The 72,089-nt window shown below is 40.8% G+C and overlaps 3 protein-coding genes across 4 annotated transcripts; all 3 read right to left on the bottom strand.

The window, feature by feature from the left end:
- Nucleotides 1–27,158: 27,158 nt before the first annotated feature.
- Nucleotides 27,159–33,105, bottom strand: LOC142937363 (TNF receptor-associated factor 2-like). The gene is made up of 12 exons (XM_076080279.1): nt 32,887–33,105; nt 32,134–32,343; nt 31,653–31,731; nt 30,682–30,780; nt 30,123–30,284; nt 29,943–30,017; nt 29,639–29,713; nt 29,412–29,498; nt 28,932–29,126; nt 28,161–28,338; nt 27,716–27,864; nt 27,159–27,377 (listed from the first exon to the last, which is right to left on the bottom strand). Exons 2-12 carry the CDS (start codon nt 32,319–32,321, stop codon nt 27,159–27,161), a joined length of 1,506 nt encoding a protein of 501 aa, XP_075936394.1. The 5' UTR covers nt 32,322–32,343; nt 32,887–33,105.
- A 508-nt stretch (nt 33,106–33,613) lies between these two features.
- On the bottom strand, nt 33,614–41,028 carry LOC142937172 (GRAM domain-containing protein 2B-like). 2 transcript variants are annotated; one of them, XM_076080122.1, is made up of 15 exons: nt 40,846–41,028; nt 40,374–40,499; nt 39,492–39,579; nt 39,336–39,405; nt 39,160–39,263; nt 38,983–39,078; nt 38,838–38,909; nt 38,124–38,300; nt 37,120–37,200; nt 36,898–37,009; nt 36,368–36,484; nt 35,728–35,800; nt 35,520–35,624; nt 35,292–35,376; nt 33,614–34,463 (listed from the first exon to the last, which is right to left on the bottom strand). In XM_076080122.1, the coding sequence occupies exons 1-15, from the start codon at nt 40,932–40,934 to the stop codon at nt 34,425–34,427; spliced, it is 1,434 nt and encodes a 477-aa protein (XP_075936237.1). In that variant the 5' UTR covers nt 40,935–41,028; the 3' UTR covers nt 33,614–34,424. The 2 variants fall into 2 exon arrangements, with proteins under 2 accessions (XP_075936237.1, XP_075936272.1); XM_076080157.1 differs by having other exon boundaries at nt 38,136–38,300.
- A 12,395-nt stretch (nt 41,029–53,423) lies between these two features.
- LOC142955189 (zinc finger protein 703-like) lies at nt 53,424–56,132 on the bottom strand. Its single transcript, XM_076096671.1, has 2 exons — nt 55,902–56,132; nt 53,424–54,917 (listed from the first exon to the last, which is right to left on the bottom strand). The coding sequence occupies exons 1-2, from the start codon at nt 56,130–56,132 to the stop codon at nt 53,424–53,426; spliced, it is 1,725 nt and encodes a 574-aa protein (XP_075952786.1).
- Nucleotides 56,133–72,089: the final 15,957 nt, after the last annotated feature.

Genomic DNA, 72,089 nt, shown 5'->3' with positions numbered 1-72,089 from the left:
GAGAGGAAAGTCTGAATGTAGACAGCAGACAGACAGTTTCCCTTCAATGGGTTTGCAATAATGATTTACGATCGTCTCCCCGCACAAATAAAGAACAATCAGTGTTCTCTTTCCTCAAATTTATTATATTTGAGGAAATCCCTACGAACAACTACTTCTGATTTCCATATTTTGCATAAATCCCTCACATGTGAATCTTCCTCCAGCTCTGTCACAGTGATGGATATCCAACCACATTTTATTCTTGCTATGCATGAAAGCACTCTTAATCAAATAAATGTGTGGCACGTCCCCTGATTCAGCTCCAGTGATTATCCCGTTGGTGATGCATTCATAAAAAAGTGCAGAAGTGGACGTTTAAGAGCGAAGCCAATTTTCTTATTTCCTGGAGGAAATGTATTCTTGGTCAGACACAGTTGTTCCTGAAACAGACACGGTGACTTTCTCATACATTTAACAGATGGGATGAGCAGGAAACAGACACGTTCTCAAGCAGCCATCTTGGATTCAAATGAAAGGAAGCTTTCAGGGAGTACGTAATACCAGTTATTCCCAAACCTGCGTGTAAACTGGCAAGAAAACTTAGAGCTCGGTTGGGGAAACAGGCACCATATGGACGCAGTTTAGACTTAATATGATTAGATGAGGATTAAACCTGCAGGTTTAGATCTTCACAAATCCTTTAGATTGAGTGGAACAAGTCAGATTAGGCAACTAACTATATTACTGATTAATGTGCCGATGTTTTTTTTTGTTTAATCGATAATTCATGTGGTTTATTAAATGATAGAAACCCACGGTGGTGTTTTTAAATTGCTTGTTTTGACCGACCAACAGATCCAAACCCAAAGATAATTTGTTAGTTATCATCAAATGAGAATTTCAAATGAAAAGTTAGTGCTGCAATTAACAATTATTCTCATTAGTGGGTATTCTGAATATGTTCTGTTTACTTCTATAAATCATTTGGTCTTAAAAATGTCAGAAAACTGTGAAAAACTCCAGCGCGAAATGACAATCATTCAGTTATCAAAACAGTCTTAATTGCCTAATAACTTTAGCACTATTGAAAGTTATTGTTTGATAATAGATGACCACATTACACTGATTCATGTTTTCCTTAAATACAAATGTAATGTAATTATAGCTCAAAACAGAGAATCCGTCTTTGAACAGAATCTTAAATATGTATCAAAAGATTTGAGCCCACTTCTGCATTCTTGAAGAGAAAATACATTCCAATCAGAAATGTGAGTTCTGGTCTTGTTTCTATAAACGGAGAAGATGAAGGAGCATCGGACTAAAACAATAGATCCTGACTAATCTAACGGCACAACAGAGATAAGCAGATTTGTCACTTTTCATTGCAGGACGGTCGGGTCAACGAAGCCACGAGATGCAAAAAACAACAAGTGTCTGTTCTTCAGCACAGGAAATATGAGCATGTCTGAGTTCAAGTATGCGATGAAGAGGCTCCACTCACAGAGGCAGGAGGATGAACTCATGGGGTTTTGATCTTTTGATTTGGACCTAACGAGTGATATGAAGATGGTATTTTTGACCTTTATCAGTATTTTCTAATGTTTTTAATGACCAATTAATTGATTAATGGAGAAATAACCAGCCGATTAATCAATAATGAAAACAAAGAATTGGCATTCAGTTTTTGAGACACTCAATTTCCTTTTTCAAGAAACTCAAAGATGACTTTTTTCTCTCTTTAAGTGCACTAAAATATTCTTCTGTCACTAAAGACTAAACATGAATCGGTAGTTTATACACCGGCATGCTTATAGAGATTATAACTCGTCCATACAGGCGCTGACGTGCTACTCGGTCCAGTCCTCTATAATCTCAACAGGCTGGAAGTGGCATAAAGAAAAGCAAAGTGTCTCCAGTCTGACCGTTGGACGGGGTTGTAATCATAGAGCGCAGTGGGTCATGGGTAGTTTGGGCTCAACTGTTCACTTAAAATGAACCATGAGGTCAGTAAATGTTTTTGGTTTTTTCCAACATGAATATAAATGACAAGAAACTGACTTTTTTCATTTATGGCCAAAATATGTGCCAAAAACATGTATGTTGATACGTACAGAATGCTGTTTATATGGAACAACGTGGAAAGAGCCAATGAAAGAGTCATTCATGTAGACATGGATTACAGGGAAATATTTACATTGTTACTTACAGAATGTTTAATTATGAAGCTCTATAATTACTGTTTTTGCAAGAGGCGTTAACGTAAATGAACAGTTTGATCTTTCTTTAGTTAAAGAGTACAAAACTAAGTTTAAATGTGTTGTGTTTGATTGATTGCTCTTGAAATAGTGCATTCCTCTTATCATTTATTTAATTGTACTTCGAGGCGTGTCTTGACTTGTGCTTTTCATTCAGCTTCCTTTTGAGTCGTTTGAAGTGTTCCTTCGTCTTCACGGTGGAGGTTTTGTCGCAATGTTAAGCAAACAAAATTTGGATCTTGCAGCTACAGATGTATTTATAATGCAATCAATTAAGAACTGCACTCCGTTGATTTTCATTTAACAACCTACGTGACGTCTAAAACCACTTGGATGCAGCAGAGGTGGTTTAGGTTTATTCTAATAAGGTGAGTTTTGTATTTTATTGACAGTTTGTAGAGATCCGTTTTCACTTTTTTAAATAATCAGTATCAAAAAGCCACATTAATTAGACTTAATATAAATATATGTATTCAATGTTGTAAAACTGCCAAGGGCAGTGAATACTTGAAGAGTACCAAGACTTTATCCTAGATACACAGAATCATGTTGTCCCGTATCTGCTCCTCTAGACTTCTACATTGTGAGGGTTTTTTCCAGCGCTGGGTCACCAGATTTATTATCAACAAACTGTCAGTAACTCATAAACACAGCAACACAGCTAGAAGCTCCTTCTTAGAAGACCTCATTAGTTTTAATGACTCTTGTAAAGTCGTGACAGTTGCGAGAAACTGCATCTGAACAGATTGTTTCATGATTACAGCTGCTCCTCAAATGCTGGAGGGTGAAATAAAGACACCAAGCATCCTCATATGTGGCGTTACAACCTCACCAGTCTGACTCTGAGTCAGCGCCGGGCCATGTGCAGACGCTGAGCAGACCAGAGACGTCACAGCTCACACAAACATGAACTAATATGGCTCTGAAGTGCTTCGCCAATCCCTCTCAGGTCGCTCCGGAGGATGCCGGCAGATCTGCAGAGAGCCTCCGATTGCAGCCACCAGAACCACAGACGAGCAAACTGTGCACGGAGATCCCTTTGTTGTCTCAGCGCGGTAGCTCTAATGAGCTTGTGTGCTTTACAGATTAGAGGATCTGCACTTGCAGGCATTAGTTGAAGGATTATACTGACACTGGGTGAATGAGCCGTACTGAACGTGACCCTTTGTTAACAGCTGTGTTTGGCTGGGGTGAGTTGGAGCTTAATCAACCACAGGGCGCGATATCCTCAATGAGATCAGTGATCAGTCATTCGTCACCGCAGTTAATGTCACAGCGATGAGAAGCATCACACACACAATTCATATCATAAATGCATTATATAAGGCCAGCTGGCTCCATTTCTACTGAACACTAATAAAACACACTTTTGCAGAGAATATACACAAAAGGAAATGTTAAGCGCTCGCCGAGGTTTTTACAGCCGACACAAAACAGGAAATGTGTGTACTAAATTTGATGGAAATTCATCCAATACTTTTTGAGAAATGATCTTAAAAACAGACGTCCATCTCGTGGCGCTAAAGGAAAAAGTCAGTGGATCATCAAAGTCAGTGGGCTTCATCCTCTGGAGACTATGAACGTTATAACATTTCACAGCAATAGATCCAACAGTGGTCGAGATGTTTCAGTCTGGAACAAAGTGGTGGACCAATCAACCGACAATGACGTCCCAATAAATTAACATATTATCTTAATTCAACTTAAAATTGTTCAGATAACCCCGAACACTTGAACAGATTCAAAACACAGCCGCGGCTTTAAGACTACAAAAGGAACGCGCGTCTGGTGTCGACGATCCAATTTGTTGAGTTAATGGTTTTATTGAGTTTGGAGGAGAAATTATCATCGTCAATTAAAACAGACAAAGAAATATGAAAGACGTGCATTGACTGCATTAGGAGTCTTTTGTCGGTGCTGCATGCCCCAGTGGACTCGGTGTTTTAAAGTGAAGATGTTCGGTGGTTATTAAACTTAAAAAGAGAGTCCTGAAATAAAGAGAGAAAACTCAGGAGTAGATAAAAACTGAAGTTTAACATAAACTCATTTCCTTTGGCTGTATTTGCCGACTACTTGATTATAAATAACTTCATAAACTTTACTTCAAATAAATGATAAAGCAGAGAATTCTGTGTGCACAATACTATCGTCACAACGACGCTGCAGCTTGCCAACTCAAGAAGACGGTGGAAACGTGCACGTTCGCCCCCCAGCAACTCTTCTCAGGCGTTCAGAACAAGCGACACACATTTTCCCAAAACACATCAGCGGAGCGGAATGAAGCCGTGAATGTGTCGACTCAGATATCATGTTGAACGCTCATGCCAACGTCTCTCTGGTGTTTACATCCCTGCATTGGACCGTAATCCTCTCCAGGGTGCTGATGACATTCACGCCAACTGCGATCCTGCCGGGTCTCTGTTTGTGTTTGGGATATTTCTATGGAACAGTTCAGCTTCTAACTTTTGAATAACAGTCTGTTTGAGCAACGAATGCATTTAAAAGTGTTTTTGTTACATTTTTGAATTGTGACCCATCAAAGCAAAGCAATGGCTACCTTTGCTACAGACTCTCTGTGTCTGTGAGTTGTCTGCCAGATAGCTTAATTTCAATAGTACTTGTACTGAAGTACTGAAGACATACCGCCATATATTTCACTAGGAAATTAGAAGTAAAGTTGTGTGTAGGGTAACCGTTTTAAATCTTTTTCAGAGAAAGATTAATTATCTTTCTATCTCTCAATGGTTTCTGTTTCAATCCATATTTGTTGCAGTTTAACCAGATAAATATGTTGAATTCATTTAAAAACAGTCTGGATTACATAGTCTGTCACAAAATCAAAAAAAAATCAGCCGATATTATATCACATTTTTTAAACTGCCAAATATCGACAGCAATATCATCAAAAATCCAGTATTTGACGGCTTATAAGATGATGTACACTATCTTTTGTACCTTATAAACAAGGATAACTTTCTCTTTAGTTTTCTTCATGCACGGCTGATTCTGCTGTGACGGCAGCTTCATATTGTGGCTCCAAACACATTTCGTGCCTTTAAAATGCTTCGGCTGAAACCAGTCCTGGATAAGTTCAAGTATCACTGGCACCGTCTGCTGAGCTGCGGGGTTTTACCCGGTTTCCAGGCCTTCTCTCATTCCATCCAGCTGACATTTCACCCTCACTGTGGGAGATGGCTGGTCTTCACAGAGGCTACTCAGTCTGGCCTTAGTTAAGCAGCTACTCGGCGCTTTCATGCACACAGCTGCAGGAACTCTGCGGTCTCAACTTGGACGAGGACATATGGAAAATGTGTGGGAGCATGAAGCGATCGTTCTCATCGAGAAACGGTCTAATAGAAATATCTGGTCCGTCTATGAGGAAATGTTAAATGATTGTAAAAAAGTTGAAGTGAAACCCGTTCCTAACTTAAGGCTAATTTCCACAGTAAATGAGAGTGAAATATGGCAGCGCTAACGTCCACCAACTGCATTACATTCAACTGGGAACAGACAAGAAGTAAATGACTTCCTCTGCAGATGAGCCGGCTGGCCATCAATAACTGTCAACAGTAGCTCTGCTGCACAGAGGGCATGAAGTTTACACCCAGCGTAAAATAAATACGTCATGTCGATAAATACAGTGCATATCAAACGTCAGGCCCCATTGAGGCAGCACAGCGCACCATGTTTCCCTCTGCAGATGACAGGAAGGACAGGGGTGTCTGCAACTGATCATCATCCTTTTTAAGAGATCCTTTCATGTCGGATAAAAGAAGGCTGGCGATACATAAATGGGATGTTCCGTTAGAGGAGATTAATTAACTTTGGCTCATCGGTGTGATGAGCAATGGAAACAGAGCATTTGTACAACGTGGCGAACATTAGTTCATGGGGATGACATTTTATAGTCGCTGTGCATCTGCAGGAAAGCCATCAACTTCACACATTGCATGCACACACACACACACACACACACACACACACACACACACACACACACACACACACACACACACACACACACACACACACACACACACACACACACACACACACACACACACACACACACACACACACACACACACACACACACACATTTATATCATTTTTATCTAAAGCTGAACTAAAGCAGTCTGACTTCTGTACTTTCATCTACTTTAGTACCTGGGAAACAAGTACCAGGAACCTTAAGTTCCAGGGAAAGTCATTGTAACTGTAACACTTGAGATGAGTAGCAGAATAAAAAGGTATCAAAGTAATGGCAGCAGTCCCAATGAGCCAAAGCTACCACAGGAGGAAACTTCAGCACCGTAAATGCATGAAAAGCCACGAACATGTTTTGTTCATGAATCTATTTGTATAAAATGTGGTAGGAAACATTAACGAACGCACACAAGGCACAACCAAATATTTACCACATTAGGTCATGAGATTTACAAGAGTGTAGCGGACGGATTTAGAAACGGGAGGAAAAGAACAACTAGGTGCCAATCACGTCAGCAGAGGGTGTTTCCATGACAACCACATCCAAAGGTTCATCACTTCAGTACTGCTCAGTCATCGTCATTTGTAGAAAGAATAAGTTCACAAAAACACAGAACTCATGAACAATAATTTAACCCTTCTAAGTCTACATCTGGAAACTAAACAAAATACTGACATGTTCTTGTTTCAAACAGCGTAAAGATTGTTGATTTTTCTATTTGCAGGAGGGTTCTCTCTCTTGAAGAGCGGTTTTACTTCACTTCACAAACAGACACCTCTAATCATTTCCAGGAGACCATCACCAGCCATTATACGGAGAAATCGGAGTTAAGATGAAGATGGGTTTTTGTTGACATGCCGGCTCAAACGGAGAGAAATGTAGAGAGCTCAGCAGCTGCTTTGTGATCCAAACAACAGAAGAGGAGAGGTGATGTCACGCTCATCAGGCTACTGGGAACGTTGGTTCAAGTCAAACTACTGGATAAACATGTCCACGTTAAGTCAAACATCACCGTGCCAAGCGTCCATTAATCGGATTCATTACTAGAAAGCCAATGGAATGTAATCAAAACTTTAAAAAACAGCTAATATCAAACTGTTGTCATTTAGAACGATAATAAAGTAAACGTTTTTTATTTCACATCGGAGTGATTTGTGGCTGTGATCATTCCTCCCGTCCATACCGGCAGTGAAGAGATCCTTTTCTAGAGTAGGAGACAAAATCTACATCACAAAAAATCATGAATGACGTCAGGATGACTACGTCCACTTATTATATACAATAAGAAGTGGACGTAGTCATCGTGACGTCACCCATTGGTTTTTCGCCGTCGCCATCTTGGAAAATGGCCGTATGTTGTCATTTTTCCGCAACCAACGAACAGAATCTGTCAATCACCGTAAGCCCCGCCCTAAAGCATCCCCTGCTTTATGGTCTGTTTGACTCTAAATGGACCATAATGTACTAGATGAACATCATGCTGTATTGAAGAAGACTTGAAACTAGAGATTGAGACCATAAACTCATGTTTACAATGTTTACTGAGGTAATAAATCAAGAGAGACGTAGAGTCATTTTCTCATAGACTTCTATACAACCAGAGGAGTCGCCCCCTGGTGGACACTAGAGAGAATGCAAGTTTAAGACACTTCCTCATTGGCTTCACTTGGCAGAGCCGGAGGTTGCCGCCTGCAAAAAAGGCAATCAAAGGTTCAATGAATGCTAATAAAGAGTATTTTACCAGTGGATAGTGCCTACTAACAAGAGGGCAGATGATTTTGTATCAAGATAGACTTGAAAAGATGTGAACAAATCCATAAAAAGTACCAACAACGTTGACGTTCCAATGTAAACATTTCTCAGGGCCAAATCGAGCCTCACTGCAAGGAGGGAAAAGCAGTCGACTACAAACCGTGAACATGCCACAGACTGTGGCAAACACCAAACCACCGTGTCTTCCTGCTGCTCGCGAGTCAAGTTCTTCCAAATATGAAGTCAGAAGTTTACTGACTTTAAGTCCTTGTGGAGGAGAGCGTACAGATCTCCTCCACAAGGACTTAAAACCAGATCAAACAAATCTTAATCCACTTCAAAAGTGAGAAAACCAAAAACCCAGAAGCCCAACGTGTGCTGATGTTAATTTTCTAGTTCTCTAGTCTAGTGAGTACGTCACGCTCGTCGACCAAAAACAAAACTGAAGCCAAGAAACATTTTGATCAAGTCAGCTATTCATCAATGTTCATTCGTTTCCATTGTGGATTCAGTTTCTCTGGTTTATTTAACAGGTCAATTCCCCCCAAATGACACAAAGACATATTTTGAATTAACCCCTAACGTTATAAAGCCACGCAAATACAATCAGTTGTATGTGTGGAGCTTTTGAGCAATTCGTCTCTGAGATTTCTGCCTCCAAGCCAGTATGAGGAAAGGAATTTCTTTGGTTGTGCTGAAAGCATTGAAAGTAAATTTGAAAAACTGAAAAGCAATGAAAATGTCCCACAAGCTCCGATGATCCACAGACCGCACTGTGAAGAGTTTTCACTTCTACAGAAGAGACAGTCCGTAAGAAAAAAGGATGAAATGTGTGTTTTGTAATATGGATGAATTAAACCTTTACTGCTGAACTAGAAGAGCAAACATAGCAGGTCAGTCACTATTCTGTCACTATTACATGAAACTAAAGATAAAACTATTAGTTGATCAACAGAAAAAGAATCGGCAACGATATTTAAAGCAAAAATGGTGAAAGAATGCTTCAAATTCTCAGGTTTCAGCTCCTCAAATGGCAGAATTTCCTGCTTTTCTTCTTCATACATCACTGTAAACTGAATATTTGGGCTTTGGACTGTTGTTTGATACAAAACAAGACGTTTGAAGATGTCACATTGGGCTCTGCAAAGTTGTTATTGGCATTTTTTCATTATGTTTTATATTTGTAGAGCATATAAATTGGGGGAAAAAAAGACAGATGAATCGATAATGGAAATATTATAATAGTGGCAGCCCTGGAATGAACATGAATAGTATTTAATATGAAATTAAAAAAGGTAAAACCACTGAACTCTAACAGACATTACACACATTAATACCTAATACTTAATTTCAATAGGGGAAGATGGTCTGAATGGTTTAACAGCTGTTCAATATGATTGAAGACTGAAGTCAGTAAAGGGATTTCTTCTAGAAGAGACATCTCTAAAGACGGAGCGGAGAGGAGCAGCTCCTCGGCCTCGCCGACCCAAACCAACCAAAACAATCTGCTGGCCCCATGACAACCACACCGCTGCCTTCAGATGTGGGCGACCGTGGGAGGTGGAACGTTTCCGTAGACGTTACTCATGCGATTATCCTCACACGGACATCCTGCTTACAAATTGAGCTTTGGGGAGATTCTGCACTAAATGCATCGTATTTAACAGAGCAGTCGCCGAGGCGGCAGCTGCTTTATGGATGATAGAGTGATTTAAGAGGTGATGGAGACTTTATTGGTATTTTTGCACAATTAGAGACTGATTACAAGCAGTGACTATTTAATTACATGAAGTTAATTGACGTTTTGCTGCTGCTGTAAAATGAATATCTTAGTGTTTTAGGCTGTTAGACAAAACACAACAAGATGTCATCTTGAGCTGTAAAGAAAGTGACATTTAACTGACTAAACACTTAATCAATTAATAAACAAGAGTCTACAGCAGCACCTTTTCAGCTAACGTCGGCATGCTAACATGCTGATGTTTAGCTGGTATAGGATTTAACCTGTTAACCATATTTTTCGGCATAACATAACCATAAAATACAGCAGAAGCTGATGGGAATGTCACTATTTTTGTAGGTATTTGATCATAAACCAAAGTATTTGACAAATCACTTTGACCCCGATGGTGGCGCTAGAGGAAGTGTCAAAGGATCGCCAAAGTAAGAGGGATTAATCCTCTAGTGAACATGAATGTCTGCATTCTGCAAATGATGGTTGATTAATCATTTTCAGCCTCCGAAATATGATGATTTTCAGCTTTTTCTTGTTTTTGCACATTGAGCATCACGTGTTTTGAAGAGTTGGTCAGACAAATGAAGACACAAAGATGTGACTTTGGACTCTGGCAAACATGGCTGGACATTTTTCTGACACTTTATTGACCAAATAATCAGAAAATAATCAGCAGATTAATCCGAAATTAAAACTATAGTTAGTTGCGGCCCCGATAATTACTGATCTTTAAAAAGGCCCACGAGTTACAAGTTACTTTTGACTCTTGCAACCACACTTCCTCCCATGCTAAGAGAAAGGTATACTGGTAGAATACCGTTTCCATACCTGCATTGAATACTACAAGTTATTTTTTAATTCTGCACAAGTGTCACCGTGACAAACTGGTTTGTCCTGTGAGGATATGGAGATGTGACCCCGGCAGTTTGCACTCCGACATACTTTCTAAGTTGCATTTAGCATCAGTTTGTGTTTGTCTCAAACTGCCATCCAGCTCCAGGAGAATGTGACTGCTGACACAAACATCTAAAACAGTGAGATTGATGAGGGGAGACGCTCAGCGAAGGAGGCCGTCGGTCTGAACCAGATGTGCCGACACATCAGCCAACTGCTGTTTTCAACAACTCCTAAATAATAGACACAGTTACATTACAGCTGTGTGCTACTGAACCCTGTTATTCTAGAACACTCTGAAATAACTAAAGTATATTGCATTTCCAACCATCATAAAGCAAATTATAATGTGCAATTAAAACTTAATACACTAAAATACAGTCAACAAATACAGTAGACAGGCGAAAAATCAGAGATATCCAGTATTCATACCTTTTACTGAGACAATCTGTTACAAGTAAAAGTCCTACCTTTAAAACCTTAAGTAAAATTACATAAGTATTAGAATCAAAATAAAGTATTTTAGAATAATACTATACTATATCACAGGATTATAATTATTATGCATCAACGTGCAAGCATCACTAATGTTGCAGCTGGTAAAGGTGGGTCTAATTTTAATATACTGCAGGGTAGCTTAACCCATAATAATAATACATATTAATGTATTTGTTGATTTATATGTCGGAATAATAATCCGATTGTGCACTAGCTAAAGCCGTCAAACAAATATAGTGACATAAAAATACAATATATAATATTTCCCTCTCAGATGCAGAAGGATGAAGTAGCATAAAATGGAAATGCTCAAGTAAAGTACCTCAACATTACATCGAAGTACAGTACTTGAGTAAATGTACCTGGATATATATATATATATATATATATATATATACACACACACATACATACATTTACTAATTTGTAAATACTTTGCACACAATTCTTTTGACGCAGCAGCGACCACATCTATTCACTCAGAACAATGACATTAATATGTCTGCTGAATAACACCAAGGATTGTGGATCAATAAAGCAGATTTTGTCAAATATTTGTAATTTCTCAACACTTACATTAAAAGACGTTTGTCCAGCGATTCAACTGGAGCAGATAAAACCAAGTCCTCTAGAAGAATCCTCCAAAACACCACCGATGGAGTACTGATTCAGTTATTAAAAAACAAAAATCAAGAAGTAAACAATGGATTTATCTTTAGCGGAATAAACGTGTGATGTTTGTTGGTGTCGCCAACATTAGCTGATATGTGCATGGGTCATCTGCCTCCCTGTAGGAAGTCTGCAAAAATAAAAGGAGCCAAAATCAATACCGGTAATAAGCCATCAACTGAACAAAAGAGGTCAGTGCTTCCAGACACAGAGGGATTAGAGCTGGCACGCTTGTCTGGGCGAAGCAGGCTGAATGCTGCCGTCCTGCACTCGGATGGAGGTTTTACTACCAAACATGTCTACTTTTATTGGATGTCCTGTATAATAATGGTTAGTTTATTCGTATTCGTTTCTTTTTGCACTTTGTCATGAAAAGGTTAAGACCCACTTTTCATCAGAGCTCGCCAATGAACAAGTTCATTTAAAAATGTATTTGATTAAATCTGAAATGACTCACATAACAAATGAGTACTTGTTTCTTTTTAATGACATTTACAGAATCAATGTTGCTACTCATAGCCAAGTAATCCCATTTTGGACTCAATTACGGTTGCAATCAGGCGGCAACCGGCGGTTCTGCCGAGTGAAGCCAATGACCATCAGGGGGCGACTCCTCTGGTTGTATAGAAGTCTATGAGAAAATGACTCTACTTCTCTCTTGATTTATTACCTCAGTAAACATTGTAAACATGAGTTTATGGTCTCAATCTCTAGTTTCAAGTCTTCTTCAATACAGCATGATGTTCATTTAGTAACTTATGGTCCATTTAGAGTCAAACAGACCATAAAGCAGGGGATGCTTTAGGGCGGGGCTACACGGTGATTGACAGGTCTCTACCAGAGACGTATCCGGCGTCACTACGTCACTCCTCCGCATTCTAAATATGGTAACTTCTGTTCATCGGTTGCAAAAAATGAAACATGGTGACGGCCGTATTCCAAGATGGCGACGGAGAAGTCGCCAAACTCATGGCTTCATAATGACGACTACGTCCACTTCTTATATACAGTCTATGGTTTAGCGCCTGTCTCTTGAAGCCCCGCTCCCGAAAAAGCCCAGTCTGCTCTGATCGGCTTAGCACTGACCTTTAATGGAATTTTAATTCTAATTTATCATAAAATTCTGCAGGAAAAGGCGACTGAATGAAGACTAAAGTTAAAGGTCAGCTTAAAAGATGGTTTTAGTAAAAAAAAAAAATAAAATAAAAAGTTTATGGAAAAAACAATAAAGAAAAACCAAACGACACCCCAAGAAAAAAGAGCTGACCTGTGGTTTAACTTACAACCCACATGACACTCCTGAAGAGAAGGCATTGAGTGTCTCAGGTCCTGATATTCCGTGTTCGTGCTGTCAGCGGGTGAGAGGTAAAGCTGACATGGATACCCTCTCGGTGCCTTTGATGTGTTTCTTTAGGAGGCTGCCCCGAAGAAATTCTTGGAAAATTAACCTTTGGCTCCACCGATTAATATTTCAAACTAAAAACTAAAAGTAGCTTTGGGGGAATCCTCTGCCTGTTTGCCAGAGCGTAACAGTTATGCAACGACCAGGACCCACATAAGAATTCCCCTCTTCTGTCGCTGTAAACGTTGGATGTTAGTCCACCTCAGGGGTTCGGCCTACTTGGAGACAGGGAGGTGATGAATAAATCATTTCTCACTAGTTTTCCTCTGAGGATGTAAAATGTTACCTCAGAGTATCATCAGTTGACTTCATGTCCCAAAAATGGAAAGATTTTCAACTTTTTCCCCCATGCATTAGTCACTGAAGTATTACGCCCACCACACTGAACAATGATTTCTCTATCACTGCAGCTAATAATACTGTGGAGGCCAGCTGAGTCATTCTCACAGTTAATCACCACTAACTGCAGTCGTTTATCGAGGCTCCAACTCCTCAAAGGAAAGATTTGAAATTGTGACCTACAGTTTCAGTATATGGTCACATTTTATAATGGCCCCTCTTCATTGATTAGTCAACTAATTGGTCGTTTTGGTCTTTGATTAGTCGTTTTTTTATGCTTTTATCAGGCTGAATGAATTATTTTTAAGAAACTTATGAGCATGTATCTGGTAAACACAACATTTAAAGTCGTGCTTTAGGAGGTGTCTTTGTGGAGAAAGTACAGCAGACAGATCTGTTGATTAAATTGACTTATCAGTCGACAAAATCTTACAATAGTTCAGGGACTTTAGTTGAGGACGGCCCTATTTTATCGACTTATTAAAGAGGGATAAATATTACATATCTTTCCTATTTTTAGACGGCATTGGAAACTTAATTTATCAATTTCCAAATCAGCTCCCCATTGCAGAAATCTTTACTGGTCAATAGTGAACATGAATTACAATAATCAGGACGCAATCTTCCCAATCCAGACGAAGAGAGCCACGATATCAGATCAGTATTCAGTACCTGCAGATAACCGGCCGTTTAGACCCAGAGTTTAGACTTCAGGGAACAGAAAAGATGAACTGGCTCATTCCTACAAGCAAAGACGAATAACTGCTGATCGGTTTCATTACGACAGCAGTGAACATGTTTTTGGGAGTTGCAGATGGATTTGACCTAAAACCTTTTTTGTAATTATATTTCACGCTACAATAAGCTATATGCATTATTTTTCTCTTAATATTGCTGAAGTTACATAACACTAATAGATCAATATGCATGCTGCCTTTCCAGTGTTCAGAGTCCGAAGAAATAACAAGTTGCCACGTGAGTGATGTGGAACTACTGGAGACCGAACGCAATCTACACAAAAGTTTTCTGTTTGACACCATTACACTCTGTTATACAGACTTGTTTTTAAGTAATCCAAACCGTAATTTCTCATCAAAACCGCTTCGTGAACTTGATTCAATCAAAAAAAAAAAAAACTGCTGATGTTTCCATTTTCTTTAAATATTTGGTTTCCAGGGAAACCTTTGACTGAGCATCAGCACAGTTGTGTTTTTAAACATGCTGACAGGCGTTCTCTTACTCCGCATCTTTGGCTAGTAAGTAAACTTTCAGTCTAACAATAATACTTCTGCATGTTGTGGATGAGATCAACAATGGCACCAGATGATGCTGAGCTGTTTGTGATGCATGGCTGAAAGCCAGCAGGAGCAGAGTTTATTCTGAAAGACTTCTAATCCCACATGCACAGTTCATTGGTATTGTGTTGCAGATGTGTACTTTGGCACCGACATGAACTACTGTCATTTATAACTTTAGATGCAACACCAGACTCTTACTTTCAGAGGCAATAAACTAGAGCAGACAAAGCCAGAAGTGTCAGCAAAAATCTGATGAATCAGGTCGTCGTGAGATTACATCATCGATACAGGACGACGCAACAGTCTAAATCAAACGTGAGACAATTCTGATGATTAAGTTATATTCATGTTTTATAGATCAGTTATAAGCCATTTATTAGACCGATTCTCAATCCTTTAGATCAACTCTTTGGACAACAATACGATATTTACGGATATCACAAAGTCTGCCACGATGTCATTTAAAAAAAATTCAATTCAGGTGTCTGGGATCAATATGAGACCATAAACGCCTAAAGATGATATGCATCTTTGTTTTTACTTTCCATGGATTATATTGCATCATTGAATCGCTATTAAGATCCAGATCGATTTAACGTTACACCCCTATTCATTAGAACTTTTGGGTTGCCAGGTTGTGATGAATTCCTTTGACTGATATTTATCCTCTCAATTCATAACAAGTTCTATTAACATGTTGTTCTAAACGGTGGTAAACCATTCATAAATACTCTTTTTCTGATAAAGTCATCAAGTCTGCAGTTATAAAAGCTCAAATATAGAGATTTTGGTCTAATATATGCAAAAAGCTTTTCCATAAAGTAAATCCAGTGTAAATTAAAGAACTAAATTGACCAAATAATGCAGGAGAAGGATAAACATCAGTGAGCCAACAGGATTTCTCACAACCTGGCAACCCAATAGTTCTGCAAATAACTGACCTTCACAGCGTTGGTAAATCATTTGTTAATATTAAGACCACAGCTAATGTATTTAGGCATCTTTAGAAATCCAGCAGGAGACTGATGTCGTCCCAGCTGTTTTTAAAGTTTGTTTTAAAAACAAAGAGGTTACAAAAAAATTAAACGTTATACAGTATATGTACCGTTAAGATCTGGACAGAAGGTTTTCCAGCCCGCTGTAGATATTTATTAGGCTACCAATATATCTCTCTTTCTGCATGTCCTGAGCCAATCTCATTAATTGTGTAATAGATATAAAAGCTCAAACTATAAACAGTCTCCTCTTTTCTCCAGGAGTCTTTCCAAGAAGAACAAGGAGGACCCGGGAGAGCCTGGAAGATCTCAGACTTTTTCAGGAAGTTGTTGAAGAAGAATACTTGATCCAAGAACAATAAAAACACACTCCGGTTCCAGAAGACCATTTATCTCAGACGGCTATTTAGGAGACAACAATATGACGGATTGAGCAACATGTGAATTCCACCAAAGAAACTTCCTACGAGCTTTAAAACCACTGGTGACATGAAGTTCATGATTTCTTTGCAGGTCATTACTCTGAAAATGTTAGAAATCATCAGTTGAGTGAGTTTGTTTCTGTCAACTTTGGATGAACTGAGTTTTACGACGCAATAAAATGTGTGTTTTTCTCAATGTGTGTTTGGTGTATTTGAGCGATATAGCTGCTGTTTCAGGTGAAACAAAAAAGGATTTTACTTTTTAACCAAATGGTTCATTTCTGTAGGGTCCTTTTCATAATGTTGTCGGACGCTTATAATAACAATCCGAGCCGGTCAGTGGTCCACACGGTGATCTTTTTAACCTGTTTTCACTGCAGTTTGACATCACGGATATATCCTTCAAACACATATTGTATGTAGACCCTTCTGTCTGCTACTCTCTGAACTCACTTTTTGTTCTTCCAAAAATTATATACATTTCTTCGGGGAGTGCAGTTAGTGACAGTGTGGGCTCCATTAGAGCGCGGACAGTTTGACAGAGTAGCAGCTGGAGGCGGGGCTTAGCGAAGGGTTAATTAAACGACACTGACACGCTTCAAACGATAATTTAGCTGTGTTGACCAACGGCATTTATTTGCCATTTCTGTCTCCACTACTCATATTTACTTTAATTACTAACATTACAGTATCTAATAGTTTTAATTGTTGTTAATAGAGTGGCACTATACAAAGTTAAAGAATAAAGTATGAAAGCTTTATATTAAGCCCTCAAAAAGAAAAGGTCTGGTTTACTCAACAGTTTGGCCAAAGTCGGGACCTTAATTTGGGTGTCGAGTAAACCAGACCTTTACACCGATAACGTTAAAGATCATAAAACAGTACGCTGGTTGTATTAGTTATATGTCACAGCGAGAGAGGATTAAGTGAATGAGCTCACTGCTGTCCAGGTGGAGGATGAATCAGCTGCAGATGAGTTACCCACTGGTCGTGCAAACGCTCAATCTCAAACGCTGGAGCCACTGACATCAGACCGTCTGTGAAACACCAGCAGGCCCTTCATTACTCAGCCTTATACTTTTTACTTTTACATTTGGTAATGGATATTGTGGAGGAACAAATGTGTAGTTTAAGGTTCATAACATAAGACATTACTCTCCTATATTGTCGCCTCCTGACACACCACACACTGGTTCATTCTGTGCAGAGAGCAAGAGAAGCGTGACTGTATCCTGTCTTTTTAATTACGTATTGACAAGACCTCAGGGAGTGACCTAATTTCAATGCTAACCAGTATTTAGTCAGCCAATGTGGGACACGGTAATACGCTAGAACATGATACAATAATGTATAATATACATACATAAACTTTTATCAGACTAGTGGCTTATCAAAGTGCTCTTGATGTTCTGTGATTGTATCATTAGCAGCCCACTCCTCAAACAACAGTCATCTCAGATATTTTACTTTAAAAGTAGAAATACTACGGTGTAAAAATACTCTGCTACAAGTAAAAGTCCTGCATTCAAAACATAAACAATCAGCATTAAAATCTACCAAAGCATTAAAAGTCAAAGTACTCATTATGCAGAATGGCTCATTTCAGAGTATTATTATATTATTGTATTATAAATAGTGATACATTTTGTGTAAGCATCACATTAATGTTGCAGCAAGGTGGAGCTGAGTTCCATTACTTTACATGCTGCTGGGTAGTTTATAGTTATCTTTGATCAAACATAATTCATTTGTTTAACAAAAATAATGAAGTAACATCCAGCGACTATCTTTCCGGGGGCCGGGGCGAGTGAGCTAAGCATCCGGAAATGTGCCGGATTGTTTGTCGCTTGAGTAATATAAATAAAGTCAATATAAATAGTACATATTATGTCATTTGATAAAGTTTATGAGCTGTTGTTAGGGTGGGTGATGGAGAGGAAGAAGTCTTGGATCATTAAGATCTGTTTCCAACTATCTTAGGTACCAGACCAGAAAACCACTTTTAGGAAAGTCGTGTTTGGTGCTTTATATCCATCACAGCCTTTTCTTAGAGTTACAGGTTCACAGTTAGCAAAGATGAGAACCACACTGTAATGATTTGTGTGTGTGTGTGTGTGTGTGTGTGTGTGTGTGTTTATGCTTTCACTTATTGACTGGTGATTATACAGCTGTAGTAAACCAATCGACATGTGGCTCAATAGATACAGTAAATACAGCTCGCTGAAATTCACAGAGCGCCATCCACAATATACTTTAGTAGTATGGGACACTGTGGTGTACATGTCTTGATTCTCATATGAATATCACTTGATTTTCAAACATATTCAAATAGCACAACAACCGAGGCGTTCTTCCTTGTCTTGAATGATGCTACTAAACTCTCGCTTGGCTGAAGCTCGAGCAGTAAAACAGCGTCCAGGACACGGAAATGGAAACTGTGGCTCCTGTAAAATCCACATGGAATTGTTTGCAGCTTGATCTCTCACTCTGAACTCCCAACATATTCACAATTGACTTGGTTTTATATTTGTTGACTCAACTACAGTAGTTACCAGATTATTGTAGGGTCTACAATAATCTGACTGCGAGGCTGTTTTCAGTGCTTCCTGGCTCCTACAGACTGTCCCGTGCTTTAAAGACGAGCTCTTGGAATATGACGTTCAAAAGTATGAAGACTAAATAAACGGAGGAACTGCAGGTGTTCCTGCTAATCCCCTTTGACTAACCGCCAACAAGCATTCGAGACCAGGCATGCCATCATGATTGGCGTTATGAAAATATATCTTCATCTCAGGGGGGAGGGGCGGCATACATCAGCCATGACAGCACGAGTAAATGTTTGGATTACAGAGGATACTTAATACTGTCAACAGGAATGGAGTCTTTTTCAAAAAGTTCATCCATGTTTGTCGACTAGCAGTTTGAGAAAAACAAGACAAAGAGTCTCCTGCCATGCTAGCGGCTCTGTGGTGTACGTATCAGCATGCTAACACGCTACATTTGGACTTGGCGATGGCGCTGGATAAAAAGTCAGACGATCATCTTTCAAAACAAGATCACCTTGAGCTCGAAAGAAATTGTGGATATTTATTCCTTATTTTCTGACATTTTGTTGACTAAACAATGAATCAATATCTACAGCAGCGCTTTGGAGCTAAATGCTAACGTGATCATGCTAAAATGCTGACGTTTAGCAGGTACCATGTTCACCATCTTAGTTTTGCGCATTAGCATGCAAACAATGATACAAACCATAGACCGTATGTAAGAAGTGGACGTAGTCGTCGCGACGTCACCCATTGGTTTGTGAACTGCGGTTTTGAAGCCTTCAATTTGGCGTTCTGGCGGTTGCCATCTTGGATTTCTGCCACCGCCATCTTGGCTTTTTGCAACCAGTGAACAGAAGTAACCATATTTGGACTGTGGAGGAGTGACACCTTGGTAGAGATGCGTATACGGTTCTGGTAGCGGTAACAAACTGTCAATCACCATGTAGCCCGCCCTAAAGCATTATTTCCGTTTGTATCAAAAGGTGGACGAACACTCAACACTTCATCCACATTCCTCACCTAAATAACCCGACTCTGCTCCTTCCTGCAGAGCGCCTCACTTTAAATGAATGCACCTCATTAACTTTAACGGCACTCTCCAGCCACAATCTTTCAAACAGCCGCATATCTGGGGAATGAGCCGAGCGTCCCGGTTCAAAGTTGCATTACGCAGTGTCTTCAAAATGGTGACATCATCAGACCTCAGCTGTTGCTATGACTGAGCAACTCCTGCCTGAGCTGAATCTCTAGTTAACAAATAGTGGCAAAAACAAAAAGCACCGGAAAACACACGGAGACACAAATAAACCAAGCTGTTTATCATCAGGGGAAACGTCAAAACACTTCCACATGCAAACAACAGATTGTGGCCACAAAGACACAAAATATGGAATTAAAATCAAAATAATTATTTTTGAGGATACCCTGTGTCCACTTATTAACTCTTGAATAAATGTATTTATTTCAGTTTAACTCAAAATTAATTGTGATGTCTGTGTTGAGCATTGTTCAGTTTACTAATATTAAAGTAAGTGATATTAGATTAAACAATTAAATCTTTAGCGCCATTTGGACATGATGCAAAATTCAATGGCTTGTCAGAGGAAAACATGATTTTAATTGTTGCAAATTAATCAAATCAGTGATTAACGATTAGTTAGATCAATAAACCATTTCTGTTATATATATATTAAGAAAAGATGGTAGCTTCAGCCCAGTTATATAATTGTGAATTGAATATCTTTTGGACAATTTTATTATGAAAAAATTAAAATAATTGTTAGTTGCAGCCCCTAAAACAAATATTCAGTTCATTTGAGATTATTAAGTATTACACAGAGAGCAATTTAGCATTTATTTGCCAAAAAAACTTTACCTTACTTAATAGCGCAGACGTCATAAATCCAACAATGTCACTTCAAATCTATGAACAAGCCAAATTCACATGTAGCAGCTAGACCTTTACCCTCTACAGAGATAATGGATGCACAATAAACACATACAAAATAAAGTTGCATTGAGTAAAAACCTCTGTGCAGACTCTGGATCAGGTCATCTATAACCCCACATGGGTTAGAGATGTTTCCACGAAACCAAACAACACATTCAGGACTCTGGTTGTTTAGTCTGAGCGTGATGTCTGACTTAAAGAGAGCGATCCAAAAGTGGTGATGTGTTAACCGTTAACACATCACGCCTCCGTCATTCTCAAACATCTGGCTTATGTACGTAAAACCACTTTGTCATTCTTGTTTTGTTGCTTTCGGTCCAAAACTGAGCGAGGTGACGTCTGTCTCGACTGTTCTGTCTCAAAACTCATGCAAAAAATTTACAACTTTTGTTTTTGGGACGGAGATTAGAAACCTTTATTAAAAGTAGTTTAATTAAGTACAAACTTAAGAGACTGTACTTAACTTAGGTATTTCCTTTTCATGACACTTTTTACTTCTACTTCAACCACGTTTCAGATGAAATATTGTACTTTTATACATTTACATGCTCATATTTACTTCACAAATTAAGATTCTACATAGAAAACTCATGAAAAATGTATAAAATATGATGCATTGCAAGAAAGTAACCCTAACCCAGTATCAATTTCAGCTTAAAATGATCAATAAAAGACTGATTTATGATATTTTTAATGCTTGTATTTTTAAATTTCCCTCAATATTCCAACACTCAATAATTATTTTTAGCAGTGTGTGTTCATAGACGCGTTCTTTAATGTATATTTAATTATCACAGACTTTAAGTGTTACTGATTTTACGTGTGGGTCCTTGTTGTGTTTGTTGTCATGTAGAAGACACAGGTAAGAACATGGCTCCTGACAATGTTTTGTCAGGAGCCATGCACCAGTAAAGGCAGGAAGAAGAAGACTGTTAGCTAGTAAACATGGACGTTAGACAATGCTGGATTTAAAATACTAAGTTTGTAAATGTTTTATGGGGGATGGATATGCATTTTATAAAACTTGCTTGTTTACAAAATAAAACAGAAGGAAAAGTGGACATTTTCAGTCAGAAGTTCATTCATTTTCCATCTGCTTGTACAGAAGAGGAATTTCCACTCAGTGTTCGTGGTCCCAGCTCAACAGGTGCTGAAACTACATCTTTTCTACCTCATCTCTCCACCTTGTGCATCAATGCAGGTGTAAATGATCCCGTTATACTAAAGACAAACATGCATTGGATGCAAGTGATTTAAAATAACACACAGGAACTGGCTGAGCCAAACAACAGTCAACATCCTCCCAACAGAGAGGACAACACTGGAACATCTCTGTGGAGATTCACTCGGCAACAGAGGAGCTGGAAACAGATCGACGTGTGCAGCAGCGTGTCGTCTCTTCCACTCAGCCGTAGTTTCACATTTGAGTGTTGGAGAAGAGGATGCAGATGTTTATCCCACAGCTGCTCCGCTGTGACAGCCTGCAAACATCCTCGTGTCAGCACAACGACGAGTCCTCCAGGTTAAACAACAGAACGCTCCGCTTGTCCGTGTCCTCCAGAATAAAACTGTCTTCTGATTGGACGTTATGGTTGAAAGGCACAACTTGTGTCAGGGAGAGATCATGTTTTAAAAGCTGGAAGCTGTTGATTTGAGAGATGTGTCCTTCAGCGAGACACTGAATCTCATCAATGCTTATAGGATGGGTTAAAGGCAAAGGCCAAATTGCGTTTCCATGCATTTGCATGGAATTTAAATTTTTCTCATATGAGATACTTGATAATCTCAAATGAACTGAACATTTGGTTTAGCGGCTGCAACACACAATTATTTTCATTTTTCATATAAAAAATGTCCAATGTGACATCTTCAAATTGCTTGTTTTGTTCCAACAGTCCAAAACCCAAAAGATATTCAGCTTACAATGATATAAACGGGGCTGAAGATACCAGTTTTATTCTTGATATAACTGACATGGTTCATTGACTAACACAAACTAATGAACTAATGGTTCATCACTAATTTGTATATGAAGATAAAATAAAGTTTAAAGTGTGAGGGCAGCAGGTTTCTGTTGCATCTTCAGTCTCTAGAGGAGAACTGATCTGACGCCTTATATATAAACACAGGTTTCTCTCTGTGGCCACTCTCGGCCTCCGTAGAAAAACATGGACGCCAAAAAAATTTACTTAGCTTGTTGAAGTGAAGCAACTGACTCCATCTCAGCGATCCGAGCCACCGACAGGTGCACAAACGCGGTTATACCGTCTTCAAAACGGTCTTTCAAAGATGTCTGAAGTGTTGGCATCAAGCTGAGCTGTTTTATGAAATAGTGTATTAAAAGTAGCGGAAGCTACACGGCTCCTCCGGTGAGCATAACGTCCAGCAAGGCTCGGGGGTTGAATTAGCCGCGCCATTGAGAAGGGTGCGCTCGATTTATGAGCCGGCAGGTGGAGTGTGGAGTCATGTGTGAGTGAGACTAGCACCGCACAGGAGTTTTATAAAAGTATGAGTGAATAATATAATTATTTTTATTTTCTATCCTTTTCTTGGTTTTAATTTTTTATCTTTATTTTATTTATTTTATTAAAGCTGAGGTATTTTACTCAAGTAAAATAAAATTCTTCATTACAGGTGGAATGTACTTATTATGCAGAATGTGAATGTTCATTATTATATTATTGGATTATTGATAATGTTGCATTAATAATAAAAATAGACTGATAAAGTCTTTATTGTCCCACGTGACACATACAGTGGTCATAAATACACATGTACATTCATATATATGTTCATTTTCTTTCATTGTCAAAATAAAGAGGTCATGGGAAACCTTTATAGTGAATCACTGTCTCCTTCTCCTCGCCCACCACATCCTCTAAAGGTGACCACTACTCTGCACAGACTGACTCACCAAGACTCATTACAGAAGTACTTAAAGTTCTCTTTTAATCCAAAAGTTCTGTTCATGTTTGATACAACGTGTCCTGTTTTTGAGCATTTAGGAAGTGAAAGGACACAAATTAATCTTTATTTTTAAATCCACTCGGCTGTGAACAAAGCACAGCGTTGTTCTGAGGGCCAAACTGCTCACTTTGTTCTTTGTGTGAAGAAGTCCACTTCCAGTAATTGTCTGAAAATGCAGATTAATTTAAATGACTCTGCACATAAAAGTACAATGTTCCCTGTTTCCCTGGTTTTTATTTTTAATGTACTGTGTGACTACATTCAGAGCAACAAGGTCGTTTATTTAGTGCCCTCTAGTGGGCAAAGATGGGAAGTAACTGTACAACTTTGAAGTACTTGTGCTTTATTAAGAGTAGTATCCAATATTTCACCAAAACTGCAAATGAATACACATTTGTGTGACGGAACGTTTTTTCCGATCCCTCAAATTTATCTCAGGAGGGTCCCAACCCCACTAACACACCTAAATGTACATGAAGTAGTTCAAATAAGTAAAATACTTTATTAACAATCTAATGATGTCACATATAATAAATAAATCAGCCTCAGGGTCTATTTTTCTCCATCACTTTCGATACTTCAAGTACTTTTAGCTGATAATACTTCTTTTTTTCCCTCCTAAAAAGGATTTTGAATGCTGGAGTATTTTTATATTGTTGTACTTTTACTTCTGAGTCGAGCTTTCTACGGAGAAATTAATTGAAAATACTCAACAAGCTGAAACCAGCAACCTTTATTACATACTGCATGTCCTTTTTTAATCGTAACACATCAATATTATCAACGTCAGAATATATATATATATATACACATATATATATTTCAAGGTACATAAATCACTCAACGAAATACCCTGTTTTGAACAAACAACCGATACAAAGTGCACAAATAGTCGGTTCAAGTCGACTGCATCACATTTACAGAACTGCTGTTTTGCGTTTAGAAAAAAATAAATCTACATTCAAAAGCAAAACCTGGGGAGGGTTTCTGTATTCATGGGGGAATATTCATATTCTTAGAGAAGGGCTGACCCATGCATCCTATTAAAATGGCACACACACACACACACACACACACACACACACACACACACGCAGCACAAATTTAAATATAAACATATTTGGCACCATATTTTAGCATAGAACATAAAATATAACTTGCAAATACAACATCGTTAGTATACGGAGGTAATATTTGATTTTGGCACGATACAAGACCACTTAAAAAATGTCATGTTCATCCTCCTCATTACATGCTCAGTCTTCACTGAAACGTTGTTTTTTTCTTTTAAAGTTAATAATAGAAACCTCACTTATAGCACGAAGTCCTCAACATTAAAAAACGTCTCTCTAAAGCCTCACTTCATGAATAAAAACTACGCTCGATGACGAGGAAAAAGCGGCGTTTCTTAAAAAGCGGTTGCAGTTCTTCGCCGTCACAATGAGCGATGTGAACAAATGAGTCGAGTACGACTTCTGTAAACCCTTAAAGCCAAAGTGTCATCAAAATATCACAGACATAATTGTATATATATATATTGCACTCTAAAAGGAATCATAAGTCCTTACTGCACAAGGGGGGGGGGGGGGGGGGGCGTCCTGGCCTGTTCAAACCATCTTGACAAACAAAAAGCTGGTATATAGATATAGAATTAATAAGGTATTCAGTAATACTATGTTTATTATAACATCTCGTGTATATTAACATTGATATATAGATTATTTCAACATTATATGAAAGATACGTATTTATAAATTGCTATGAATATAGGCGGCTGCTGCTGTTGAACACACGCAGCGCCAGATATAACATAATAACTATTCTATGATTATTGTTTTCGTCCAAACAAATCACAAATAAACGCTTTCACACACGCGGCGGCCCACGGGGGTAAACCCGAATGCGAAAGACTCCATAGTGAATAATGGATTGAAGCCTCCCATGCACAGAGAGGTTCCAATACAGGTCGGGGCTGGCTTTCAAACAGGCCAGCGTGAAACCTCAACAACCTCAGCATGCATGCTAAGTGAGCAGAACAGCAACCTCTGGTGGACACAGAAGAATTACACGTTATAATGTGGATCATTGTGCAGCGAGAGCACATTTTAAGAACACTAAAGAGTTATCTGGAGAGGCTGCGCTGAACATCTGCAATAAGTAACGTCAATAACGGCGCCCTGTTCGCCCAACGACAAAAGTGTTACAATCTCTCGTTTCTCACGTTGCTTCTCAGCCTCCGCACACATTTACCTCATGTATATTTGCACCGACATATATATATATATATATATTATAGATTCTATCTTAAGAGCAGCAGAAACACACACTTTGTATACTTGTATGGACAGAAAACAAGGAACGGACAATTCCTTCATTTCGCGGAAACCTGTGTTGACCTCGAGTCTGTGGTGGGGGCACAGTACTATGTGTTGAGATGTGAGCTAGTGAGCATATCCTGGGTGGGGGGGGGGAAACTCCAGCTATGTTTGATGTTATGTCAGAGTTTAATGCCTCAGGCTTGACCGGCAAGCTGCCCTGACTCCTTGGTAACTCCACTGTATCTTCCACAGATGTACCAAACCACCAATCAGAACCACCAACAAACCCCTAATAGGAACAAATAACACTAACTTTACATGTTAAAGTAGCCTGGCTCCAAAGACGTGCAGGCAATGTCCACCATCACGGATGGCTAATTCACTAACGAGTTCAACAACAAACGAGGAAGCTTTTTCGTAAAGCTCAGTGAGAGAAATAAGGAGTCATTTTATACTTAAAACGCCAGCGGCATGCCAAAAAAATTTAAATTAAATTTTAAAAAAGGCAAAATAAATGCCTGTAATCTTATTCATAACATAACTCCACGTTTGTCTATGCAAATTCACTCGACACTGGAATTGAGAAGCTCACAATATCCACAATCTGCAAGAAAGAAAAAAAGCTGCAGTCAAGCCATGCTCTAACTCTACGAGAAGTCATCAGAATGATCACGCCAGCTGCCTGTAATCTACAACCCTGTTCTAGCGCGCATGCCTTCCACTGTAGGGGCTTAAAGTAAGATGCTTACTCACTCTTTTTGCACTCTTTCTTGCACTCTTCTTCATCATCTCTGCTCCTACTCAACACTGCGCTGACCTCACTGCACCGGTGCTCATGTGTCCTTTTTTTAAAACTGAAAACGTTATGTGCACGACTGAAGTGACATTTTACCCCCCAAAAAAAGGCTTTTCGCACCCCGAAATGTACGGCAATGGACGGTGGTCCTCGCATAGAGACCACCTGGATATGACGATGTCAGCGCCGTCCCGGACGGAGCAGTCTGCAGCCACACTGCAAGGGGGGACAGTGAGAGGCCTGAACAGAGCCCTAAAGGGACCACCATTGAGCCCAAATGAAGCTTTTAATGGTCAAAGAGCTGCCTGGTTGCCAAACTGCAGGTATGGGGGGGGGGGGGGGGGGGGTCTAGAGGCCGGTGAGGTCCACGATGGCCTTGATGAAGATGGTGTCGTCGCGGATGTACGAGTTCTTGGCGTCGAGCTTGGAGAGCGGGCAGAAGAGCGGGCAGCCGCTGGCGATGTTCATCTCGCTCACCGGCCGCTGGAAGGAGGAGGAAGTGACGTCGGGTCGAAAGGCGTCGATGATGTGCTCCCTGTTGCTCTGGTCCAGCAGCATCAGAGTCACCTGGAAGAAGAATAAGAAGAAGAAGAAGAAGAAGAAAGACCCACGAGAGACGTTATTCGATCAGTGCTCGTCTACTCGTTAAGATTTTTATTAAGGCCGACTCCAGAGCGACTTTCCCTCTGCATGAAAAAAAATGCAACTTGTTTATTTTGTGATGAAAAAGAGTTGTTTGTTGTGGCGGTTCTGAGCAGAGAGCTCTGTTTAGTAACTTAATAATGCATCTTTAATTTGCCTCCTCAACATACAAACTGCATGAGACACAAACCCGCAATTTTCAGCATCTTTGTTTGTCAAACTCTTGGTAAATAAACGGCCCTTTAGATCTGCAGATGTGTTACCTTCTGGTTGAAAGGCCATTTGAGCAGAGCGTCACTCAGTCCCCTCATCACCACAAAGAACAGGGACAAGTGGCTGCCGCGCCCCGTCCCGTCTCCGTTCAGGTAGATCCGCAGACACATCTTGTAGCCGTACTTACTGGTGTAGAAGGCTGGAGGGAAGAGAGGGAAGGAAGGGGGGGGGGGGGGGGGGGAGGGATTCAGGTTTAGTCATTTGCAGATAATAAAGCTTCTGTAACAGACGGTCTAAACGTGAGACGTACGCCATGCTTCGTCTCTGACCACATTTCATAATAAGAACGCACAATATCTGCAGTCTAATGGGGCAGGGCCCCTTTGTATGGCCTCATGTTTTGAGTATATGTGTAACACCAGATCTGCTCGTACTTGCTGTTAGCTGGTGCGTCATAATCATTGCCGGTGGAAAAAAAACGTTGACGGATGTTACCTGGTGAGAACATGGCAGGGGCTCGACCTGCGATGGCATCCTGTCTCTTTTTGGCAAAATCGGAGATCCTCCAGACAAAGACGCCGTCAAAGGTCGTGGCAGACATTTCCCTCAGCCGGCCCTCCATCTCAGCGACCGTCAGGTCCTTCAGCCCCACCGTCCTCTCCAGCTGTCGCACCTGGACAACGAACACAAATACATATATCGATAAAGCCTCACAAAAAAAAGTGAATATTAAAGGATTTTGTCACTTCTATTATGATACTTTGTGTTGCTCCTATTTGGGGGATTATCATGCTCTAAGTTATGGAACTACAGTTCCCATAATGCTTTGGTGGATGTAAACAGGAAGCATAGCGTCAGTATGGATTCAGTGAGTAATGCTGTGGGCTACAACTTGAATCCTACAACTTGAATCCTACAACTTGAATCCTGTGTTTTTAGCCCATTTTTGTTTACATTTTGACAAACTGGCATCATGAAAAGTATACCGGATTAGCTGTTAGCAGTTCCTGTTTACAGTGTACTCATGTTTCTCAGGCAAGTTCTGCAATTATAAGAAGCGTCTTTTTTCTATGGTTCTAAGCGGATTTATGGACGTTTATTTGTGATGGACATCAGACATAATGACACATCCTCAAGTGTACGTCACACTTGATCTAAAAATATGTGTATCATGTCCGTGTGTTCAGATTTCTCTGAGCTATGACTCCCAGGAGACGTGATTTTAGGCACAAACTGCAGCCACACTGGGCACAGTTCCAGTCTGACCTTGTTGCTCAGAGCCTCGATCTTGTCCTGGTCCAGTTTGTGCTGGCGGTTGCTGGCCTCCATGGTGGTGGCGAACCTCTCCACCTCTCTGTTCAGGACACACACCACATTCTCAAACGTGCCGGATTTGACCTCGAGCTCCGTGCACCTGCGACCCAGCTCCACCACTTTGGTCTTCTCGCTGTGGAGCTGGAGCTCCAGCGCCGCGCCCACCGAGCTGGGCAGAGGCGTGAAGGAGGTGGACACGGACAGAGTGGGAGCCAGAGTGGGCGGCGGAGGGAGGTGAGCTGAAGCGGTCGGACCAGGGGGACCGGAGCTGGAGGATGAGGAGGCGGCGGCGGCTCCCTGCACGGGAGGCCCAGAGGAGGTGGTGCTAAGCTGGGAGACTCTGGCCTCGAGCTCCCTGAGGGACTGTTGGAGTTCCACCAGTTTGTGTCCGGCTAGTTCCAGTCCCTGGGGCTGCAGGCCCTCCATGCTCACTTTCATGCCCATAATGTAGTGCAGCAACAGATTGAGGTGCTCGTAGGCAAAGGCGCGCTCGTGGTCATGAATCTTTTCCTTTTCCACCTACAGAAAAAGGAAAAGACAGGAGGTAAATAAAACAGGAACAACACATGCATGCAGTCTGATCCGTCGGGTAGTTTCTTTGGAACCGTCTCTTAACTTAAAGCATAAAATATCATAGAGAGGACAATCAGGCTACTTACAGACATGTCACATCCCACGACATGAAATCGACACGGAGTTCTGAATTTGCTGCAGAACTTAATATGGTCCACATACTGAAAAATACACAATAAAGAAAGCAATTAAGTGTTATTTGCAAACCTAGCAAAGGAGCCCAGAAGTTCAATTAACAACATGTATAGCTGTTTAGGAGATATTCAAAGATTCCTTTAAGACTCGTCTAACCGTCTGGATGAGAAAATATTCCAGAAATACTAAATCGTTATCCAATCCTTCTACAGCTAAATGTTTCCATGTTGTCTGCGTGTTATTTTACAGATTCACCTTTTCTCTGGGGATTTTCTTCTTGGCACAGCCTTCACAGATCATCGGGTACTTGGGACAGATCTCATCATGTGCCTGAAATTTTAAAAACAACAACAACAGCGTTGCTTTTCGAGACGTATGAAGAGCAGCAGTGACGAGCCGAGCGTCTCCGCTGACTTTAAATAAATCATTCCTGACCTTGATGTTTTTGAAGTGAAACGGCTCCTTGCAGTACTTGCAGTTGAGCGTCCTCTCTGGGCACTCTCGCTCGTTGTGGCGCTCCTGTTCATTGAAGCGAATTCGTTCTTTACAGGAGGGGCAGGGGATGATCATGAACTCACACTTCCCCTCGTGGTTCAGCTGTTAAAAATAATACAAATGAATAAATAAAGAAGTAGAGCGGAACAGTACGGAAACTTCTGTCGCGCCTTCGCTGTTTTATAGAAACAGAATCCGGTTTATTGCCAAGTAGGTTTTAACTTTTAAGGACTTTTCTGTGGTGCTTTGGTGCTTTACAATAAACAGTGAGAGGAAATATAAATAGAAGCAGTAAAAGTACTGAAAGAGACAAAGAACTATAAACAATATGAAAGAAATAACATGAACAATGTATCTGTTTTTAAAATGAAAGAGCTGTGAAGTTTAGTAGTGTTGTGCAGGAGTATGAAGTATAATATGTATATATATAAGTATATATGAATGAAAATGACTTCATAGACATTGGGGAAAAACCTAAACATCAAAGGTCAAAGGTCACCTCGTAGTCTTTAATGCTGCCCTTCCAACTGCAACTTTCATTGATACAAACAGCTGAAAGGTTTTCCACTTCCCGTCGCACTGCGTTGTCAGGAAAAGCCTGAAAAAACAAGAGAAAACAAAAACAGAGTTTCTCCAGCGGCCCTGTTCCTTTTTATAGATTATTAATGTTCAGGTGAGTATTTTTAATCAAAACATGGAAGTTAACGTGTGTTTTTAGGAGGCAGGAACAAGACTTCAAAGCTACAAAACAGGTCGGTGAGCCGGTTTCATTCTCGTCCATTATTACAACGATCGGACAATAAATGAACATTTTGAATTCATCATCCCTGTAATTTGGCTCCTTTGTACCTGAAACTGTTTGCTCAGAAAGTTTAAAAAAAGATAAATAGACGCACGTATATTGTGATGAGGTTGTCTCAAGTATCAAGAACTATACTCAGAGGCCACCAGTGTGTACTTTTACTTTTGATAATACTTCAGGACTTATGTGGTATTTTGATGAAAGGACTTTACTCGTTGTGGAGTATTTTTACAGTGTTGTGTTGGTACTTCTACTGTTACTCTGTGGCTACAAGCAATGGATCATCTTTTCACAGCACGTCTTCGTCTTTTATTCTATTTAAAGACATCAAAGTGAAACTGAGGCCGATAAAGTCTTCATTTAAACTGCTGTGTTTAGACCCTGAAGACATTTGTTACTACTGGTTAGTGTACTATTATACAGACATACAGTACATTGTAAATACATTAATGCATGTTGTCTATTTTATTCCTTGTTTTACTTTCTTTCTGAATGATACTATTTAGATAAAGTTATAAATATTATTCACATGCATGTATTCTTGGACTGTTGGTCACTACTTTTAAAATGTAATACTATTGGAGCTGCCGTGGTACAAATTCTGTGCATAAATCAGATGCAGACATTTACTTAAATTCTGAACTGGATAAAAATGTATTTTTACTCACACATCCTTGTTTCAAAATCGATGTAGGATCCTCAAAAATATCCTCTTTAATGCAGGCGCTGCATTTCTGAGGTCCATTACTGCAATAAAACAACAATATACTCTGATGTACTGCAAATCCACAATATGCAAACACCACATACACAGTGGTGGAGAGTAAATGTACTTAAGTACTTTCCTTAAGTACAATTTTGAGGTAGCTGCAACATTAAAGTGATGAACACATAATATCATATATGCTGGGTCATTCTGAAATGGGACATTCTGCATAACAAGTACTTTTACTTTAGTTAATTTTACCGTATTCTTCTGTATTTTGACTCACACACACACACACACACACACACACACACACACACACACACACACACACACACACACACACACACACACACACACACACACACACACACACACACACACACACACACACACACACACACACACACACACACACGGTACACACAGTTTTACCTCCTCACCTCACAGTCCTGTTGAAGCAGTAGGAACAGAAGCGATGTCCACACTGCGCCTGAAACGGCCGTCGGAGGATGTTGTGGCAGCAGTTGCACAGGTGCTTGTCCTCCAGCTGGTTGCCCAGGATCTTCTTGGGGAAGCCGGGTTTGTTGCTCTCCATGGACGAGGGAGGGGACGGCTCCTGCGTGGCCATGGTGTCTGTTCACACGTCACACCTGGAGGTAAAAGAGGGGGGAAAGACATGGAGGGGAGACTTCATCTTGATGCAACAGTTAGGGAGAACATGCATTTCCTGTTTTTAGCACTGACAGCCTTTAAAAACACTAGTGTGAAACATGATCCTGCCTTAATAACCATCATGCCCCCCCCCCCCCCATCACAGGCCAGCTGGAAGGCCCACACCCTTTGTTTACATTTCGAGTATGCATCCCTGGCTCCTTCTTGTGGTTCACTTGGCCCCATAAACTGACGCTGCTGCCTCTCTTTGCGTTCACAACAAATACTCTGCTCAGCCTACCCAGTAACGGGGCTGACAAATCGCACATCCATTGTCTCTCCTCCGCTTCCCTTCCGCCTTCCTTGTCGCTGTTGCTAAGCTATCAGCATCCTTTTAGTCAGAAGTGGTACCCAGCGCGCGCCACCACGCCCCTTTCAAATCTGAAGCTTGCAGCCTGAGAGACACCATTTACCAACTGGAAGGAAGAAGAAGAAAAAGAAGCTTTGCTACAGATGTTGCAATCACTAGAGTTTGCACTTACCAGCGTCTGTTTTTTTCTTTTTTTTTAGTCTAAACTGTCATCGCGTGCAGAGGCTGTGGAATCACCTTTCCCGGTCGCAGGTAGTCGCTCGCGCACCGTGCAGATATCGCATGTGGTTTTGCAGCCGACTGGAGGTGTTTTCTTCAACGTTAGCCACATAATATAGACGTGCTCCCCCGAAAGCGATGGCTGTTATTGTCCAATATCGCCATTGCACTTTCAGGCTGCCGCTTACGTCATGCGGTGGGCCGAACGCGGGTTGATAGGCGGACGAGATGTGGAGGCGCGCGTGCCATTGGTTCAAAAGCCCACGAGTGGGCGGGTTCGCTTTGTTGTGAAATAAACATCCAGATAACACTTTCTTTATAAATGCATGTTCCTGCTTTTTGCAACTGTTTAATGAAACACACATTCTTTATCTATTTTCTGCAGCATGTATATATATATATATATATATATAGAGAGAGACATTTATTAATACAAAATAACTTTACTGAAGTGATACTTTAGACGCAGGGCTCTTTTTTATTGTTGTAGTATTGCTGCTTTTACTTCAGTACACTGAGTACTTCTTCCAGCACTGCCAACTGGCATCAGTACTTGTGATTAGATTACTTTAGACTTGTTTGCATTCATTTGTTTAGGATCTTCGTGACCCGACTGCGTGTTCAGACCTGCTGACAAACTCTCTGCTCTCAGAACAAATACAAATTCAGACCTACAGAAACTGTATCCAAGACATTTATTTCAAGACTGCGATACAAACAATAGTTAAAAGGTACAGTCTGTGGTCTGAATGTAAACAAACCACCACCGTTTAAAGCACAAGCTCTTTCTCTTCTATTGCTCCTGAAATGATTGACAGCTCTTCAGATACAAGTTTCTGTGGAAAAGTACAGGACAAACTTTTGAAAACTATGACCAGCTGAGAAGCGCCTAAATAAAACTATAATGTACATGGTTAAAAAACATTTACAATTAAAACAAACTATCAAACGCTTCACCTAGCAAACTTCTACTCACATAAGCAGCTCATTTTCTACCTTCTCATACAACACACTGTAACAAGAAGTTGCCTTTAAATGTCATTAAAAGATATTCTCCTAGCATCCATATCAGAGTTATTTTTACACAAGACATAAATATAATGTATTTGACCTTTTAAGAAATGTTTGGAAAACATTGAAATATGACCTTTGGACCTTAAAAAATAATCCCAGTATTGTGAAATACAAAATAAAAGCTCCCAGATAAATACTGCATAGATGCCTAAACGTCCTCTTCACCATCACGCTGCCTCAGTTCACCCTCCACGTTGTATTTGGAAAAAAGTAATAAAATAGTCCTGAGTGGAACGAGGAAAGAAGCTATTATTGCACAATTTAAGTTAAAGTTCAATCTGTTTTAGGAAAGCTTTCTGTATCAGCTGTCCGGCAACAAATCTATTACCAAACGTGATCTCTGCTGATCTTCAGTGATAAACCGACATCTCTAATAAAAAAAGAAACGCTTCTGTCCAGACGGATAAGAGTCTTCTTTCAAGTCTCTTCAAGTAGCTTCCGAAGGCTTCTTTGAATCTAGGATTTAGAAACAAGAAGGACATCTGAAAACATGCTCGGATAGAAATTATCAAATATTCATCATGTTAACAGTGAACTACTGCAGATACCTCCATAGAAGTTTTCAAAGGAAGGTTCAACGTTTTGGGAAACTCATTTGCTTTCTTGCCGAGAGTTCAATACCACTCCCATATCCGTGTATTAAATATGAAGCTGCAGCCAGCACATGGTTAGCTTAGCTTAGCACAACGACTGGAAACAGGGGGAAACAGCTAGCCGGGCGGTGACTGCATACTTGCACCTCTAAAGCTCGCAAATGAACATGTTATATCTCGTCTGTTCAACCCTTAAATGCAACCCGGGATTATGCTAAGCTAACCGTCTCCATGTTGGAGACAAGATCTTTTAAATTTTCATGTGTGCAAATCAATTCTCAACATTTTGATACATGAAACATTAAAAGATATACTTCACCCACACAATGATACTTTGTTTATTAATTACTCATCAAATGTTGCCTTGACTAAAGCGAAACTTTATCAAAACATTGACAAACTCTCTCACACAATTCGTGCACTACAATGCAAGTCTCATCCATCCAGTCGCATGTTTACAACTTCACAAACACAGTCGTCTCAGCTGAAACCTCACGATTTAAAAACGTTTCTGCCTGCGCGTGTTTTAAATATCGAGCATTCATCAGGAATTCAAAGTAACACGGGGTGAGTTATTGATAAGCAAATAGTCATTTTGTGGGTTTAGGTATTTCTTTAAACTATTAGACATAACATTAGAGACTCTTCGGTGACCATATTTGCTGTGCACGTGCATGAAAACTGGACAAACCTTTTCTAGCTTGAACAAGTTGGAAGACAGCTCTGCATAAATCTCAGCGTTCACTTCTTCCTGAGGCCTGTGGCTCACCGCGTTTCTGCAACAACCAACATTTGCACTTTAACATCGTTAACCAAACGAATATGAGAAAAGAAATATAAACAGCACGAGTGCATTTGTTCATCGTTTGGTGACTCTGACACCAATATGACGTCGGTAACATGAGAATCCGGCTCTTACTCATTACGAATGTGTTGCCCGATGGACACCAAGGAGTTCAACCGATGCTCAAGAGCCACGATCTTGAAGGCCATGTAACAGGAGGACAAGACGAGAACGCTAACTCTGTGAGGAGAGGCGCAAAAACACGTTCAGACAACTGCCGACACGTCCAAATAACGATTGTCTTGTCAGAGTCTGGTATTCCCGGTGATGAAAGGTTACTCACAGAAACAAATAGATGAGGAGGATGGCTTGTAAGGAGACGGGCTGTGAGGATTTGTCTTTGAGCTTCGTAGACCCTACGAGGAAAAGCAAAAAGAAAGAAATATTCATTTGTAAATAAATAAATAAATGAGGTGCCACATTAGGAAATATACTTAATGCATTATAGGAAAAGATTGATCTCATGTCTGCACGGTAAATAATGAAACGCCAAGAGACAGTTAGCGTAGCTTAGCATAAAGACTGGAAACGAGGGGAAACAGCTAGCCTGGCTCTGTCTAAATCTCACTAATGAACACGTTATCTTGTTTGTGACGGTGTAATGACACCCGATATACCTTATATATCGATATATCGATTGGACAGATTCAGGCTAGCCGTTTCCTCCTGTTTCCAGTCTTTATGCTAAGCTAACCAGCTGCAGCTTAGTTTTTACTGTACATACATGAGAGTGGTATCAATCTTCTCATCCAACACTCAGCAGGAAATAAAATAAGAGTATTTGCTAAACTATTCCTTTACATATACATCGATTACTTGGTTTATAACTGATATTTCTAATCTGTGTTTCTTCTGGGAATCACTGAAACCCAAACGGGTTAACAAAGCTTCTTTTAACACAAAGATAACTTGTATCAAGTTACCGTTGTTCAGGGCAGCTCCGTGTTTTTGGCTCGGAGTCTGAAAATGAACGTCTGCGTGGACTGAAACCTCTGCGCTCTTCACTGCACTTAGAAACGTGTCCGGGAGGCCGGCGAAGTCTGCTCAAATACACAGACAAGAACTCGTGACTCCGGCTGCCTGAGCAAATATTATTAATAGACTCACCAAACATCTGTACAGACACACAACAAGTGCTTCATGTTCACGTGGAAGCTGACAACAAGAGCGTAAGATGTTATTCATCATTCGATAGGATCATCACTGTTTTCATGCCAACTGTCTTTGCTATAACAAATAAAAGCCTCCATGGCTCAAATTCCACTTGGCTTCCCTCCAGCTATTTGCAAACTAAAGCCATCTGAGCCACAGTGACACCTGACACCCTGAGCACATTTGAAGAGAGGTAAAACAACAACACAACCAAAGTGAGTACAGCAGATTAAAGTAAGTGCACAGTAGCTTTTTAAAGGGTAAGAGTACACATAGAGGGATGAGGATGGAGCACACAAACCGGTTATTTTGTCGTAATCTGGAGTTTGAGAGCCGGAGCTGCTGCTCTCCATCATCTCCTGACGTCTTTGTTGCACAACTCCATCGAGGTCGGAGAAGTCTGCGGATAAGTCCTGCAGTGCACATACAGGAAGAAAACAATATACAATGGGTACCACATACAGAGAAGGTATTGTAGAACATGAGAACAAGGTGTTTCTGTCGATTTTTCCTCCCGACTCACCAAAGGAAGCGACGTTGGGCATTTCACCCTGAAGCTGTTTTCACAGGAGGAAATAACGTTGCTGCTACAAGTCTTATCCACCTGGAAGGACAGAGGACACACATTAGTATGTAAAAAGAAAGCAGTAATACAGCTGTTTTGCCATTTTGCAGCAGCAGAACAAGCTATAAAAACTACTACGTCTAACGTTCACTCTCTTTTAGCTCCGTTTTTAGCTGCTAATCGCCTCACTGTGTTCACCAGCTAGTCGCTAACTGTGTCTGTCTGCCGTTTGCTGCCGAGACAATTTTAAGTTTCAAAGTTTATTTTTCTCTAACAGGGTATAACAGGCTAGTTGTTTCCCCCTGTTTCCAGTCTTTATGCTAAGCTAAGCTAGCCAGCTGCTGGCGGTAAATCAATTTTATCAAAAAGTATGTTGTATCAATTTGTATCAAACGCATGAAAACATACAAGCCATTACCACTGCTACTCACTCCACTCTGACCAACTGCCTCACTGACATTAAATCATGGATGCAAACCAACCTCCTCAAACTCGACTGTGATCAATCTGACATGATCATCGGTCCCACATCCCTCACTAAAACCAGTCACTACGTCTGCCTCACCATCGACAACTCCACTCTGTCTCCCTCCCCACGCATCCGCAACCAAGTCATGTTTGACAGCAACCTCTCCTTTGAACACCACGTTCACCAGAACTGCCTTTTTCCACTTGAAAAACATAGCCCGTCTCCGCCCATCGCTCTCCTTATCCGCAGCTGAAACTTTGACCAAAGCCTCCCTCACCTCCAGAATCGACTACTGCAACAGCGTTCTTCATGGCACAAAATCCTAAATAAACTCCAGTACATCCAGAACTCTGCTGCTCACCCGCTCCCGCGACCACATCACCCCTGTTCTCCAAAACCTCCACTGGCTCCCTGTCCCACAACGGATCCAATACAAAGTCCTTCTCCTCACTCATAAAACCCTCCATAATCATGCCCCCCCCCCCCCTCCTACCTCACCACCGACCTGCTTCACCACCGCACTCCATCCCGTCGGCTCCGCTCCTCTGATGCCAACCTCCTCTCCCTTCCACTCAGGACCAAGCACCGGACTTGGGGCGGCAGAGCCTTCTCCATATCTGCCCCCTCCCTCTGGAACTCTCTCCCCAAACACATCCGAGACTGCACCGATCTTTCCATGTTCAAATCACAAAAACGAAACCCTCCTTTTCAGAACTGCTATTAATGTGTGACCAATGTTGTGTGTTCTATGTTTTTAGTGTATAGCTTTTTATGATGATTTTAATGTTTGTAAAGTGTCTTTGAGTATCTTGTAAAGCGCTCTATAAATAAAATGTATTATTATTATATTTCCAAAAATGTCAAAATATTCCTTAAATGTTAGCGTGTTATTGTTTTTAGACTGTAAAATATCATAAAATAGTGCAAAAGAGCCCATAAACATTTCCTAGAGACCAAGGTGACGTCTTCAAACTGCATTTTTGGGCAGCCGACAGTCCAAAATACTAAAATATTCAATTTACTGTGATATGAAACAATTTGGGACGCTGGAACATGCAAATGTTTAATATTTGGTCTTGTATTGGGTTAATCAACCATCTGACCGATCGTTTCTCTCATCTTGTTTACGCCACAATAATAAATAATAATGAAAAATCCCAAAACAGAAACCATTGAATTCTATGGGGACACATGAGACGTCACTTACCTCCAGATGACCGCAGATGGAGTTCAGGAGTTTGTAGGTGGAGTTTCGAGCGAGGAAGGAAACAAACACATGCTGGAAAAACATGATTTCTTAATTAGAATCACTTTTTTATGTTTACGTATATTTGTGTCAACCATCTTCGTACCTGATCACTTGTTGTTTCAATCACGAGGGCGTTTGGCACTAATAACGCAGTTTTTGTTTTTTTGATGAACGTCACAGACTCCGCTGGGATTGAAATCTGTAAAAGAAAAACGCCACCATGACTTACCAGGTAGTTCACCCATAAAACGTGAACTTTACCACAGTGACCGTGTCATACCTGAGTATCTCTGCCAAAGACTTTGGAGTGGAAACAGATCCAGTTGTCGGACATGTACATTTTCCCCTGATATAAAATGTCTCTCAGCAGGGCACAAGTGTAGCCTGTTGACACACAGGCAGATATTAGTATCATTCCTTTGCTTCTTCATGCGAGAAGAGAATCTAAAAACTTACTTTGTTGGAGGAGCTCATCTTTTCTGACCTCCTTGAATAACTTGTGAAACTGGGCGTTTGTCTTCGATAACTGAAAACAAACATTTTTTGTCAACAAACAAACTGCACAAAAGAAACGGTGTAAAATGTGTTGGATTGGATTAGACGTGTCCGTACGTGAGTGTACTGGACTTTCTTCCTCTCAAACTTTGTTTCACAGTCGCTCGGAGTCGGCGTTGGAGAGAGCTGCTCCACAGGTTTCAATCTGACAAATATAAGGTGTGTTAAAGAAAATATAAACGTCCTTCATTTGGCTTCGCACGGTGTCAGCGGCGTTACATCAGTCAAATGTGTAAACAGCACTTTGGTCATGAGGTATACACATTAGTTAGTGAAATCAGTCCAGTTTAAGCTACGATAACATTTCATTTGAAAGAAAATTAATCTTTTATTCTTTAAATTTCTCCAGGGTGTTGCTCAACTATCATTATAGCCTTTAATCCATCTGTGAAGATGCTTATTAATTAGCATTTATCACCATAACGGCCACGTTTTTATGTCTGAAACGACACAGTTGATAACAATCCAAAGACGAGACGGTTTTAATTTAGTAAAAATCAAGGAATCTACATTAAGTCTAGTTGTTTTAGCGCATCAAAATATTTAGATTTAGTTGTTTTGAGGGCCACAACTATTAATTTCTTTCATGCACGATTGAATTTATAAGCCTATAAGCTAAATGTGCAATTCCACTTGTATCTGCTTTTTTTTTTTTTAAATGAGAAACTAATGTGTAACGTTTTCATTCTTGTACACATGCATAAGACAACCCATTTAAATAAAAGATTAAATACATAAAAAAACAAAAAAAACGACCAATTATTTTCTCAATTAACGCTCAAGACCAAAGTGACATCTTTAAATATCTTATGTTGTCCATCAAACAGTCCAAAACTCTAAAATATTCGATTTAAAGTGATAAAAAAAGAAAATCCAGCATTATAGAAGCTGAAGCTGAAGAATGTTGCTTTCAAAAAGTAAACAAATAACCTTCCTCACCCCATGCCGGCTGGCTTCATCTTGCTCTCTGAGGGGTCTGCCTCGGAGTCCAGACACAGCTGGAGGTATGCAGGTGACCCTCCGCGCCTCATGTGTCTCCTCCCCCCTCCATGGTCCACCTCAGACCTGCGCACACCACGCAGGACACCGTTCCCTCTTTATAATGTGCATCAATCATCTGCACAACACTGTCAAACTAAGTATGCGGGATGTCTGCAAGCATTGCGTTAAAACAGCCAAAGCAGACCCATCGACTATCATTCATAACATGAAAAGGTTTTATTATCTTTTATGCAAATTAACCATATCTGCTCTTATTCCGTGCCACGTACGCGTCGCGTGCATCTGTTAAAAAAGCGAGCCCTTTAATAATTCGAAAAGAAAAGCAGGATGTGAGTGCAAATAAACCCAGAATGCACGAGGCCTGTGAAGCCACCCCGGGCCCTTTCCTCTCCATCTTATCCAGACTTACCGAGTCCCTCGGGACTCCCTGCGGAAAAGTTGGTCCGGTGCGGAGAGCGGGGTCGGAGGTCTGTCCGCCTGCTCGGTCATCAGCACCATGATGTGTTCTATTTCATATCCGACGCGTCTCCCACTTCCATCGGATCCAACACAGAAGCTTCAGGAAGCCTTGGCACGGAAAGTTGTTTTTTTGGGAAGCTCGACTCGGTGGACAGAGAAGCCCGGGCAGAGGAGGAGCCGGGAAAATGGGAGAGGGGGGGAGGAAACCGCGAGGAACAACATCAATAAACAAGAGGGAAGAAGAAGTTTGGAAGTTTATAAACATGGCAGAGAAACATTATTATCTTGTAATAAAACAGATAAATACAACTATTCAAGGTTGGGCTTATGCGTAAAAACAAAGTCCCACAAACTTCTGAGTCGCTGGTTCCAAACTCTCTTATTGTCCTGCAACTGCTTTTCAAACATTAAAAGTTATATCAGAGTGTATGTGAGGGAGACTACCAGCAGGGGGCAGCAGACACCAGGTGAGCTGTACTTTTTCAGGTATGCTTTAGGTTTTACCCTCACGTGACCCCGTGGAAAGCAGCAACATACCAAAATGTAAATGGTCATCAATGGTGGTCATCTACTGAAGTACTGCACTGAGGTACTATTTAGAGGTATTGTACTTTAATTATTTTACTCTACTTTATACTTTTAATCCACTTCATCTCAGAGGGAAATATTGCACTTTTTACTAAATTAATTGCTCCTTTACATTTTCAGATTACAAAATATAAATAATGATATATTATTATAGATTAAACTACCCAGCAGTATACAAAGTAATTAAAATTACACAAACCTTCAGCAGCTGCAACATCGAAGTGATGAACACATTAATGCATCAATAATTATAATTGATATATATTATTCTAAAATTATATATTCTGCATAATGAGTAAAACTTTTAATTTTGGTACTTTCAGTATATTTTGATGCTAATAGTTTTTTACAAAAATTTGAATGCAGGACTTTTACTTAGAAGTATTTTTTACACTGTGGTATTGCTATTTTTACTCAAGGAAAGAATCTTGAGTACTTCTTTCACCACTGTACTTGAGTACAGTCTTGAGGTACTTGTACTTCCATCCTTCTTTCTACATCTGAGAGGGAAATATTGTTTGTTTTTACTCCTATATTTATCTAACAGCCATAGCGACTTTTCTGATTAAGTTTTTCTATTTAAAAAAACCAGAATAAGAACATAAAATAAAATGTATAGTTGAATATTATCTGGTATCTGGTTTGGGCCCATCTGGGCTCGTTAAAAGGGTTAATTTCTTTATTGCACAAATTATTTTTTGTGCAACATCTACAGCAGATGTTGAGCATAAAGCTAAATGATTATACAGCCAAAATGACGGAAGCTTGATTGTAAAATAGGCCAAATGTCTAAAACATGTACACCCATATAGTTATTCAGATGTCGTGAAACCTCCAGGTGTCGCTGTTGCAGCATTTAATGAAAACATCAGTTTTTTTGGGGAGGAAAAGACTTCATTAAGTATCCAGGAAACAATGGCACAGCCGGCAATGCAAGCTAGCAGCTAGTTACCTAGCAGCTAGTCAGTCTGCACATTAATCATGGCTGACAAGGAACACACGGGGTCAGAAGACTCGGTTATAAACTGCCTGCTTGTGCTGAGAGACATGGAGAGTTTGTTTACCGGCTCACATCTACAAAGAAATGTGACCAGAGTTGATGTAAAGTGACATAAACAATTTTAAAAAAATCATAATTACTGCAATTCACAGATTATAATTACAGTCAAAACAGTCGTTACTGTTTCAATAAAATATTAATGTCCAGCTGATCGCAGTGAACGTCAAAATAAAAGTTTAAATGCACCATAAAGGGAAACAAATTTGCTGCCATTCCCAGAAGCTTAGCTTAGCATAAAGACTGGAAACAGGGGGAAACAGCTAGCCTGGCTCTGTCCAAAGGTAAAAACAAAATCCACGTACCAGCACCTCTAATTAACATGTTACTTTAATCATGAACAACAGCGGTGGAAGAAGAGCTTTACTTTTGAACAAAGTAGCAATATCACAATTTAAAAGTCATGCATTCAAAATTGTATTTGAGTAAAAGTAGAAAAGTACAACATATCAAACGTACAGACAGATTTATATTATTGTATAATAAATTATGGGATTGTCATTATTTTTAAAGCATTAACTCCTTAATATACAATCAGGCATTATAATCTGTAACAATGGTTCATATTTTGTAAGACGGTAATGCTGTTATTTATTTATTTTACAGGTCCCACATTTTCCATGTTATTTCTAAAATATTTCCTGGAAAGATATATGTAATTTGGTGCTAATTGTTTACGAAAAAATAAAGTGTTAAATTGAAATGAAGGAATTTCAATTAATTCTACTGTAAATCGAGTATTTTTGGCAGTAAAAATAATTTAAAAATAATAATTACTTGGGTTTGAATTAAGCTTTTATTTCAAAGAAATTACTAATTTCCAGATATTTAGTACCAAATTACACAGTTCTTTACAAGAACATTTCTCGGAAACTATAGCGAATGACATACCGAGATAATAAAGATGCTGCCAAACATTTGAATCTGTAAAAACACTATCGGTGTCAAATAAATGTAGTGGAGTAAAAAGTGGAATATATTCTTATAAATGTAATGGATTAAAAAACAAAAAGTAGCATCCATTTGAAATACTGGTGCCAGGCTAGCTGTTTGCCCCTGCTTCCAGTCTTCATGCTAAGCTAAGCTAACCCTCTCGTGACTGTATAGCTTCACATTCAGTTGTTGTATCGCTCTTCTCAACTCTCTGCAAGAAAAGCAAATATTTCCAAAACTATTCCTCTAAAGGCTGCTTTAAAAAAAGATATAAAAGGGTTGTGATTATTAGATTAAATGTGAAAGATGGGACTCTTTCTGCTGCCTTTTCCTTCTTCCGACAAAACATCTCTTCCTGCGGGCAGAGGCCACTTTTTCAGAAAGCCTGTCAGATATTCCGGCAGAGAAAGACAGAGAACAAGGCCGACACAGAGAAAGCAGGCTGCTGCTGCTGTGCGGAGGGAGAGTGCACACACAGAGAAAAAGAAGAAAAATTGGTAGTCGTGACGGGGGAAGATTGAAGTCCTGTTAAGTGCTCTGCTTGAAAGCATGTCTGGCCTCATTAGCTGTCAGTTGTAACAATACTGAACTGGCAGTGAAGACAGGTTGGAGTCTAGTGGTCATAAATCACTCCTCGACAGCCGCCTGACAAGCTGGGAACCAGTACACAGGCACGGGCACCCTCTCAGCCTGTCAAGACATCGCGCAGGCACACTGTAATCTTACAAAAATCACCGCAACTGAAATTACATATAGAGCCTGGAAAGAAAGAAAGAAAGATGGAAAAAAGTGGTGTTTTGTCAGAAGGAAATTGCTTTTATTTCACATGTATGTGCACTCGTATGTAACCCCTGCATGGCTGTGTCCATTAGCTAAATGAGCAGTGGCTTCTGTAGGGAGGAGGAGGAGGAGGAGGAGGAGGAGGAGGAGGAGGAGGGGGAGGAAGAGGAGGGGGGTAAAGAGCAAGGCCAGCAGGTCATTAATCACGGCCCCTGACATGCAGAGCAGGAGGCCAAGGCTCCCCTATGCATACAGCTGCTGGGCCACACTCAATGCACAGGCGATGTGTTGACCCTCGCTGAACCCCCCCCCCCCCCCCCCCCACACACACCCACACACACACACACACACACTCCCAGCGCCTGTGGCTCTCATCTGTCCAACTCCCTCTCCGTTTCTGTCACTCATTTCTGTCAGACACCACCTCCTCTTGACCAACCGCAGCGCTTCCCGTGCAGGTTTTTTTAAACTTTTCGCTTGAGTCAGTGAATGCAACTTTTTATTTTTAGCCTCGCTACAACACGAAGGCTCCAACACTTTGGTCCAGATAATATCTCAAAAAACGATGGGATGGATTGCCGTGGAATCTGGTGCAGACGTTCACGTTCCCCAGAAGATTAATCCTCACGACTTTTGGTGATCCCCTGACATTTCCTCCAGCTCCACCATGAGGTTGACATTTGTTTTCCAAAGTGAAACGTCTCAACAATTTATTGGATGGATTGCCGTGAAATTCGCTTCAGACATTCGTGCCACCCTCAGCAGTACGATGGCGTATTGAGGCCGTTGTAGGTATAAAAGAAGAAAATAAATTATGGAGCCGGGGAAGAGGGGGATGTTCTGAGAAAGAACTCAGGATTTACGAGATTAAAGATTAAAAAAGAACATTTTAATTCGTCCAACACTTTGGTTTCTGAACAAATACCTGCAAAACTAACGACATTCCCATCAACCTAAGCTGTACTTTGTGTTTAACTAGCAAATGTTAGCATGCTAACACGCTAACCTAACACGGTCAACATTATTCCGGCTAGACATCTGCATGTTAGCGCTGCCGTTGTTAGCATTTAGCTCAAAGCAGCTAACCTCTGCTAGTAGATAGTATCTTTAGTCGTCACTCATTCATGCGGCTAATATCTAAACCTGACTCATCATCTGGCTGTTTTCCTTCAGTTATATTAGCGACACACCTCAGAGAGACCGAGCACAACCAGTAAAGGAACTGGGAGCCAAACGTCCTGCTCAAAGGGAGGGGGGGGGGGGGGGGGTGGAGGTTATTATTCACTATTCCCAACCACGTTTCCACAGTTCATCCCTCACAACTCTTCCCTAATCTCTTGGTTGCCACAGCCCTTCTTTTTTTTAACTTTATATATTAAAAAGACTCTGGGTATTGTAGTTAGAGGTGAGGGCCGGGTCTGTTGGTCTGAGTGAGTCCTGGGTGCAGCGTGACAGCTGCAGTGATTAATGATGACAGACTGTGGAGCTGCTCCTTCATCACATGACACGCCTTTAACCTCTCAATCAGACTAAACCCCGTGCACAGAAAGGGAGGAATCTCAGAGACAGTGAAATTGTTTCTTAACATTAAAATCATTAAGTCACAAATTGCAAACATCTGCGCTGATGCTTTGTCTGCGTTGTCTGTGAGTTACGGAGAGCAGACGTCTGCCGCCCAGAAATAAACTCCTCTGCTTTCATTTTGTCTTCCCTCCAGCTTTATCACTTCATCCATCATCCGACTATGAGGGATTTCTTTTCTTTTTTAAGTGGTCCAAAAATAAAGAGGACACAGATGTCAACGCTACACTGATGTTTCTAAAAAAAACAAAAAAAAAACAGAGCACCATAAAGCCATAACCACAATAAGCCACATTTAGACGGAGCTGCTCACAATATGTACTTGTCCTTTACTTAATTTATGCTACTTTGAGAGATATTGTTCTTTTTTTACTAACATTACATTTATTTAACAGTTGTGTAAGTTTGCAGATTCAGATCGACAATATTAAATATTATAATAATTGATTATGATGTTTTATTTCAGATTAAGCAACCCGGTCAACGTATCCTCATACAGCGGTTCGTATGATATACAAAAAGTTTCTCTTCATTTTTCGTGCGTTTTCGTACGAAAGTCTAGCAACACGTGTCAATTTACGCTCGTTGCGTGCGTACAGTCTTTATAAAATATATTTCTGTCTTAACAGGAGTATTTCTACACTGTTACATTGCTACTTTTAGTAAAGTAAAAGTACTTCTTCCACCACTGTTTAAGTATACTTTGATTCTAATATTCCTTTACTTTTACTGAAGTAACTTTTTGAATGAACGACTTTTACTTGTAACAATGTATTTCTACAGTTATGTCGCTACTTTTACTTAAGTAAAAGATCCGAGTACTTCTTCCACCACTGTTTAAGTATACTTTTATTAATACTTTTGTACTTTTACTAAAGTACCTTTTCTAATGCAGGGCTTTTACTTGAAACAGAGTATTTCTACACTGCATCGCTACTTTACTTAAGTAATAGATCAGAGTACTTCTTCCACCGCCTCTCGTTCCTCATATCTGCCGTTTAAAAAAGATGTCGACAGAGGGAGTTTAGTGGTGTACAAGAGGGCAAACGCAATTATGGCTTCTTTGCTAATGTGCATGGCCCCAGCTGGTTTTGATCTGGCTGCGCTCTGAAGGCCTCCGAACTCAGTTGTCAGCTCTCATGCATCACAGACCCGGTGCTTAACGGAAAAACGTGCTTTGGCAGCGACCAGCGGAGGCCTGGAGCCCAGCGGGTGCTGCTGGGTTAGCCACATGCAGAGGAGGGGGTGGTGGTGGTGGTGGGGAGGGGGTGTTGGTGACACCATCCTCTTCCTGCTGCATCTGGATCCTCACGGTCACATTCCCTCATTCCTTTTGGGTTTTCACCCTCTTCATGAATGTAATTGGCCGGCGTGACCCGGAGCAGACGCCACCCAACGCCACAGACTTGGGAGGTCAGAAGAGAAAGACTCCAAAACACACACACACACACACACACACACACACACACACACACACACACACACACAGATGGACGGCAACGGAAAGAAAATAAAAAAGTTTAAAAAAAACTTCTCAAAACCAGAATGAGAAAGAGATGCCTGCATGGAAATAAGCAGACATGATTACTCAAATACAGTCATTAAGGAGGAAATGTTGTTTTTCAGGCTGTCAGGATGATTAATGAGGGACAGAAAATCTACTCAAATGCTGTTGTTTAGTCTAACCAGCAGACCTGATCTCTGCCACTAACGTAGAACAGACAGGATGTGTGTGTGTATGTGTGGGTGTGTGTGTGTGTGTGGGTGTGTGGGTGTGTGTGTTGGCTTGTTTTACAAGTCCTATGGGGACATAAATCTGATTACAAAGCAACATTGTGGGGACTCGCTTTTTTGGGGGGGGAAGACAAAATGGGAAAAAAAAATTGCACGTGCCCATAACGTAAATCATTACATATAAGGGTTTAAAATAAGGGATCGGCTGGTAGCTGTTAGGGTGAGTTTCCAGGAAATGAACATAAGTCAATGTAATGTCCCTGAAAGTCAAGAAAACCTGACTGATGTGTGTGTGTGTGCGTGTGTGTGTGTGTGTGTGTTTTGAATCACTCAAAAAATGCTTGAAAAGAAAATTTACAAAGGAAAGCTGGAGAGGTAAAGTGCTACAACACAGTAATATAGAGTGTTTGTGTGACACTGAATCGCACTGTTTACTGTGTGACATTTAATAATAATGATAATAATAATAATAATAATAATAGTATTAACTAACTGAGAATGGACACAACGTAAAACAGAAGCTGCAACCGTTAGCATATCCCGCTAACTAGCTTACTACGTACAGTTGCGTCACGAAACATTTCTTTGAATACATTTTGTGGGGTTATACGTTACGTTCACGGCGGCACATTCACTGTGTAGTGTTTGTAGAAGCCGATCCTGAATGCTATCAGAGTTTAAGCAAACGTTAGCGGCTCGGTCACGCTCTTTAATGGATTTGCACGGGGAACCAAAGCCAAACCTAAAACCTGAGATCTCTTCATTTGTCAAACCCACTAGTTAGTCCTGGGACATGGAAACATACTGCTATATGTAAGCTAACATTAAGTAGCCAATTAAGGACATGTCAAAATGAAGGAGAAAAGGTTACCACACTTAAAATACCAGGAAAAACAAGCTCTGCACTGCAATACGAGATCAATAACGCTGTTTCTCGTGATCAATGTAAACTGCATGTGTGCTTTGATTGACAGGCGTAGCAACAGTAACTAATATGGGTCGTGTTCATTTAGTTTACATGCCCGATTTAGGTTAATAATGAAAAATGTTTCCTGTAAATTGTTTTTAAAATATGCCGTTTTCTGATGAAAAGCAATCAGACATCTTTTACAGCACCAAGTTATTTCAAAAATACAGTTTATGCTGCAATATGATCACCTGGTGCACAGTGAACGTGTCAACACCTTCCAGAGATAATTAGCCCTCTTTGTGAGCTTTTTTCCAGCTCGTTTTGTGCCAGAAAGTCCTTCAGAAACTCCAGATGTTCCCCCAAAAAAATCATGCTGGAAGGCTGATAAGGAATCAGCTTTCAACAGATGCCTTGTGCCTCAGGACTCCGTGATTTAGCTGCTGTGAATGATGAAACAGGGTTTCAGTGTCTCACAGCCTGACAGGCTTTTATAATTATGAAGGCAGCTGCGAGTCCGGGTGACGTCATGTCAGCGGATGGGAACCATGAAATCAGATGGTACATTAGCTTTCTAGAGTTTTTGTGTTGATGTATTTGTTAAAGCCTGATATACAATCACTGGAATGTGGAAGTGGAGCACAAGAGAAGTAGGTTGTCTTGACCTTGTAAATAATATACGTACTAGTTTTTCTGGAGTGTGAGATTCAGTTGAAAGCTCTGGAGGAAAGCAAGTAACTATTAATTTCATTATCTATTAATATAGAGATGATTTGAATAAATCAATTTAATTTGCTTGTTTCTTTTCCTGCACTGTGAGTTCCAGCTGAAGGCTCCAGGACATTGTCTTTCCTCGAGTAATGCAGCAAGCACGGATAGAGATTGCACCACCATCCCCACAATATCTCAAAAGAGCACAACAGTATTGAGTTAGAAAGATGTGTGGCACCATCATTAACAAAAAGTGCTTGAATATTTTGTTGGTAAAACACACCTGTGAGACCAATAATACGAATGAAAGCCGTCTTTGAAATTATTCGATATTTGTTTTTTAAAAACAATACATTTCACAAGGAAAGAATTAAATTAAATATAAATGATGATGGGATGATACAATCTTAAATGACACTCCCCTGCTCTTCTAGACACACCATCTCAAAGAGCAAAAAGAAGAAATACAACCCTTTCATTTAATGTCCCTTTTATTTACTTTACTGGTTTATTCATCGGGGAGAAAACGCATTAATTCACATTAATATACATGAATGAGTGAGATTTATCCAAAAGGCTCACCTTCATGTGCAGCTCCTCTCTTAAAGAGACGAGACACATCATGATGTTTCCTCTTGATTAAACTTAGATGACAACCAGGTTTCGTTGGTCACCAATAGGTGGCATCCCAATCCAACACTATACTTCCTACTATACCTTTAGTGCAGTAAAAACACAACTTAAATCCAGCAAATTAATAACACCATTTCTCCCATATCTCAAGTCCAAGAATGGCATCGACTGACCTACATTGTTCGTGTGAGCAGCCAACTTGTTTCTTAGATTTAATAAACTTAAGTGTGTCTGTTCCAGGTTCATACTGGGGAACCTAAAACCTCCAGTTAGGACCTACAGGAGGTTTTCATGCCCTCCTGCCGACCTCGGACACCCCACAACAGTGTCTCAGACCGCTGAAACAGGAGCGCTTTCTCTTGTTACAGCCTGTTCTGACCCCTGTGGGTCCCTTGTCAGAGCTGTGAGCGACCAGCGTGGGTCATCTATACTTCGCCCAGGGAGTCCCAGTGTCATGTTGCTAGGAAATGGCATATTACCGCTGCCAATCATGGAGTAACTGGAGCGACAGCCAGGACGTCATCTTGGCTCTGATGCTTATCAGGATCCTACAGCGTGTATACGTTACATCCTGTCTGATAGGTTTGACTTGTACGTCCACCTTTTCTTTTCTTTTGTAAAACACATTGTTAAGACTGAGTATTGAATAAGGATGCTGTTGCTTTAAGGTGACACTGCTTTTACTGCAGAACAGAGGAATGTGAGCTGTGTCCCTGTGGTCCGCTCATATGCTGCTCCGTCGACACGGAAGTAAAGCACACCTCAGTCATCAATCATGTGATTCTCTCACTGTAAAAATAGCCACGGGTACAAATCCACTCAAAGCCGGGCTGAAAAATAAAGTTGACATCTTGCTTTCATTAGTTGTTCAGAGGAGACACAAGACGGGATGAAAAGGAGGAACAAAGAACTATCTGTCCATCTATCTATCTATCTATATATGTATAGATATGTATCTATGTATGTATCTATCGTAAACAGTTTAAATATTTGGAAATAGTTGTGTCAAGAACAAAAGAAGTGAGCTGAGAGAAGAAGTGGAATGTAACTCAAGTACAAGTACCTGCAGTACAAATATGAGGTACTTTTACTTGAGTATTCCATTCTATGCTACTACTCCACTACATCTTAGAGGTACATATTGTACTTTTTACTGTACTACATCTACTTCTTCAGCTAAATAAACTCTTTAAAAAGCCTCTTGGATCAGCTGCAAAATGCATCGTCACAAAGCTGAAAACAGGTTCAGCTTGTTCTTTTTAGAGATACGTGGTTCTCACAGGACAGAGACGCTACAAACATATGATGATCTTATAGAATATGATGCATTGATGTAGATTAAACTAAACAACAGGATATAAAGGAGCTAACATACACATGAATGCAGCAGGAATATTAATCCAGAAACAACAGATATGATCCTAAAACACAAAGAACCTGTTGTTTCACAATGAGTACTCTTACTTTATTAACTTAAAGTACAGTCTGCTGATACAGTGCATACTTTTACTTAAGTAAGGTTTTGAATGCAGGACCTTTACTAGTAGTGGAGTATTTTCGTTGTGTGGTATTAGTACTTTTACTTCAGTAAAGGATCTGAATACTTCCTCCACCACTACGAGAGAGAGAAGTTCAAACCCTGGAGCTTTGGGAGATATTTCTTGTGTGTATCATATTTTGTTTTGGGTTATTTTAATCTAGAAACGTCTCTGTAAATGCATCAGATCGTGTTTTAAGTGTGGATTATTTCCAAAAGGGAACCAACACGTTCTCTCTTCACTGGTTTATATGAGATAAGGGCGAACTAAAGTGAAGAGGGGCAACAAGTTGACATCAAAGAACCTGAGATAATCACCAAAATCTGATTGTTATTAGAGATACAGAGTAAATAAAAGCAATTCCACTTCAAATATGTGATTTTAATACTTTGCTTTATGAAACTTATAAGAGGACTTGTGTTAGACCAGGACCAAAGGAAATGAAGACAACAGAATTTACATCTTCAGTGTGATTTATTTAACAAAATATGACCTCCACTTTCACTGGATACCACCACAGGGTGTTCCAGTTTTTACATAAAAAATATCACATCTCATTTTTATTGATTTGCTGTGGAAATAATAATAAAAAAGAAAAAGATGAGGAGTTTAGAGAGAGAGAGAGAGAGAGAGAGATACAGAGAGAGAGAGAGAGAGAGAGAGAGAGAGAGAGAGAGAGAGAGAGAGAGAGAGAGAGAGATACAGAGAGAGAGAGAGAGAGAGAGAGAGAGAGAGAGAGAGATACAGAGAGAGAGAGAGAGAGAGAGAGAGAGATGTGGTTTCAACATTCATTCACGAAGAAGTTCTTAAGACGTTTTTTCAACATCTGTCATCTGGGCTTCCAACATGTCTGCTCAGAGGATTGTAAAAATGAGAATAGATTTATGTGGTAAACAACAAAGCCAGATCTCCCAGTAAAAAATAAATACAACTTCTCAGTAGGAATAAACAAAACATAAGGAACCAAAACAAATCATCGCAAACCATTTGGGCTGACTAAATGGTTAAAGAGTGTACGCTGTGTCGGGCTTACATGCATCTCTTTGCGGGGAGAAAGCGACTGTGGCCAGACTCGCATCAGCCCACGGCTGCAGCTTATTGCCATCCCTGCCACACCACATTTTTCCGCACTAAATCATCATCATTTGCAGCGAGAACCCTGAACATCCAAAGAGCTATTACGCGGCGTCCAACCATCAATTTGCGGAGCCCGCAGGGCGGCAGAAGTCGCCCGAGGGCGGTCACTGCTGCTGCAGAAGTATCCCAGCAATGTGCAGACATGCAAGAGCCACACGTGTCCTCTGATCTTTAGGAGTGGAGCCTGATTAGAAACACCCAAATCTCAAAATATAATGTGTGAAGAAAGATTTGCAGCCTCCACGTCCTAGTTCCACTTGAATCCAGTCAGAGGAAGAAGCAACTTGCCGCAATTATGTTCGAAGCAGTAGTTATAGTAATAGTTTGCCATTTGGGAAACTTCGCGTAGCGGCTTTCTGGTTGCAAAGTTAAACGAGAACAATGAAACCACTCTTCTGTCTGTCTATTGAATGTGAAGCTACAGGCAGCAGCTGGTTAGCTTAGCTTAGCACAAAGGCAAACAGCTAGCCTGGCTCTGTGCAGCAGCGCCTCTGAAGCTCACTTATTAACACGTTATATCTTGTTGGTTTAATACTTACAAATACTGAAGTGTACGCTGTTAAATTTGCCATTTTCCAAAAGGTTATGTGCTGGACTATTTCTTGGGTGGAGTCCCATCGTGTTGATGGAAACTGGTCCCCCATAAAACTGCGAAATTATGTTTTTACACTTCGTTTTCTTATTTGTATCAAATAAACAAGATTTAAAGGTGCTGGTTGGTGGATTTTTTCACATCTGCACAGAGCCAGGCTAGCAGTTTCCCCGTTTTCAGTCTTTGTGCTAAGCTAACTGGGCTGTGGTTTCATATTCAAGAGAAGATACGAGAGTGTTATCTATCTTCTCATCTGACTCTTTGCCAGAAAAGCAAATAAGCACATTTCACAAAGTGTCGAACGTCTCCTTTGAACATATTAAGTGGGTGGTGTGCATCACTGGTAGCCCAGAGCGGATGCAGATCCAAGTCTTTGACTGTAGAGAGCGTAATGAGGGTAGTACGGGCCTGTGGTGGGCAGAGAGTGCAGGGAGATGGAGGAGGGTCCAGGGGGCATATGGACCTTGTTGTAGGGGTGATAGCGAGCTAAACCCATGCCGGGCGGCGCCCTGAGAGAGAGGGAGCTGTGCATGGAGCCTGGGCTGCTCTGGTGGGGGAGGTGGAGGTGGCAGGAGGCGGGTCCAGAGGAGGAAACGGCAAGCATCTTACTGTCCATGCCCATGGGCATCGCTGTGTGCGTGCGCAGGTGAGCCAGGAGCTCGTCGGACGTGGCGAACCGCTTGTCGCACGGCCCCCCCGCCGAGACCCAGTTGCAGGCGTGAGGCTGGGGGTCGTTGGGGAGCATGAAGCCGTACGTGTAGAGGGGGTGCGACAGGGAGGAGGACACGCTGGACGACATGGAGCTTTGGTGGAGCGAGTGCAGCGGGTGGGAGGGGTACACCAGCGGGAAGTTTGATTTGAGGGTGGGGGAAGGGTCGTGGATGCAGGAGTTGCAGTTGCTTCCGCCGAGATGGGACATGCTCGGAAAGCTGAGACAGTAGGGGTCCCTGCACAGACTCTGCATGAAGGACGGAGGGGAGGCCCCTGTGAGCGGGCTGGAGCTCGGGTGCTTTCCTCCCATGCCGAGGCCCGACTTTGTCGGATCCATCCCGGGAACGAACTGAGACGGGTAGCCGGCGTACGCCCCCACGACAGATCCGTGGTAGCCCATGTTAGAGGGCAGGGGGAAGAGCTGGCTCGTTTTGTAGGGAGAAATGGGCGTGATGCGTCCGTGGCCGAGGTTGGGCTGCGTGGACTCCGCTTTGCCCCCCTCGTGGTTGGAACCCCCGTCAGAGCTGCCGTTGCTGCAGTTCGTGACGGCTCGAGCGTGGCTGGAGTTCGCGTCGTGTGGACTGTCCGAGCCGGCCTTGTTTACGTCTGCGTCCTTTTTGGGGTTATTGCTGCTGCTGGTGGTGCTGGTGGGACTGCCCTGCTCGTGTGCAGCTTCTCCACCAGGAGTGTGAGAGCGTGGCTGTCCACCAGGAGACTGGCTCAGTTTGTGCTGCTGCTGCTGCTGCGTGTGTCCTGGTGGGGTGCTGCTGCTGGCTCTGGAGCTGGGTGAGGCAGCGTGGGCTGGATAGGACTGCTGGCCATTGGTTGAATTTCCGTTAGTGGTGACATTATTGCTGGGTACCCTGAACCCGACTTTATCGCTGCTGCTGCTGCTGGTAACTCCATCTCTGCGACAGTCTCCACCACCTTTGTTGTAGGGCTTGAAGCTACACTTGTCGTCCGGAGAGGGGCGGTGCTCCCCGTGCTTCGACCGACTGCTGGACTCCTTCTCCCCCTGGCTGCTGGAGGAGCTCAGCTTGGAGGAGGACGGTGGGTCTGGTTTACCGATCTGAGAGCAGGTCTGTGCCAGCAGGGCCAGTGGACTCTTCTTGGCATCCAGCTACAATAAAATAAAGATTCTGATTAGCTCGGGAACATATTTTGTAAAGGTTTTTAAGGCAAAGAATTAATTAAAAATAAGCAAGGTCTGTTAACTAATTAACCAAACGTCCGTTAGTCCTTTGTAGGCCTATTAACTGTTGGGTTTTCTTAATTGTATCTAGTTACTAGCAAGTAATTAGCAATTAATCTGACTATTCAAGTAATCCTTTTCACAATAAGATAATAGAAAATAGTGAAAAATGCCCAATATGATTTCCCAGAAACCAAAAGAATGCCAACATGCTGATTTTAGAGTTCAGCATTTAGAAAAAGCCAAAAGTTCTCTGCTTTAATCTTCTTAAATTAGACGGTTTGCTGCTTTTCTTTGTCATATATCATAAACTGAGTATCTGTGGGATTTGCTGATTTTTGGGTCAACAAAAGAAAACATTAAAAGACATCACCTTGGGCTCTGGTCAGTTGTGTGATGTTTTTTTTTTTTTTTTTACATTTTATAGACTTAACAATTAATCAATAATGAAAATAATCGATAATTGCAGCCCTACTTGTTTACTTTGTCTGACCAATGAAGTAAAACCTAAAAAAGAATAAATTAAATGTCATGTGAGAAAGATGCATCAGTACATCCTCGACACAACGACTTGATTATCAAAGAAAGTGACTTATTATTGACTATTTGATTAATCGACTAATCGCTCTAATTAAAACACAAGTTGTCATTACTTTAGAGAGTTAATATGAATAAAGACCAGTTATGTAATATGTATGATAACAACAACAGTGAGGCAGAGAAGCATTTGTTTGTTGGATTTTATTCTTCTAGAATATAAATCAGGATTTGTCTTCGCTGTCATAACGGATGACACTGCGATTCATTTTCACCACACTGCTGTGAAACCACAAAACACTGCAGTGCAAATATATATCTATATATATTCCTTTCTAAATGATAAACATGTTTGTTTCTAAAGACAGTAAATACCTCGATGCTCACTGGCGCGGGCGTCAAAGGCTGTAAATATTCCGGGTGTAGCAAGTGTCCGGTGTGCGCAGACAACATCTTGAGAACTCGGATGGGGAGCCGCTTTGCCTGCCGAAGTGGGTCCAGAGGGGTCAACAGAGACACCACAGCACCGGGACGAGGCTTTGTAATGTCGCTGGTCTCACTGAGCTCGATCCGCTTACTTACTGGTCCTGAAGGGAGATATTTCATTGGAGAGAGGGCGCTGCGCTTTAGGTGGATGTGCGTCAGGATACTTTTAGTCCAGAATAGTGTCTACGGGTGATAAATGTAATCCATGCAGTCACCAACAAATACAAAAATTAAAACGCACACACAGCTGGACGTCCTTAAATGTCCCGAAGGACGGAGAATCCTCTCAGCTCAAGCATCACCGACACGGCTCCTGTACTCCAATTTTAAAGACAAAAAGAAGTCCGCTGTGTGAATAATGCGCAAAATGGAGACAGTGTCCGTCCTGTTAGTGCATTAAAAAAAAGACCAGAGTTTACTTTATATAGTCCAAGTGTTGGAGAGGAAACGTCCCACTGCGTGCTTTCGGTCCGGACTTCAGCAGCTCACTGATCACAACAGGCAGGACTTCAAAGTGTCCGCTGGGCGGCCGCATCACTCACGAGGTGGGCGGGGAGGACGCGCGTGAGGGCGGAGCGACGGCGTCCTCAAAGTGACAATACTTTTGACTCTAGTGGAGGAAGTACTCAGAGCTTTTACTTAAGTACAGGTAGAAATACTACAGTATATATATATATACTGTTTTATATATATAAAGCTTAATAAAAGCATCAAAATGTAAACATTATGCAGAAAGTCCAATTTCAGATTCATATATATTATTGCATTGGTGATGCTTGTCACCTTAATGTTGCAGCTGGTGAAGGTGGGGCTCTTTTAAATTACTTTAAATGCTGTTAAAAATTGAATAATATCTTATAATTGATTAGTTGACTTATATTTTGTATTAGTCTAAATCTGCAAAGTAACTAAATGTATCATATGAATGCAGTAAAAAGTACATTTGCCTCCAAAATGTTGTGGAATAAAAGTACAAAGTATAGCAGAAAAGGAAACTACTCAAGTAAAGTACAAGTACCTCAAAATTGTGCTTAAGTGCATTATTTGAATGAATGTACTTAGTTACATTCCACCGCTGTCTTTACAATATGTAAGTTTGTATTCTAATAAATACAAAAGTTTATTGTCACATAACTGTGGCTTTACTCACAAATAAACCCTTGTCAAAGATTTAAACAAGTTATAGCATTAAATATGCAACAAATGGGTTGTGTGCTGATACAGTGTCATGAACTCTCCGGTTATTAGGAGAACAACGTGATACTTTGATTATATTTGTGGGGAATTTGGGTTTTTATTTCCTTCATTAATCATCTGTCATTCTGCTCTCTGATGAACCGAGGTCGAGCCAGTCCACGAGTGTTTATCTTTATACTGCGACCAACCGTCCTAAAAAAAAATTTCCTGTTTAATTCAATTTTACGCAAAGAACAAAATAATCATCCATATTTTGTGCATTTATAAACTGGACAGTTATGGGGCCCCATATTCTGGATAGAATTATTTGTAAGAGTTGTACTGTCTAGATGTTGTGGCCGATCAGGAGACGCACAAATAAAAAAAAAAGCATAAAATTTGTGGCTATAAGATGTTGTCGACCATGACTAAGAGAAGCGATATGTTCTCACATGAGGTCTCAGTGCAAAATCATGAGCGTTGGATCATACGGTTCAATCTCAGGGTGCAGTTTTAACGTCTTTGACACATGACCGTTTAAACTCAAAGGTTAGTCTAAATGGAAAACTTAACTTTGCTCAAAATGTCAAGCGGTATAATTTCCAGCTCGTGAAACATAGATCTAAAGGCCCGAGCAGGAACTTCACCGCTGACAACTTCAACAGAGAGGGATACCATGAGTGTACTGGGACGCATGCGGTGCGTAGACCCCCTTATTAAAACTAAAAATGCACTTTTGTGAGTGTCACGGTGCTGAGAACAAAGTCAGCGAGCAGTGGAAATAAGTCGTATACGGTCACATGAGTCATCCTTCACTCAGCTGTTGACAAGCAGATGAGTACAGGGCAAACACCAAAAGGGGTTTTACCAGTTGAGATGCTTGTTTTTCACAGGAATTTAGGTTAAAACAAATGTAGTTTTTCAAGCGTTTCCTTGGGGCTTAACTCAGTCAAATCAGAACACAAAGTGCTGATACATACATTCATAGATTCAGTGTGACATCTAAACTACACGTCCATAAATCCGCTTCAAAAGCAGAGCAAACAAGACGCTCCAGAACTTGCCTCACACTTCTCATGTTTTTAAGTTTCCTTCAGTATCAAAGTAACCCAGTGAAAGCTGTCTGTACATCCATGGGCACGTTGCAAACAACTGCTAATAGCTAATTGTTCATGCTTTAAAGGGGGCCAAAATGTTCAGCTTAATTGAAATGTTTTATGCAGCTGTGTTAACTTTCATCAGTTGTATGATGTCAGCAGCTATAGCGATTTTATGTTATACGTCAAATGGCACAACCCACTCTATTACCTCATCACATGCGTTTACCGTACAGTTTGTTCTTTTACACTACGTATACTGTGAGTCATAGAACAAACGGGAAAAGACATAAACGTAGTTGACAGACGCACAAACAGGACAGGTCACATATTTTCTAAATGCTTAATTCTCCTCCCTTTGAGGTTCACACACATGTTCGCAAGTCGTGCTGAACATCACCATCACTATTATTGTAAGGTTTGAGACACGTGCACTCATTTTCTTTTAATAAACAAAGTTCAGGCATGTTTTGACACGTGGTGTGACGGATAATTTATCTTCTCGCTTCTGCTCTGAGCATAACATTCCCTTTTAAAAATCAATAAAGCACAAATAAAATGTCACCAGAGTCTATTTTCTTTTCTTTTTTGAATTAATGCCATTTATACCGGGGAAGAAAAACGCGATAAAGACGGATCGCCTCAATATTAATGGTTCTATAAATCTGGAATGTTAATAACTTTATTGCATTACCGCCTGCTGACTGACTTTGCAATGAGCTAATTTTGTTAACCTAATTATACAATGAATTGGTTAAAGTACTTAAAAATTACGGCTGACAAGAGCTATTAGCAGCAGCCCAAAATAGTCTCAGTCTGAGAGTCTTTGAATCTCTCAATCCTTTTGCCGCCTCAATTGAGTGCGAAATCATTCCTAATCCCTCATAACCTGTGGCCAAAAGGCTGCATAATGTGAATTAGTTGATGGATATTTGTACATATCCTGCAGGGTCCTCCTTAATCTTCAAAAGGAATGGTTCACATGTAAATATAGGGAAAAGGGAAATAAATTAATACTGTAAAAGGGTTAGAATGTAGATTATTTTGAAAAAAAATCTCTTACAAGACTTGTTAACTATGTGACATCAGCATTAGGTCACCGTTTAAAAAAAAAAAAAAAAAAAGAACTAAAGCAACTGTCGCCTTGACCTCGAGCCCTAAACAGCAGAAACAACCACTCTCAGCAATCCATCAATGTCCAATTTGTGATAAGAAGCAGAGAGTGGGAGCACCATCTCATCAGCAAACAAGGTCACAGTCTGCAGCGCTGCAGAGGAGAGAGCACTGGTGTGGCTTTAGGGGGGGAAACAGACACAGCAGGAGCAGTGGGTTCCTCCTCACTAAGTGCTGGCACAGTACAGTAGTTGTTAGAATACAGGCAGGGATCTACATCAGTGTGTTTAATCATTTAATAAATCTATAAACCACAGTATTTAGCAGCGCTTCTCCTGTAGAATTTGCAAAATGAAAGCATGTTTGCTTTCATTACATAAAAACTGCCGGTCTGAAAGAATTAGTATTCATGTAAAATGTTCAAAAGCATTAAGAGCTGACTCAGGAGAAAGTAACGCCTGTATGCGTCCGTCTGTATTCTAACGTCACAAAGAGGTCGCAGACGAAGTATAATAAACAATATGACTGAAATGATCTCGACACGGTGTGGTAAACTGGTATTGTGTGTAAAGAATAAGAGCGTCATTCTTGATTTCCGATCATTAATGCAGGTTTAGTGGCAGCACCCATAGATCTTTAAACCTGCAGTAGCTGACTGCAAACACGTTTTTTTGGGGGGGGGGGAAACCCCCTATCTAAAGGAACACAATGTGCAGGTGCAGATCTCTTCAGATTGAGAAATATTAGTAAGGGAAAAGGAGACCGTGGGGGACGAGAGAGAGAAAAGAGAAGGTCGAACACTGAGAGAGAGGCCACAACAAACAAAGGGGCTCTTCTCTTTAACTTCTCGTGACTTGCCTTGAAGTTGGTCATTAGCGGAGACAGGTTTCCTCTTGTTCCCTTATCTTCAAAACATAATCAAAGCGGCAACACAACGAAAAACAATGAAACCAAATGGACTGAAGCCAGTCTTAAAGACTCCAACTACAACGTAAATGGTGTTTGTGCTGTGATAAAAGGCAGATGGATAGTCAGACGTTTATAGAGCTCCAAACACCAGATGTGTCCTTTCTGTAGCTTTTGGTCTTTTATCCAAGAATGAGACTGAAAGCTGCTTCTGAAACACTCTCTTCTAATTTAACTCTATTCTCCTGCTCAGCCTGCAGAGCTATATGCAGTTCACAACAACAGCAGTGGCCGTTTGGCAAAGTTTATAGTATTTGCTGAATTAATAGGTCTTTGAATTCACACAAAAATAAACAAAAGCTACTTCCCATTGCTAGCTGACGCCTTTTGATTACATCGGCTGAAATGACGACTGTCGCTTGCAGATTTTAGCCGGTTTAGCTAGCGAGCTAATTAACAGGTTGAACACTCAGTATCCAGCTGACTATTTGAATGCGTCCAGCTGATTTGTTCCTAAACAAGAAGTCTGTAAATGCATCTTAAATATTGATATAAAATTCAGCATCCAGTACATGATCCATAAACAAAAAATGTAAATAAGGAGTAGCATTGTTTTTATGAATAAAAATGTAATATAGTTTATCGTTTGGATGATTTCGAAATCCTCGTAGAATAGACGCCGGGTCAACATTTGAGAATTACTCCGACATCCCAGAAACGTTCACTTAATGGCTTCTCTTTTGCGTTTAAATCTCTGCAAAACCAGTACTTTGGCATGACTACGCATCAGTCTCGACTTAAAATGGCGATAGATGCAGGCAGATACATTGGTCTCTTGTGATTTTGTTAGGATATGATATGACTAATATCAGGCAGGACTAAACAGAAACTTGGGTGAACGTATCGCTGTCTCATGTGCGGACTGGAGGGTAAACTTAAGAGGACAGAGCCGCTAACGTTAGCTTAAAGTCTGATAGAGTCGCATCTTATCTCCAGCACAGTGGATGTTCAGGTCCTGAATGTTTTCTAATCCAACCTGTTATCTAACTATATAATTAGGATGATATGCTCGTTGAGATTTGGCAGTAATGCTGGGTTAGCATTATAGAAAGTAAGCTAGTTAGCCAGACATGCTATCTCAGTAGCTAACTAGTGATTAAACACTCTGTTTAATCCATTCCACACAAAATATAGCAAACTGCATAAGAAAAAATGCATAAGAAGATGAAAATATACTTCACATACTTGCTCACATACAGTACAGCATGAAACAGAATATATGAATGCTGAGTCTGTTGATCATTAATGCAAAAATCAACATAATGCACTCATCAGCTTGCCTAGAATATGCCCAATGATTAAGTCTGTCCACCTGTCTAATCAACTTTCCCTCACACTTTTTAAAATCATTAAAGGTTCATTTTTTTCCTCAGCACACACACATAAAAACACACACTTTCTCAGCAGCACAGATGCATTTTGCATGTCCTGTGGGTGGAACGATCCGGAGAGATCCGGCTGCCAGAGGATGCCAGCCTGCAATCAGATTGTACTGTGCTGTTCAAAGAAATTTCATCTGACATCAAAGATAGTTTTTCACACCCTTCTAGATTTGGCTTTTTGTATAGGATCTTATTCCAAAAACTCAGAGCTGCCTGCTGGCAACCGTGTGAAAGAAAAGGCTTCTTGTTTTAACTGCTTTGAAAGGCGAAATATCTTCTTTTTTTTTAAAGCAGCTTTCTATTTAAATACATGTTAATACTGAGAGCTATACTTTATATTTAAAGACGAATGAATGTGGATGTCTTCTATTTTAATTAAACCTTTCCAAAATCCAAGAGCAAACGTGTATGTTAAAGAGCATAACTAGCACTGCATAACATTATTTTGTGGGTTTTCAGGTTACATTTGGAAAAAAAGAAAAACCTGCTGGACTGGTGCATCCACTGTGTGTGAGCCAAGACGCTACTATTACAGAGTTTAAAGGAACGTTAGCATCTCTGCACATCCAAACAGGACGCCGACATGTCGCTGTAGCCCCAACCTTTTAGCATTATGTCATGTATGTCGCCATCAAGTGGGTTTATTTATTTATTCTGACATTTTTAGGCGACGACAATGTTAGAATTAGCTTCAATGAACTGAAAACACACCGCGAAAGGTTTAAAGTTGTAAGACGAAAACACACAGACAACTTTCAGACCGGACAACGCTGTGGTAGCGACCTGTCAATCACAAGGTAGCCCCGCCCTAAAGACTCTAAATGGACCTCAATTTACTAAACGAACATCATGCTGTATTGAAGAAGACTTGAAACTAGAGATTGAGACCATAAACTCATGTTTACAATGTTTACTGAGGTAATAAATCAAGAGAGAAGTAGAGTCATTTTCTCATAGACTTCTATACAACCAGAGGAGTCGCCCCCTGGTGGACACTAGAGAGAATGCAGCTTTAAGACACTAGGCGTCACATTTCAGTGCAGTGTGTTTTTGTGTTCATGTGTGTCATGCTAGGATGGAAAGTTTGCCAAACATTTTGATAAAATTCCCAAAACACTGTGTTTTCAACGTACATTACTATAACGCTTCCCTTAAAAGTATAGATATTTGACATCTATTCTTGCAAAAAAAAGCACTTTTACTTTCGAGGGCATTGAGAGATCTAGTGGACCTTTGCTTGACTGCTGCAGGGAAATTGATTGTGACTGCACAGCCCTGGAGGCGCTAAACAAACCTTTCCATTGCTGCCTGCAGCCTTCACTCCACACAGTAGCTCGGCAATCATTTACCATCGATCCCCCCTCTGTTTGAAACACTTCGACAGATGCAAAGCGGAGGCCAGGCTTATCACATTTGTCAGGGCCTGTGCCACGGATTTTTCTAAAGCCAACGTCCATCTTACTCACACGGTGTGAAAGTATCACACCGCACTGCAACACATCCTTATTGAGAACATAAAACCAATCAAATTACAGCCTTTGGCAGGTAAAGAGGCATTCCTAATAAGCTAAGAGGCCTGTCCAAATTCTGGAAGTTGCTCAATAACGAGTACAATTAGGGATTGAGCTGTGGTGAATGTCAAAAGCAAGGCGATATGGTTTCCATATTATGAATTGTTTCCCTAGCTAATATGTTCATTGAGACACATGGCATTGACTTATTTTGATGAAATGGTTATTGATGCAATAGTGCAGTTTAGTTTTAGTTTTGCTTTTGATACAGATAAAAGCAAAGACAGAGAACAACGGAAAAATTGTAAAGATGAGAGAGTGAGCTCTTTAAAACTGCATGAATTCGACCTGTAAAGATATACTGTACGCTGCCACACTGATAAAGGAATACCAGCGACGTCACACAGTCTGTTGAGTGCTAAATGTGTCCTCTTAGAGCCATTTTGTATTTCCTGCAGATTTCCCCGTGTTGATAAAGATAAAGAGGGCGACACTGAAGTCAATTGCTCTCATACTGGATCCCCATTAATCCCGAGCCTGTCTATAAAATCAAAGAAGAAGCGGTTAGCTGTAACAGAGCGCTGGAGCAGGAAGTATGTCACGCATTGATTCACCCTGTTCAATAAGTTACTGTGATAGAAAACCCTGTGGGTTGTTTAAACAGAGCCACGGAGGGGAAGCAGGGAAGCAGCTCTCTCTCCTCGCATGCTCCCTACTTTGATGGCTTTATTTACTTAACCCTCAGCACAACCCTCATCCATAAATGTCAGGAACGAATCCACGCACCATTTAAGAAACCCTAAATGAGAGCTACACCAAACATAGGCTGTGTTCCTGCGTGCCTACAGCTGCATAATCACCGGTCAGCGGCAACCGTTTCCAAACCCCTAAAAAAAACAAAAACACACCATTTACAGAAGGAGAAGATGCATTTCAGCGTTCGTCCCACATCTGTCATCGCTCAGCGCACACCACACGCCTCCTCTGCTCTCCCTCAAGACATGCCAGCACAGCAGACAAAGTCTGTCATAACACTTGACTTGTGGTTTAACAGACTATGGCAACACTGGAAGGTGGTAAATGAGATTGCTTTCTTTGTTTGTATTTCTGTCTTTGCAAATAAATCAAACCGAGAGCGCGCATGTTGCGCCGAATGAAATCAAACTGCCATGCAGTAACTCTGTGTAACCGCCTTTAATTTCTGTCAGACACGCAATATGTCCCGTAGGCAAAAGGTGTCTGGTTTCAATGCTGTGTGTGTGCCTTCGTGACAGTTGAGGGGAGCTGTGAGAGGTATGAGGGCGGCCATATTGTGCCTTGTCAGTCACAGAAGGGGAAGAAGAAAGGGCTGTTGTCAAACCACTTGTCAGGCTTTGATGTAACAAAGGGCGGAAGAGCTCAATTAAAAGGCCATTATTGTGTTAGTAAATCAACGCCCATCCGCCATGTCACTTCAAACAAATGATCCTCACCCGGCTGCACCAGCCTCATTTATTTCATGCATGATAGTTGACTGCAGAGATCAAGATAAAGGATGCAGTAACCGCTCAGCTGCAACGTTCATGGAGTTGGAAGGGGGATGAGGAATTGTTTCAAACGAAAGCAGCACTTAGTCTTATTTACAGTATGTTTTACGGCTAATTCTGAAGATCATGCGTGGCACCCTGTTTCTAATGCTCAGAAAGTCATGAATTACTCTGTTGATCACCCAACAGGCCTCTCCTTTGGTTTGCGATGACAAAGTGCTCTATTTAGGAAGTTAGATTGAAATGTCTGGGGTCTAATTTATCGCTCCGGGATGAATACATGACTGTGAAGTAGCGCCATATTTCACACACGCCGCCCCCACCCTCGGACAGAATATTATTACCGCTGCCCCAGAAAGTTGCGCAGGGAACCGTTTTTCACCTGAACAAGCATTACGGTGTCGTGTTGAACATTATTCACCATGTGCAGAGCGGTCTGACACGCCGTGAAATATCTTCTGTGCTGACCTCAAGATTTTCTGCTGAAGTACAGAGTTTCCCCCTCCAGCTCCAAATGTACGGCGAACTTTAGAGGGTGAGATAATGTCGTGACTTTCCACAGAATCATAAATACAGATTTACTCCTGATATCTTTGAAGCATGGATTACTCCTTTTCCACTGTTCACCCCCTGCTGTTTCACTCCCACTTGTTCTCTGTAACTCAAATCCCGTATGGGACGTTGACTCCGAGGCATTGATAACTTCTGCTCAGAGGAACATCTGGTAAAAAGATTACACTTTAATGTGTTATTCTGTGGGTAAATCACATAAATATACCTCATATAACAGTATTATAATAGAGTTTAAGGAGCAATACACCACTTTTGTTTGGATTTCAAATATGTAACCCAAAAGCTAATTTAGACTATTTTAACCACAAGACTAGAAACATGAGTAAACATCTCGAAGAAACAAGAACACATGCACATGAACACATGAATACATGCATTCATGCAGACAGAGACTCCTTCCATTTTAGTTAGATGGAGCCATGAAGTCCATATTTATCCTGTTGGGTTCAGACAGCAAACGCAGGTCCGTCTGCTCGTTTTAGTACGGTTCGTTTGAGCTGGTGTGAAAGCTGTCAATCGAACCCTGGTGCGGTTTGTTTGTGGCCGTGAAAGAGAACAAACCAACCGCAGGATTTTGTGATGTTCACACCAGTCATCTGGGAGCGCACAAAGAGAAATAAATATTTTGTTTGTAGCCATGTGAATAACTAGCTACAGCTGAAAAAACCTCTTGGAAACATTTCAGCAGGAAAAAAAATGAATGTTGTCAACTAGAAAGGAGAAGCCTGACACATGTGGTAAACACTTTACACCGTAGGGTGTTATTTTGTGGGACGTTTTCTCTTCTCTTGCCTCGGACATGTAGCTTTAGCCTCACCCTTTTAGCGTTATATCATGTATGTAACCATGTGAATTAGCTAACTAGCTACAGCTGAAAAAAACCTCCTGGCAGGGACAAAAACGAAGGTTGTCGGGTAGAAACGAGAAGCCTGACACATGTGGTAAACACTTTACACCATAAGGTGTTATTTTGTGGGCAAAAGTGCAAGTTTTTCCCCTCACTTCCTGCCAAAATTACTCACAGCGCGGCCACATCCAGCCTCAGTTTCCACTGTCTCGTGTATCCATGTGCGCTTGTGAATACATGTGGGTGATGTTGGCGAGAGGTTACCGCAGATTGTCACGAGGATAACGGAACTAAAAGCACTTTCCTCTGCTGTCATCCGTGATGAATGGGTTTTAGAACACGACTGAGCATATATTATATCACCTGTAAGGTATACACACTGTTGAGACCATAACTCTCCTTCTTCACCAGAAGTATGGCATTGTATATTTCCCCACTCGACACGTTTACAAGCCCTCCCTGTTGTGTAAACCCAGTGATTGGTATTTCAAAGCACCTTGTCAGGCCGAGTACTGAGCACTGCCAGCTGCCTCAGCTGCCTCAGCAAACAGTGGGAGGCATTTCAGAGAGAGAAAGTAAGACTGAGAGAGTTACTGCCTCTGCAAAGTCGAATGCCTATTAAAAAACTCTCTCTTGTGACTGTAAATTTATAGTGTTTGTGCTCGCTGCTGTTAAAATCAAAACCATGGCCTGGCCGGGGTTGTTCATTCCACATGAACCAGTTGGGAAAGATTTCAGCCTTGTTACAGGAAAGCGCTGAATGCTGAAAAACAGTGGCCCAACGGGCAACAACTAGAACATTTTCTTCGATAAAAGGGCTTTTTCTGTATCGACATGGACAGATGAGATTTATCATCAAGTCAGAATGTCATAACTGAGGCTCTGAGTGGATTTTTGGCCTCATATCTCTGGCTTTTTTCTTCTTTATGTCGTCTCTCTCTCTGTAAGCCCTGTCAGAGCCTGTTACAGTCTTTCTGGACGCTCGCATAGATTTTCATTGAAGCTTGAGCCAAAGAGAATTATTGTTGTGTAAATCTCGCCTATTTCAAAGGATCACAGTAGTGGCAAGTCAAACAGTTTACAGTTTGTCACGCACTGACATGTGCTCAACAATATTAAACGAACAACACGGAGGAACAGCAGGAATGCTTCGATGAGTCCAAACGTGATATCGCTCATGTGGTACTTATTGAAGCCCAATGGAAAAGAAAACAGTTGATGCATGCTAAAAATATAAAATACACATGGTCGAGTCAAAATTATGAGATAGTAAGTCAAACTTTTGACTTTTATCGACAGTCAAAGATCCAATTACATCCACTATTTGCAATGTTTGAGCATGTTTTACTGTGGCGAGGACCAACATGCCACATAAATAGGCAAACGAAGAACAAAAGATTAAAAAAAGAAATCAAACACAGAACTGCTCTTCCAATTTCCTAATCAAAACCTGCTCTATGTATCTTTTAAGAAAGCAAATGTTCAAGCTGGCCAGATTCCGCTATTTTCTTTAGGTATTAATTAACCTATTCGTAATTAATGTAGTAATTGGCACTTTTATGTTGTTTGTAAACCCATTTTTAATTGACCTATCCTGTACTTTTTTATCTGTTAATTATTTATTTCTATACATTTTTTGTCATGTAACAAATCAAAATAGGAGGGGAATTCAGACATTACAGTCAGCCTAGAACAACATGTAAATGCCTGCAATCATCAAATGAAGTTTTAAAATTAGGCTGCCACCCAGAGCACACACAGAGGAATATTATTTTGACACTTCGTCACCCTCTGGGGCTGAAAAAACGGACCCTTTTTGATGTGTGATCCGCCAAGGCTCGCATCGGCTGGCAGATTTTATCAGCAAACAAGACAGGCAAGCAGAGAGCGCGCAGACTAAATAAAAGGGGGGTGAATGATAAACATGTCAAGGATTATCTTCACTTCGCGGGGCGCTGTGATGTCGTATCAAAATGGATTTGGTGGAAATGATTTGGCAGGAAGAGGGGCGATAATGGGAGGAGGGGGGAGGCGAGATACAACAAGTGACGGTGTGTGTGTGTGTGTGTGTTTCCTTTTTGACTATTCAAATTGTTCATTCCCTCGTTTTTTTTCCTGTCCTGACAATAATCTTATTACTGAAACATTAAGCAGTCAACATGAAGATGCCACTTCCACTTTTGTTCCATGTGCATAATTGAGGGGGAAAAGGAGAGTTTTTTGTAAAAGTAGGAATCTTACTGTTGACCTCACAAACTGTAACTACCACCCACGTATCCTTGTTTTGACCCTTAATCTTGTGAACTTTAACGCATGAGCTGTGGATAGAATCAAAGCCATTTCTGTGTTCGTCCCTCAAACAAAGGCACCATTTGTTCCAGACTGCTCCATCCAGGGATCTAGCCTCTTTTTTATATGTATCCCCATCGACACCGGCATCAGAGCGGCAGCCATGTTTCCAACAGAGTGACAAACGAGGGGCATTTCCTCCGGCACCGTGAGCCCATGTGGAGAGTACACAAGGTATTAGGGAGCTGTGACTCCCAGCACTGGTGCTTCACTGGAATCGTTGGAAGGTTTTATCATTCCCAGTTGGCTACCGGTTTCCAGGAAATAACTCACAGTCGAGTGAGGACGACAGCAATCATAAAAATACGTTGTTTGAATTTTAAAGTGTATATGTGAGTTGTTTTTACTGCCAGTAAAGGAAAATAAAAGGTGAAAACTTTAACATGAAGTAAACAGGCGTCAACCTCCGGTTCTGCTGAGTGAAGCTAACGCGGAAGTGTCTTAAAGCTGCATTCTCTCTACTGACCACCAGGGGGCGACTCCTCTGGTTGTATAGAAGTCTATGAGAAAATGACTCTACTTCCCTCTTGATTTATTACCTCAGTAAACATTGTAAACATGAGTTTATGGTCTCACTCTAGTTTCAAGTCTTCTTCAATACAGCATGATGTTCATCCAGTACATTATGGTCCATTTAGAGTCATACAGACCATAAAGCAGGGTATGCTTTAGGGCGGGGCTTACTGTGATTGACATTCCAAATATGGTAACTTCTGTTCATTGGTTGCAGAAAAAACAACATGGCGACGGCCGTATTCCAAGATGGCGACTGCGAAATCGCCGAACTCGAGACTTCATAACCGTAGTCCACAAATCAATGGATGATGACACGATGACTACGTCCACTTCTTATTTACATACTATGGAAGACACACTGTGTCAAAACAATCGTACTTGGTCAAGATATTGACTTACTCAATCAAATATATGACATAGTCAAAAAAAATGTTTCTAAATTTTTTTCCACAATCTCATAATTTGTAGTTTAGTGAGTCATTATGTTGACTTACTATCTCTTAATTCTGATTTATTATCTCATAATTTTGACATAAGCTTGACTTTTTCTCTCGTAATCTTGACTTTGCATCAAATATTTTCCATTTACCGTGGAAAATATTAAATCAATCTTCATCAGCTTTCATCTTTTCAATTCTGTTTCTGGCATAAAAATAGGCTCTCAGGTATAATTTCAACAAATACTGTATTTATTTAGTATTTATGAGAAACAGCTTTGAGTTACTATGTTGAGGTGTTTTCTTTTTTTTCTGTGAGTCAGTGTTCTCTGGTGAAATGCTAGTAAAGGGTGTGAAGCGTTGACGGGATTGTGTGATTATTGTTTTGCCACTGCTGTGTTTGTGTGTGTGTGTGTTTCCTAAGAACTGTCATTTTGCTGTCACCCTGCCACTTAACACTCCCCCCCCCCTCCTCCCTCTGTCCATCATGTTCCGGCAGGGAGGATTAGAGCTGTGGCTGTACACACATACATATGTGTGTGTGTGTGTGTGTGTGTGTGTGTGTGTGTGTGTGTGTGTGTGTGTGTGTGTGTGTGATTTTGTAGTCTTCACCCATGACCCACATTTTTTTCAACACAGGGTTTGAGGCGAGGCCAGTGTGTGTGTGTGTGAGTGTGTGCCAGTGTGTCACTCCGACCTTATCATCTATGCTCGGCTGCATCCAGACTGCCTGTGGATTATCGCCGTCATCACCTGAGAGGAATGCAACTCAGTCTGTCATGTTCACCGTTTTGATCTTTGAAGTGAGACAGGGACACAAACACACAGACACACACAAACATACATTACACACACACACACACACACACACACACACACACACACACAGAGTAGCGTAAGCGGAGCCGGACTGGTGGTAAAGACTCCATTTTGGATCCTTTTTAGGGACCCTGGAAATACCCAAGTACCTCCAATGTTCTCCAGTGCTTGAGTAAAAATGTACCTCCACAAATGTCCTCTTCGTCTTGCTCAACCACTCATCCCGAGGCAAAACAAAGACGGAGCAAGCCCCGACAAAGGAAGGATACACAAGGGAAGAGGAGGAGGTTAAGTAATGAAAATAAACCTGAGAGCAGAAACCTGTTGACGCACACCGAGTGGAGGTATTGCTTAAAACTGGAAAGCACATTTTTGAATAACACCTTTGATGTGGTGAGAGGAAGAAGAGTGCAAGTCACACCGTTCACTCACAGCGGTGAAATGAAGCGCAGACTTTCGTGCTGTTTACACTCATCCGAAGAGACATCTGGAAAAGACGTCCCTCCGCACTCTTTGTACTTTTATGTTTTTTGACATTAAAACATCGTATGTCTCGCTGGAGATCACCGGCAGGCCTGGCGGCAAATATTTACCCCCCAAATCTCTCAGGTCTTTCAGCTGCTTGCAATGAGGCACATTAAAGAAGAGGTGATGACAGAAACGTCTCTGTTTGTTAGATAGTTTAGATAACAGAAGAGGACAAAAATGGTGGGGAGGGAAGAGGAAGCTCAAGGTTGAAAGTATTGTATTAAACAGATTTTTTTTAAGGGCACAACGTTGACATATCATCAACTCAAGATTGTTACACATCAGCAGTTACAGAGCATCTTTATCATTCATCTGGAGTCGTGTTTTTGGGATTTAAGTCCAATATTCCCTTTCTTTTAGCTCTGTTTTTGGTCTCCACTAACTCCTAAGGGAAATATCTCTTTAGCTTGTAAATGCTCTATGCTATGCTATGCTATGCTATGATATGCGCTGCTATGCACTATGTTCACCAGCTAGTTCTTGTCTGCCTGCTGTTTGGTGCTGAGCAGGTAGTCTACAGTACAATGTCTTTTAAGAGCTTTTCACAAACAAAAGAAACAGCTGCCTGCTGCAGCCGAAAAACATGCGATACGAGAGCAGTGAAAGTGAACCGATAAATTTGTGGGCCGGACGGCTAAACAATTACCTTCCTAATTCCTGTGCGCTCTCTACTTTGACTCTTCCCCCCGTCATGCTGCCCTGCTGTCCAGGCAGCACTTCAACAAACAAAGCCCAGGGAGCAAACTGCTTTTCAATGGGTGCATCCTGCTGGCAGGATCTGAGCAGGCTGTTTATGGAGGGGCTTGTCAGCTGTTACCACTGGGATGTTGCAGCATGTGAAAACAGTGGGAAGAATCGGCCTTTGATGCCTCACCCCACCCCCTCCGACACACTCGGTTCTTCCTCTCTGCTCTTCTGTTCTCCTGTTTTCTCTTTGATGGAGTTCTGTGAAGTGTTCTTCAGCGACAGGAGGCCGACGTATCAACGCCCACACAGGAGAGGCGAACACACACAGCCCAAAACTAGCCACACACACTTCACTGCACACCTGCTTAGCAGTAGTGGAAAGTAACTTTTACTCATGTACGGTACTTTAGTACTACTTTGAGGCACTTGTACTTTACTTGAGTACTTCCATTTTATGCTTCTTTATATTTTTACTCCACTGCATTTGTTTGATTCTTCAGACGCTAGTTCCACTGCAGATTCAGACAATACAACTAAATATAATCAACTA

This window comes from Anarhichas minor, unplaced genomic scaffold, assembly GCF_050575085.1.
Source record: "Anarhichas minor isolate MPS153535 unplaced genomic scaffold, ASM5057508v1 ptg000002l, whole genome shotgun sequence".
NCBI classification, from domain to species: domain Eukaryota; kingdom Metazoa; phylum Chordata; class Actinopteri; order Perciformes; family Anarhichadidae; genus Anarhichas; species Anarhichas minor.
The sequence above is the reverse complement of the archived record's forward strand: the minus strand, read 5'-3'. Positions and strand labels throughout refer to the sequence as shown.

Bases quoted from the DNA above. Each gene is read 5' to 3' on its own strand.
- LOC142937363 (XM_076080279.1), bottom strand. From the start codon at position 32,321: ATGGCCACGCAGGAGCCGTCCCCTCCCTCGTCCATGGAGAGCAACAAA. The intron at 30,285-30,681 runs GTGACCTTTGAC...TATTTTTAACAG, and splicing joins GCAGCATTAAAGACTACGAG to CTGAACCACGAGGGGAAGTG. The intron at 29,714-29,942 runs GTGAATCTGTAA...TGTATTTTTCAG, and splicing joins AGAAAATCCCCAGAGAAAAG to TATGTGGACCATATTAAGTT.
- LOC142937172 (XM_076080122.1), bottom strand. From the start codon at position 40,934: ATGGTGCTGATGACCGAGCAGGCGGACAGACCTCCGACCCCGCTCTCC. The intron at 39,580-40,373 runs GTGAGGAAGGTT...TATATTTGTCAG, and splicing joins ATGAAGCCAGCCGGCATGGG to ATTGAAACCTGTGGAGCAGC. The intron at 37,201-38,123 runs GTAGGAGGGGGG...CTGTCCTTCCAG, and splicing joins TGAAGCAGGTCGGTGGTGAG to GTGGATAAGACTTGTAGCAG.
- LOC142955189 (XM_076096671.1), bottom strand. From the start codon at position 56,132: ATGAAATATCTCCCTTCAGGACCAGTAAGTAAGCGGATCGAGCTCAGT. The intron at 54,918-55,901 runs GTATTTACTGTC...ATTTTATTGTAG, and splicing joins CCGCGCCAGTGAGCATCGAG to CTGGATGCCAAGAAGAGTCC.